The 60,948-nt window shown below is 31.9% G+C and overlaps 9 protein-coding genes and 2 pseudogenes across 16 annotated transcripts; all 11 read right to left on the bottom strand.

Moving 5' to 3' along the window:
- Window positions 1–259: 259 nt before the first annotated feature.
- On the bottom strand, window positions 260–649 carry LOC114191439 (LEAF RUST 10 DISEASE-RESISTANCE LOCUS RECEPTOR-LIKE PROTEIN KINASE-like 2.1 pseudogene; annotated as a pseudogene).
- A 374-nt stretch (window positions 650–1,023) lies between these two features.
- LOC114191483 (LEAF RUST 10 DISEASE-RESISTANCE LOCUS RECEPTOR-LIKE PROTEIN KINASE-like 2.1) lies at window positions 1,024–5,148 on the bottom strand. The gene is made up of 3 exons (XM_028080668.2): window positions 4,128–5,148; window positions 3,147–3,185; window positions 1,024–2,297 (listed from the first exon to the last, which is right to left on the bottom strand). The coding sequence occupies exons 1-3, from the start codon at window positions 5,146–5,148 to the stop codon at window positions 1,174–1,176; spliced, it is 2,184 nt and encodes a 727-aa protein (XP_027936469.1). The 3' UTR covers window positions 1,024–1,173.
- Window positions 5,149–5,268: 120 nt separating this feature from the next.
- On the bottom strand, window positions 5,269–8,147 carry LOC114191485 (LEAF RUST 10 DISEASE-RESISTANCE LOCUS RECEPTOR-LIKE PROTEIN KINASE-like 2.1). Its single transcript, XM_028080672.2, has 3 exons — window positions 7,307–8,147; window positions 7,023–7,067; window positions 5,269–6,341 (listed from the first exon to the last, which is right to left on the bottom strand). Exons 1-3 carry the CDS (start codon window positions 8,016–8,018, stop codon window positions 5,269–5,271), a joined length of 1,830 nt encoding a protein of 609 aa, XP_027936473.1. The 5' UTR covers window positions 8,019–8,147.
- Window positions 8,148–13,272: 5,125 nt separating this feature from the next.
- LOC114191438 (LEAF RUST 10 DISEASE-RESISTANCE LOCUS RECEPTOR-LIKE PROTEIN KINASE-like 2.5) lies at window positions 13,273–16,046 on the bottom strand. Its single transcript, XM_028080610.2, has 3 exons — window positions 14,949–16,046; window positions 14,666–14,701; window positions 13,273–14,526 (listed from the first exon to the last, which is right to left on the bottom strand). Exons 1-3 carry the CDS (start codon window positions 15,649–15,651, stop codon window positions 13,412–13,414), a joined length of 1,854 nt encoding a protein of 617 aa, XP_027936411.2. The 5' UTR covers window positions 15,652–16,046; the 3' UTR covers window positions 13,273–13,411.
- Window positions 16,047–21,196: 5,150 nt separating this feature from the next.
- LOC114192528 (LEAF RUST 10 DISEASE-RESISTANCE LOCUS RECEPTOR-LIKE PROTEIN KINASE-like 2.5) lies at window positions 21,197–24,298 on the bottom strand. Of its 2 annotated transcripts, none has more exons than XM_028082276.2 (3): window positions 23,417–24,298; window positions 23,104–23,144; window positions 21,197–22,305 (listed from the first exon to the last, which is right to left on the bottom strand). In XM_028082276.2, exons 1-3 carry the CDS (start codon window positions 24,172–24,174, stop codon window positions 21,200–21,202), a joined length of 1,905 nt encoding a protein of 634 aa, XP_027938077.1. In that variant the 5' UTR covers window positions 24,175–24,298; the 3' UTR covers window positions 21,197–21,199. The 2 variants fall into 2 exon arrangements, with proteins under 2 accessions (XP_027938077.1, XP_085531626.1); XM_085675500.1 differs by having other exon boundaries at window positions 21,197–22,247; window positions 23,417–23,442.
- A 724-nt stretch (window positions 24,299–25,022) lies between these two features.
- Window positions 25,023–25,923, bottom strand: LOC146884905 (uncharacterized; annotated as a pseudogene). The gene is made up of 2 exons (XR_014996718.1): window positions 25,176–25,923; window positions 25,023–25,110 (listed from the first exon to the last, which is right to left on the bottom strand). The product of XR_014996718.1 is annotated as an uncharacterized LOC146884905 (transcript).
- A 931-nt stretch (window positions 25,924–26,854) lies between these two features.
- LOC114191435 (uncharacterized) lies at window positions 26,855–27,421 on the bottom strand. The gene has a single exon (XM_028080607.2). The coding sequence runs from the start codon at window positions 27,419–27,421 to the stop codon at window positions 26,855–26,857; it is 567 nt and encodes a 188-aa protein (XP_027936408.2).
- Window positions 27,422–32,901: 5,480 nt separating this feature from the next.
- Window positions 32,902–35,256, bottom strand: LOC114192057 (LEAF RUST 10 DISEASE-RESISTANCE LOCUS RECEPTOR-LIKE PROTEIN KINASE-like 2.5). 2 transcript variants are annotated; one of them, XM_028081613.2, is made up of 3 exons: window positions 34,455–35,256; window positions 34,286–34,318; window positions 32,902–34,010 (listed from the first exon to the last, which is right to left on the bottom strand). In XM_028081613.2, exons 1-3 carry the CDS (start codon window positions 35,188–35,190, stop codon window positions 32,905–32,907), a joined length of 1,875 nt encoding a protein of 624 aa, XP_027937414.1. In that variant the 5' UTR covers window positions 35,191–35,256; the 3' UTR covers window positions 32,902–32,904. The 2 variants fall into 2 exon arrangements, with proteins under 2 accessions (XP_027937414.1, XP_085531756.1); XM_085675630.1 differs by lacking the exon at window positions 34,455–35,256 and having other exon boundaries at window positions 32,902–33,952; window positions 34,286–34,312.
- Window positions 35,257–40,596: 5,340 nt separating this feature from the next.
- On the bottom strand, window positions 40,597–45,471 carry LOC114192060 (putative protein phosphatase 2C 15). 5 transcript variants are annotated; one of them, XM_028081615.2, is made up of 10 exons: window positions 45,275–45,471; window positions 44,579–44,645; window positions 43,817–44,188; window positions 43,470–43,641; window positions 43,173–43,326; window positions 43,027–43,090; window positions 42,762–42,869; window positions 42,523–42,648; window positions 42,158–42,393; window positions 40,597–41,156 (listed from the first exon to the last, which is right to left on the bottom strand). In XM_028081615.2, the coding sequence occupies exons 3-10, from the start codon at window positions 44,024–44,026 to the stop codon at window positions 40,931–40,933; spliced, it is 1,296 nt and encodes a 431-aa protein (XP_027937416.1). In that variant the 5' UTR covers window positions 44,027–44,188; window positions 44,579–44,645; window positions 45,275–45,471; the 3' UTR covers window positions 40,597–40,930. The 5 variants fall into 5 exon arrangements, with proteins under 5 accessions (XP_027937416.1, XP_027937417.1, XP_027937418.1 ...); XM_028081616.2 differs by lacking the exon at window positions 45,275–45,471 and adding an exon at window positions 44,843–45,257; XM_028081617.2 differs by lacking the exon at window positions 45,275–45,471 and adding an exon at window positions 44,855–45,257.
- Window positions 45,472–54,233: 8,762 nt separating this feature from the next.
- LOC114192062 (uncharacterized) lies at window positions 54,234–54,629 on the bottom strand. The gene has a single exon (XM_028081632.2). The coding sequence runs from the start codon at window positions 54,627–54,629 to the stop codon at window positions 54,234–54,236; it is 396 nt and encodes a 131-aa protein (XP_027937433.1).
- Window positions 54,630–55,013: 384 nt separating this feature from the next.
- On the bottom strand, window positions 55,014–58,924 carry LOC114192053 (LEAF RUST 10 DISEASE-RESISTANCE LOCUS RECEPTOR-LIKE PROTEIN KINASE-like 1.1). Its single transcript, XM_028081608.2, has 4 exons — window positions 58,079–58,924; window positions 57,744–57,784; window positions 56,377–56,613; window positions 55,014–56,273 (listed from the first exon to the last, which is right to left on the bottom strand). The coding sequence occupies exons 1-4, from the start codon at window positions 58,834–58,836 to the stop codon at window positions 55,285–55,287; spliced, it is 2,025 nt and encodes a 674-aa protein (XP_027937409.1). The 5' UTR covers window positions 58,837–58,924; the 3' UTR covers window positions 55,014–55,284.
- Window positions 58,925–60,948: the final 2,024 nt, after the last annotated feature.

Below are 60,948 nucleotides of genomic sequence, written 5' to 3'. Positions count from 1 at the left end.
CGAAAATACACTTTGCACATCCACATCTATTCTGATCATTTGTTCCAAAAGCATGTTTCCGGAACACGTATTCCGGTAGCTTCAACTTCGACACCGTCTCTAATTTTGACAAATCACCACTACCTCCACCAAAGTTTGCCGGTGAAATCTTTCATGTTACAATTACCACCACAAACCACTGTCTCCATGAATGATATCACTTTCAAATAAAATTCTCCCAATAATAAAGTTGAAATTTCAAAAAATGAGAGGTGCGGCTTCATGGCATGCACGAAGCTATTGTTTCGCTATTCCCAAATATTGAAACCATACTTTCTTTTCTGGTGCAAATTTTTGCTAGACCAAAATCTGAAATCTTAGACTTGAAATTCTCATCCAAGAGAATGTTATGAGGTTTTATGTCAAAATGTAGAATTCTTATATTGCAACCCTTATGTAGGTATCGTAGTCCTCGAGCAACACCAATTGCTATATGGTACAGCATTTGACAGTCCAATTCATTATCTGTCAATAGGGCATTTTCTTCCAAGATAAACTTCTCAAGCGACCCATTAGACATAAACTCATAAACCAAACCCCCTTTAGAACCTTCATAACAGAACCCCGAAAGAGTGACAATGAGAAGTTCTGCTGATACTTGCAATTTCATTGGTGAATTCCTCGTCTTTATCTTTCAATTCATTTAGGATCTTCACTGCACCATCACGTCCATCATGGAGTTTTCCTTTGTATACACTACCGAACCCCCCTTGGCCTAATTATTTGTGAAGGAGTTGGTCACTTTCTTTATCTCTGAATAACGATACCTCTTGGTTTGAAGGGGTCCATGCCTTTCCAAAAAGAGCTCAATCCGTTGATTGATTAGGGTTGTTGAAGATTTATATGACAAAGAGATAAGATAAGTTAAACAATATATAAATTGGGACAAACCTTACAAATTGAGTCAATCTTAAAAGACTAAACAAATAAACTGCAATCAATATTGAGTCAATCTTAAAAGACTAAACTGCAAGGGACAAAAGGTACGGAAATTGTTCTCTAATTAAATTTAAAATTTGATTTTGATAATTTGAATCTTATCAAATACATGGTATATCATCAAAAAACAACATATGTAAACAAGATTTAATGAGCCAACCTGATAATACAGGAGACATATGTTGCAGAAACTAATCAGTACTCAGAAGGATATGTAGTGTGAGACGTGCAGTTGGTGTGATCAGAGGAACTAGGAGGAGATCTTGGAGGTGAAGAGAGATAAGGTTTTGGTGGTATTTGCAACACCTCCAAGCTTCCTTCCATCATATCTACCACTCTACTCATTGCTGGCCTATTTGATGGGTCTGTCTGAATGCACCACAAGCTCACAATAATCAACTTTCGTATCATTTCTCTATCACTTTCATTTTTTATGCTTCGCAGTCTAGGCTCCTCATTCAGCTCAAGACGCTTGTAAACCCACTGTGGAAAATATACTTCACTTGAACCTTCACCTTCAACATTCTTATTCATCTTTGCCCCCACCATTTCCAAAACAACCATTCCATAGCTATATACATCAGATTTATGAGAAACACCTCCAAAATTTCTAGAAAATACCTCAGGAGCAATGTATCCTGCAGTTCCCCTAGTTCCCAATAAGGACACAATACTTTCCTTTTTCTGACATATCTTAGCCAATCCAAAATCTGAAATCTTAGGACAGAAATCCTCATCAACCAATATATTGTGAGGCTTTATATCAAAATGCAAGATTTTAGTGTTGCATCCTCTGTGTAAATACTCTAATCCTCGAGCAATGCCAATCGCAATATTGTAGATGGTTTTGCAGCTTAATCGAAGGCTAAGCTTGCGTGGATCCTTGTCTTCATATATGAACTTCTCAAGGGATCCATTAGGCATGTATTTATATATTAGAGCTCTTTTAGAACCTTCCTGACAGAATCCTAGTAAACTAACAATGTTAACATGAGAAGTGACACTGATGCTGGCAACCTCGTTGATGAATTCCTCACCGTTACCTTTGGAGTCGTTTAAGACTTTCACTGCCACAAGGCTTCCATCGTTTAATTTGCCCTTGTAGACGCTACCATAGCCTCCTGCACCCAATTTGTTTCTGAAGGAGTTGGTGGCCTTCTTTATCTCTGAATAACTGTATCTTTTGGCTGCAAGATGACCGTGGGTGTTCAGAAATATCTCAATGATCTGGTGGCTGGGGTTTTTCTTGTTGTAAAAGCGTCTTCTAATGCGCCAGCCACCCAAAACTATAACTCCGAGTGCTCCACTCACGCATGCAACTGCACAATTTATATATAACAGTTTAGTACACTTAAGGAGAGAACAAAAATAGATTTATCATATGATGTAATAAGAAGAGAGAGATAGAAAAAAAAATCTAGTATGTAATAAGTGTAAATAAAATCAAGATTATATATAATGTGATAAGAAGAGAGATAGAAAGAAAAAGAAAAATTAAGTATGTAACCGTGGAGGGAACGATCGACCTCATCATTCTCGTCCCGATTCCGACTCGATAAATATTTATTATAAAACGGTAAGTTTCATTAAATATTTGTCATGGGTAAAGGTGATGAGCAAGGAATCTGAGCAGGATTTGGGTAGAGCAGGATCTAAACCGAATAAGGAATCCAAACAAAATTTGGACTTAGCAGGATTTGGTTGAACAATGAATCCAAGCAGGATTTTGACCGAACAAAATCTAGACTGAGTTTCTTGATAGAGAATTAGGATAGGATTATTGGATATCGGGAAGATTCCCGACTTTGGGGGAGAGTGGGTAATCATGTAAAACTTCTCTTCTTCTATAAATAAAATACTCACTTCTCTTGCTAAGGGGAAAAATTATTTTGATCTTAGTGTTTTTAAGTTTACTTACATGGAGAAAGTTCTTTTTATATTTTATCTTTGATAAAAAAAATAAATAAAGAAATTATCTACTAACTTGAGTAGAGAACAAAATTTGTTCTTGATTTTATTTTCCTCAGATAGAGACCAGAACAATATATATAAACTATTCCTATTTAAAATAATTTAATTATTGCTCAATTGACAATTTTTTTTATATAACGAAAATAAACACTGTACATAATGTTATTAGTTAAGGGTCGAAGGAATTTATTACTTACCTGCTATCACTATAAGACGAGTTTTTGTTGGTCCCTTTCCTGAAAATTGAAAATAATAAAAATTACAAAAACATGCAAATACTTCTTGATTAGCACAGCAACATAATCAGATAAAGAAACAAATTATTCTAAAGAATAAATGCGAAATCAATTAACATTTAAATGATAAAAATAATATTAATATAAACAAAATTATAAAGTAGGGTTACACTAAAGTTACTTGAAGAATGTATTTTAAAGTCTTAAATACTTTTTTCATCCTCACTTTCGTAGTGTTGGTTGCGGATGGTCCTCATTTTCACATAATGTTTAAAATGATCATCATTTTCGCAATTCGTGTTTTATTTGTTTTTTTTCTGTAATGCCGTTTAAACTAGTAACTGAGCACTGTACATGTGACACTGTTTGCATTACGTTGCATTGGTGTACTTACAGTGCTCCGTTATTGATTTAAACGACGTCACAGAAAATGACCAAATAAAATAAAAATTGCGAAAATAAGGATCATTTAAAACATTCGATAAAAGTGAGGATCATTTTAAACATTCTATCAAAATGAGGACTATCCACAATAAACACTACAAAAATAAAGACGAAAAAGGTATTTAAGTCTATTTTATAAAAGATTTGACATTACTAAAAAAAACTTATTCAAACACTGCATACCAAGTCAAACGAGCTTTTGAGATAAGAAAGGATAAAATAAAAGCTAGCTCAAACAATAATGTTCTTACATATCAAAACATTTGTAAATCTTCTTAAAATAAATCAAATCTCAAAAACATCTTATTCTAAAATGTTTTAATATTATTGCAATATTTTATTATTAACACCAATATTATAAGACTTCGACATCCCACACAGCGACGGTGGTAGAAACCAGGATTTTTTTTTCAAATTACAAAAAAAAAAGGGATTTTAATGTTAAAGGATGAAAACAAGTTTAATGGATTCTTGTATCATGTAATTGAGGGAACGAACCTTGGTCACAGTAAAACATTCCGGTGTTGTCAACTCGACATTGGCCTCCATTAGCATACAGACACCTAGAACAGTTCTGAGACAATTCTATTCCAATTTCGATTTCGAATGTAACGTACTTGAAAGGATCATTGGGATCAAGATCCACAAACCGAACGTCCAAGTTCGTAGGAAGCTGAACCATTGTACATCCTTTGAGATGAGTGTAGCTGGAAGAAGGGTCGTTGTCCACCACTGAATATATTGTTTCGTTTCTGCAAATTGCGGAGTTAGAAACAGAATTGTTTGGTGCAGCACCGAGGGCGGGGTTACATCGGAGTACGTCTACGTAATGATTTAAAGGAGAAGTCTTAGCCAAAGGCGAGCTCACAGTGAAAGTATAGTTCTGATTGAAGGCTTCACAACTTCGTTGTAGCAAAAAGTCTCGGAGTTCATCGTGTTGCACGGTAATCGTGAACTGCTCCAGCTTCAGAATATCAAACCATTTATTGTTGTTTTTTATGGTTTTTTTGGCCCCTGGTTCGTGGTCATCACAGCCATGTATCACCAATATTCCACAGTCTCGGTGACGCGTGTCGGTGAAAGGAAAACTGATGTTACCGAGATCGCCGCAGTTAATCAAGGAAGGACAGCTGCCACCCAATACTGCTTGTACTAGCCATGCCATCAAAACGACACCAAACACATGAAGTGCAGCCATCTTCGGGTTCCTTCTTTCTCGAGAGTGCTTTGTAATGGCCTCCTCAAAGAAAAGTCGTGAAGAACAGAGGAAACAGAGGTCATCACGGAAATGTTCGCAAGAGACAAGCAAAGAAAAACAACCAAATGATGTGTTATTTTCAACCACCGACTTTGGCATGCAGCCGTTTCTGACTGAGTCAACATCCAACAATATTGTTATTACATTGAACCTAAGATCAAACCAGTTTAAAAGTCTATTTTTGTCGAGTTTATGCGGCGGCAAACTCAGAAAGTAATCGTAGTTGTTACTGTATAACTTCCGGTAAATCACTGCAACCATCACAATTATTGCTCTATTTTAGAAAGTAAAACACAAAGAAGCAGAATAGAGTCGATATAAATTTGAAATACTGTAACATTTACTTCATCTTATGTAGTATCCTAGCTCACAAGTCACAAATTACAATGTCTCACTTGATAAATGGATGGGAGAAGTTGAAGGAGAAGACAATAAAGGTTTGGGTGGAATCTGCAATAACTCAACTTTGCTTTCTAGCATTTCCAACACTTTACTTATGGGAGGTCGGGCTGAAGGATGAGTTTGTATGCACCATAAGCCCACAATTGCCATCTTTCTTACCAATTTTTCATCACTTATATTTCGCATGTTTTGTAAACCAAGTTCCTGTTTTGATTCAAGACGACTGTATATCCAATCGGGAAAGTAAATTTCACTTGAGGGGTCTAGCCCAGTCACAGTGTTCTGTCTTCCTCCAATCATTTCTAAGACCATCATTCCATAACTGTAAACATCTGATTTATGTGAAACTACACCAAAATTTCTGGAAAAAACTTCTGGAGCAATATAGCCTGCTGTTCCTCTAGCACCAAATATTGACACCATACTTTCTTTTCTGGAGCAAATTTTTGCCAGACCAAAATCTGAAATCTTGGGATTGAAATTCTCATCCAACAGAATGTTATGAGGTTTGATGTCAAAGTGCAAAATTCTAGTATTGCAGCCTTTATGCAGGTATTGTAGTCCTCTAGCAACACCAATTACAATATGATACAACATTTGATAGTCCAATTGATGATGTGTGATTAGAGAATTTTCTTGATAGATAAGTTTTTCAAGTGATCCATTGGACATAAACTCATAAACCAAAGCTCGTTTAGAACCATCGCAACAGAACCCCAAAAGCGTAACAATGTTAACATGAGAAGTTCTGCTAATACTAGCAACTTCATTGATGAATTCCTCTCCGTCATCTTTTAATTCGTTTAGGATCTTCACTGCAACGTAACGTCCATCCTGTAGTTTTCCCTTGTACACACTACCGAATCCTCCTTGGCCTAGTTTGTTTCTGAAACAGTTGGTCACTTTCTTTATCTCAGAATAACCATACCTCTTAGTCTGAAGGGCTCCGTGTTTTTTCAGAAAGACCTCAATCCGTTGATTGGTTGGATTTTGCTTCTTCCTTCTTGTACGGTACATCTTGACCATCGCTAGCAGTAAAACAACTGTAACAGCTGTACAGGTTTTTCGTATCAGAGATTGTTTAAAAAGAATTAGAAAGAAAAGCTATACAGAGAAACATGATGATTTCGGTTATACATAGGATTAAAGAATTTAAACTAAGCAATAACTAATTAAGATACAAAGAAAGCCTAAACTCAGTAGATTGACAGCTAATTTTGATATTATGGCTGCTTTAAAGACCAGTTTGCTAATGGTTTTCAGCTTTTAGTAATCAAGAACAATAAAGAGCTTGAATAATGCTAAAGTCTTATAATGCCTAGTTTTTGATGCACTTTGATAAGGAAGCAATGTGAACAGACAAATAATCTAATTCCAACTTTTTGATAAACGATCCTTAAGTACGACACTCACTGGTTAAACTTTAAGATATGATGACTTGTATCATTGTTAACTATTTAGTGTTGTATATGAAGAAAGAAGAGAATACTCTACCATTACAACAAACTCACACATATATTAAGAAGCCCCAACATTACTTTTGTAAAGTTATAAAGACTGAGCACATTTATTTAGTAAGTGGTGTGTTAGTAATCGAAAACACTAAACTATGTTACCAAAAGTAATTTATTTTAATTAAAAAGTAAATAATAACAAAAGAACATAAAAAAAAAAGAACTTTCTCAAATTCTAATTTATACCAATTAAAAGGAAAATTAATCTATATGCATTACCTAATGCGAGTCCCAGTACCATTTTCGGAACCCAGCTTCCACTCCCTGCATATGTTAGAATACAGTTAACAACTATTTTGGATAGAATTATTGAAACAAAATCAATCGTTAAAATTAGCCTTCGAATAAGAACACGAATACAGAGCAACTGTTTAGGCTCTAATTTTACTTAGAGTTTAGGGTATCATCTACCTTTTGCTAATTCAAGGTATCTGCTAAATTTATATATCAGATAGAGTATACTGTATATGTAGGTGTTAAAAATGTATAATATATCTGAATACCTGTGGCGCAGTAGAATTTTCCTTGAGTGTCAAGTAAACATCGTCCTTTTCCATGACGAAGACAACTTTCACATTGATTAGATAACTGAACTTCAATAGCGATACTACTTGTTAGAAATTGAAAGGGGTCGTCGGTAGGAATTCCTTCTACAGGAAGCTGAGTGGTTGAGCATGGTGCTAAAGAGCTGGGCCACTGGAAACCTGGAAGAGTTAGTGCATTTGGAGGGCCATAGATGATTTCGTACTCAGAACAGTTTGAATATTTATAAAAATCCTTTGAAAGGGAGGGCTTGATTGAGTGATTGCATCTGAAGATGGTGATATTATATTTGATGCTGAAAGAAGCTAAAGGAGAGGTTTGAGGAAGAGTAACATTCTTGCTGAACGCTTTGCAACTTCTGTTACTCAAATAACGTTGTTGTTTATCATCTGCGATAATTATGGTACGAGGTTCTACCTTTAGAACAGAGTACGAGGTTGATGGGGAGGTGCCTAGTTGGATAGTTTTGGGAGCGGAGGGAGAAAGTTGTTGACAGCCATGTATGGCCAATAGGCCGCAGTGTTGTTGCTCAGTGGTTGTGAAAGGAAACTGAAAGTGGCCAAGAAATCCACAATCAAAAGATGGTGGACACTTTCCTTTCTGAGCTGAAACAATAAGCACAAGCTGTGACAAATAGACTATGAGCAACTTCAAAACAATAACCCAGATCATTATTTCAATCTGCAAAGTAAATATGGTAGAATTTTTTAAAAACAATAAACGGCATTCAATGCCCCCTTTTCTAATTAGAGGTGGCGACGGACTTCAAAAGTTTAGAGTTAAGAACAAATGCCGTAGTAAGTTGTGATGCATATTGTTTTTCAAAGTGTCCCCAAAGTATCATCATTTTGAAGTAATTGAGACGCAGTTAACTTCGAAAATGACAGGCAGAAAATAGTTCTACTTAAATTGCGATTTTAATTCATACAAATATTCTTTTACGCTGTTAGTAGTAAGGAAAACAAGATAAATGGATGAAACAATAGTGAAAGGGCCTGTCGTGCTACGACAGTCAGTCATCCCTAAAGAAGTCCGCATAATGAATCCAGGGAAGATCTTGTACCAATTTAGGGTACATTTAGTCAATATTAAATACAATATGATTACAGCTGCTTGTTTATGTTTATAAAAAATAGGGTAAAATACTTCTTTTATTCATGTTTTTGTTGAAAAATTTCAAATAGGTTCTAAGATTTTTTTTAGTCTCAATTAGGTCCATATTTTTTAAAATGTGTAACAATATAAAGTTAACAGTGTTAAAGATGTGTCACGTGTCAGCTCCACATTTTTTTGAATTTTTTTGAATTTTTTTAAATTTTTTTTTTAAATTTTGAATTTTTTTTTTAAATTTTTTGATTTTTTTTTTGAAAATTATGTATGCCACGTGTCACGTTTGTGGGTTAAATGCAGATTAGTATATTCTTGACTCTTTTTATTTTATTTTTTATTTTTTTAAATTAAAAATAGATTAATTAAGTAATTAATCTATTTTTAATTTAAAAAAATAAAAAATAAAATAAAAAGAGTCAAGAATATACTAATCTGCATTTAACCCACAAATTTGATTGTTTGAATCTCAATTTGGTTCATATTTGTTATTTTTATTACATTTCAGTCCATTTTTAAAATTTTTTTTTAAATATATTTATTTTAACTTTTTACAAAATTGTTTTAAAATTTTATATTTAAATTTATAAAATTGTTAATTTTAAACCAACTCTAACATTTGTATATAAATTATTTAAAACAATTTTGTAACAAGTTAAAATAAATATTTTAAAATTTTAAAACAAAATATAAAATAAACTTAATATTATTAAAATGTTTAATAAAAATATCATTATAAAATTTATATAAAAGTTAAATTTGATCTCAATTTGAAAATGATGAAATTGAAAATTAAAAAAAAATGGACTGAAATATAATTAAAATAACAAATATATGGACCAAATTGAGATTCAAACAATGACTTGATATGTGTCACCTTACTGATTTGACACGTGGCACAATATTAATGTGACACGTGGCATGAATAATTTTCAAAAAAATATTAAAAAAAAAAATTAAAAAAAATTCAAAAATTCAAAAAAATGAGAAGTTGACACGTGGCATGCCCTTAACACCGTTAACTCTATATTAACGCAATGGGCCTAATTGTTACACATTTTCAAAAATATGGACCTAATTGAGACTAAAAAAAATCTTAGGACCTATTTGAGATTTTTCAACAAAAACATGGGTAAAGGAGTATTTTAACCTAAAAAATAAGGCGGTGTAAAATATTTTAAATATAATTCATAGTAATTTAAATTTATATTATTTTAATTCTATATAAATATTTTGTTTTAATTTAAAATTATATTTTTAAATTGTAAATTTAATTTATTTAATTTTTAATTTGATTTTTATATTCTTTTCAATTATTCTATTAGATTTTATGTCCAATAAATCTAATAATTAGATATATTGAATTTAATGTAATTAATAAGAAAAAATCAATCTATATTTAAAATATTTTAAATAAATTAAAAAAAATCTAAATCTAATTTAATAAATATATATATCCTATCTATTTTATCTTTATCCAATTTATATTTTATTAAATCTAAATTAAATTTTAGAAAACTCCAACTCATAAACGACTCTCTATCTATCAAGTGACAGGATTTAATAATTAGGTAATCAGTATACATTTAAACTTAACTATATATGCATGATGTTCTAGAATGCTTGTATGTTCCTACGTGACATTTTGTGAGAAAAATATTTGTAATATTTATAAGACTTGCTTTTAAGATGATTCTTATACTATTTATTTTTCAATTGAAAGTATATGTAACTATTTAATATTTTTGTAATTAATTATTCACAAATATTATGAATGTTTAACATAATAAACTAATTCTTTCTTATTAATTGAAAAAGATAAAAGCACACTTTCATCATATTAGATACAAATTAGACATGAGTAAACAAATCAGTTCAATCAATCCTAGATTATTTATTTGTTATCATTTTTAAATAAATAATAGTAATAATAATAATAATAAATATTTCTAACTTTACTAACATAATTTTAAAAAATAAATAAATTCATTGATTTTATTAATTGTAATAAAGTGGTTAAAATATTTTTATTTTAAGACTTTTAGTTCTATCCTAGAATAAATACACATGTTTAAACAAATTAAACGCTGAGGATGAACAGACATGATAAAGACATTAAGTAGTGTTGTTTTGAACTTTGAAAAAAGAAAATAAAACTCTTCCCATTACAAAAATTATTATTTTTATTGGAATATTAATGGTTTTAAAAATAATAATAAAAATAAAGTAAATGAAATTATAACTAATTAGTCTTACCAAAATTTTTACAAATTTAAAGTCAACATATATAATAGATAGCACCAAAATCGTTGGTGTAAAAGAAATAAAAAATAATAATTATAAAGATAGAAAGTTTTTATAAAGAAATCTATTGACATATTTGATAAACAAAATATATATATAAAAGAAATTAATAGGAGAACAATATAGAATGATAATAATTTGGTACTAATAAATTCATAGTGTACAATAATAATTGTTAAGTGAAGACAAAGATATTAAATACATATTGAAATAGCAACTAGGAATAGACAATGAAATTACTTAACTTTTGTCGTAATCTGAATAAAGGAGAAGAGGAGTGTTGCGTTGAGGTGTTGCACCAAATCTTACTATGAACATCAACATATTATAGAGTTATAATTAGATTTGTTTGAATACGAGTTTATAATCTCTAATCTTCTCCTAACCAATTAATTTGTTGTTGACTGAAATGATTATTATATTAATTTGATTAGTTGAAGAGCAATCACTCAAATAGTATGTATTTGTAATCCAAATTTATTGTATAATTAGTATTTAATGGTGATTAAGCTCTTGCTTAAATTAAAGATGCTTAAGAAATCTTTTTGACTCCAATAAATATTCTAATAAAAGATATTTTGTTTGAACTTCAAGTATCTTTGGGTTGGAAAATGAGTATGGAAGACTGAGTCTAATCCTGTCATTAAAGTGTGGATATGTAGTCAAGGTTCTCCTTCACCGTGTGCTAATCTGCTTCAAATTGTTTTGTTCTTCTATGGAGCCGTTCAAAAATCATTTTCATATCCTCGTTGGTGTTCTATTCAATCACATCAAAGTTCTTGTCATATTTTCTGAGTACGTGTATATAAGCATCTTTAACGTTTTCTAGACCCTACCAATGCTATTTTAGATTACACTTCTTATTAACAAAGACTTGCTAATTAAGTAGGATATATACAATAACTGCTATGGAACAACCAAAATAAAAAATAAGAGACTTATAACCGATGAAACATAGTTGACTTTGGCTTACATAATTGGTTTTGAAATATGTTACCTCTTTTATATTTTACTTTTACTTGTTAAATATATGTTTATATATAAATATTAATGATGCTATGCTGTTTATTTGTTGATAGAGTACTTTTTTATTATGTTGAATTTAAATTAATTATATCTCTCAATTTGTTCTGCATGTGTGATTCTTAAGTTGAAACTATTTTGTTATTCATCAAAATTTAAAATTGGTATGTACATTTTGGACAATATTTTACTTTCTGTTAATTTAAGGTTTTTTATATTTAATTATATTTTAACTTTTAATAATATTAAAATATAGTTATTTTATTATTTTATTATTTTTTTACCTTTTTATATGTGTTAGAAATAAATTATTAATTACAATTGTATATAATAATCATGAATAATTTTATCCTTTAAATAAAGTAAAATTATATTAATAATTGTTTCGGGTATAGGGACCAATTGTCTATCTCCAACACTCAAATTACTCCTAAGTCCTTTCTTTCGAAGTTCTCCTCTGCTTGTTGTTTCGTTCTTTTTCCTGTTCGATTTCCTTACTCCTTCCCGCTCGGTTGGTCGGACGATCGATGCAACTATTTAAGAGCCTCCGATGCTTAAGTCAGTTCAAGTCCTATCGGGAGATAACAATTAATGCTGTAATAAATACAAGTAAAAGTCCTCACCAACCTATCTTGAACTCCTATTTATAGTGTTTGGTGTGGGCATGTGATTAAGGTTTTCTTAATCATGGTCCAATTGTTTTTTAAACTTGATTACTGACATGTATTACTTTAATTTACTTCTTTTAACTTATTGACCTAGTTTTTGTGCGATCGTCCGACCAGAGGACCGTGCGTCCTAGCAGATGTCTCCATAAATGTGGAGACAAAGTTAAATTGAAATGAACGTGGAGACCGTTTGGTCGCGAGCTCCCTTAAAGCACTCCAGAAAGATTGTCACATCAACAACCCAAGGAAAGGTCTGCCTGTAACGGACGACCTGCGACCGCTTGTCCTTGAACCGCCTGAGTGGCGATAGGCCATTCAGTACAATAATTATTAAAGTCAACATTTATTTAATATCATAACTAATTATATTTATAAAATTTAATATTTATTAATTATATCTTAAATATTTAAACAGTACTAAAGTCACCTATCAGTAGGATTCTTTATTAATTTATTGGTGGTCAAAAAAGTTTATGTAAATTATTTGAGTTGTACTTGTTTTACTTGATATTAAAAAAAGAAAGTTATTAACCGGACGTAAACTGAAATCATGGTGAGATGAGCTAACTAATAAATTTGAATCTACTTCTACACTTCTAATAATTTTATCCTTGTAGAATAAAATTGTGTGGAGGAAGGAAACATTGTTGCTCTGAAAAAACATAAAAATGAAGTCTACAAAACTGTCAAAATTATTATAATAAGCAAAATTACAACACAAAATAGTAATCGTCAATCTAAGAAGTAAAACTAAATAAAAATATTTATAGTTGGATTTTGTACAAAAACAAAACAAAAATAGTCTACAAACCATCAACTTTTGCAAGAAAACTATAAAAATTATTATATTAAGCCAAACTCGCAACACAGGTACTCAAATTTATTGTTCAAACTAAAAGCAAATTATTCCAGGAATTAGTGTAATGTACTGTAATATATGTTACATATTAAAATTCTCACAAATTATAATGTCTGACCTGACAAGTTGACTGAAGAAGTTGAAGGATCTGATAAAAATGGTTTGGGTGGAATTTGCAATAACTCAACTTTACTTTCTAACATTTCCACTACTCTACTTATGGCTGGACGAGTTGAAGGATAGGTTTGGATGCACCATAAACCTACTATTGACATTTTTCTCACTATTTTGTCATCACTTTCATCTATCATATTCTCTAAACTAAGCTCCTGCTCTGATTCAAGAAAATTGTAAATCCACTGAGGAAAATATATTTCACTCGAACAGTCTACTTTAGCCTTAAAATTATGTTTCATTCCAACCATTTCTATGACCATCATTCCATAACTGTAGACGTCTGATTTATGCGACACTGGACCAAAGTTTCTCGAAAATATTTCTGGAGCAATATACCCTGCAGTTCCTCTTGCACCAAATATTGATACAGCACTTTCTTTTCTTGGACATAGTTTTGCAAGTCCAAAATCTGATATTTTTGGGCAGAATTCATCATCTAGTAATATGTTGTGAGGTTTTATGTCAAAATGCAAAATTCTAGTGTTGCAACCTCTGTGTAAGTACTCTAACCCACGTGCAATGCCAATTGCAATATCATATAATATTTCGTAATCCAATTGGCAAGAAACCCGCAATGAATTTTTGTCATGATATATAAACTTATCTAGAGATCCATTAGGCATAAACTCATATATTAGAGCCCGTTTAGACTTATCCAAACAAAACCCCAAAAGCCTAACAACGTTAACATGTGAAGTCCTGCTGATACTTGCCACTTCATTGATGAATTCTTCTTCTCCATTGTCTTCTGATCTATTTAAAATCTTCACCGCAACATGTCTGTCGTGTAACTTCCCCTTATATACACTACCGAATCCCCCTTGGCCTAATTTGTTTCTGAAAAAGTTTGTCATTTTCTTAACCTCCGAATAACTATACCTGGCTGTAGGAAGGGGTCCATGCTCCTTCAGAAACCCCTCAATAATCTGATGGGTTGGATCCCTCGGAAACAAAAGAGTATTGGCAGAGATGATATTTGTCCTGAAGCAGCAAGCCAGGACCATCACCAAAACTACGGCTCCAGCAACTACCAAGGTGGAAGCTCAAAATTGTATTCAATATACAAGGAAAATGCATGTTGGCTCGTGTATGATAAAAACAACAGTTAGTTTTAGTGAATTGCTAATTTGTGGACTATGGTCGATCCAAACAAAATGATAATCGAGTATGTAGTGTTCTACCTGTTACCACTACCAGCATCTTCTTTCCGGATTTCTCTGCACAAGAGAACAGAGATAGAACAAATCAAAGCAAATAATTTATTTAAACTAATTAATTCCAAGCATTTGCTGATGCAGCCTTTTGTATTTATTTTTTGATGGTGTAATATATAAAAAGCGCTTTCCATAACTGTTGTTGTATTGGCACATTCATGAGATAATTTTACGTGAGTGAAGACATCGGGCGGCTTTCAGCAATTATGAACGTGAATGGATCTCAAAGCGTTTTTCAATGGAAGCGTACCTTCGTGACAGTAGAACTGTTGATCGCGGTCAAGACTACATTGACCTCCTCTGTGATTATAGCAGTCATCACAATCCTTAGATAATAGTACTTGAACAACCATCTGAGCAGATACAAACGATAGAATGTCTCTGGTATCAGGCTTGTCCTTTTTCGATAACGTAAGAACCGAGCATGATGAGAAAAGTTTATGAGCCTCATCATTATTAGGGAAGGAAAGGCTGTCATAATAGATATCATAATCATACTCAGGGCATGAGTGATTGAAATAATGTGGTGGGGGTTTCATATTGAGGCCATGTTTGCATCGGAACAGTGTTACATTATATTTTATATAACAAGAGTATAAAGGAGAATGGGATGGAAGACTATAGCTATTATTCAAAGTGTCACAGATGTTGTTTTGTAAACGCTTGTGCAAATCTTCATCCGAAATTGAAATCCCATCCTGCTGAGTGATGCCTGTAAGCACAAAGTATTTTCCATTTTCCTCCAGCTGGATCTTTTTTTGGATTGATTGAGAATGATCACAATCATGTATAGGTATCAAGCCACAGTCTGGTTGTTCTGCCTTGGTAAAAGGGTAATGAAAAGACCCAAAAAGGCCACAGGTAAAGGAATGTGGACAACTTTGGTGCCCATATCCATAACCAGCACAGAGGATGAGTACAAGGTGGAAGCAGAGCAAAACAAGTAGAGCCATACGAAATTCCCAACAATTGGAGGGTCAAGTGATGAACTCTCTCGACAGTATCTGGGTTTTCTGTTATTGTAGTATATGTGAAGCTAGTATAAGGTGAGTGTTCCTTAATCTTACGCAGTTACACCGGCTACACAGTACATAAATGTCATGTATCAACTCGTCTAAAGGAACGCCTTTGATTCGCGAGTTGACTTGGAAAACGAGCACAGAAGACTTGGAAAAACAGAGAGGTAGATACAAACACGATAATTTCTTAATCATCACAACAATTAAGCCTGATCAACAACGTTTTCCGTTCAACTTCTTCTATTTCGCAGAAAGTGAGGACGGTAATTGACTCCTCCAAAATTCTTGCGTTCAATTTAAGTTCAAAGTTCGAACTTAGATCTTCGTTCCTTTGCTCAGGGAACAAAATGGGACCTTTGAGAAAACTTTTAATGATGATTAACCTTTTTACTTAAACTAAAGGATGTTTAATAAATCTTTTTGACTCCACCAAAATATTCTTATGAAGGATCTTTCCGTTCAACTTCTAGTATCTAAAAGATACCTACTCACATGGTGGGCTAAATACAAATTCGTAAAATTCCACTTTTAGTTGTTCTGTTTGAGCTGGAAAATGACTATGGAAGACTGAGTCTAATCCTGTCACTATATAGGGAAAAATCAGTAGTGGAGCAGCATTTGTGGGACATATTGAACCCTCCAACACAAAACAAAAGGTAAGAAGATAATAATCTGCTTCCAAATTGTTTTGTTCTTCTAGGAAACCGTTCAAAAGGGTGTATATAATCATTTTCATATCCCCGTTCGTATCCTAGTCAATCACATCAAAATTCTACGCACATTTTCTGAGTAGGTATATATAAGCATCTTTCCCCTCCCTCTAATCTAACACGTTTCCTAGACCCTACCAATGCTATTTTAGATTACACTACTTATTAACAAAGACTTGCTAATCAAGTAGGATCGGATAACACAAATTGTGTTTAAAGAGTTTAAATAAGTTTTTGGTCTTTTGATAAATTATTTTGTCTCCAACTTTTTTTTTATTTCATATTAAATTTTCAAAATGCTATTTAAAATATTTTATTTCACTTTTCAAAACTTATTTAGGGGATAAAATCAAAATATAATAATCTATTAAAGACAAATATCTTAAGTCTTCTTTCACGCAGACTCGTATGTTCTCTTTTCAGAGAAAGGAAAGTGTGAATTATTTGTTGTGATAGTATGTATTTAAAGTCTAGAATCGGGAAGGAAGGAGGGGAGACCAAGATTGTTACCCCTTCATATGAGCTCATTTGAGAAGAAAGTAATTCATTTTCCTATTTTATCTTTAATTTCAACTCACCGGTAATTTAAAGAATAGATCTTTAAATCTTATTTAAAGATTCCCTTTTCCATTCACTATATCCCTTTTTCAAATATTTTTAAGTTAATTACCATGTATGAACAAGATTTATTATTTTTCATGTATTAACAAGATCTATTAAGATGGAAAAAGAAAAAAACTGTATAAATAAACTGCTCCTTTTTATTGTAAATATTGGTAATAGTATTACCCGTTAGGTTTACATTGAAGTTTCACCGGGGAGAACAATACCAATGAGACCTGAGTCCAATCACAAAAGAATTGACACTATGTTCAACCCAAAACCTTAAGACAATGAGTTTATGAGTTTTTATTCTTATATAGTGTTCTACTTTCTTATTTCTAACCAATGTAGAACTTAGACTCACACTTGAATTCTTAACATTACCAAAATTTTGAAAACATTTTACGATCAACCAAATGCAGTAGAAATATTTATATAAAAGAAAAGTACTTAATTTTACTTGTAAATAAGATTTTAAAAATTAATTAATAAACCAACATTACTTACTAAGAATAACAAATGAATTTAAACCAACAAAATTACATAATAAGAAAAAAAATAGTTTAAGTCAACAAAAGTTAGTTAAAATATAATTTTTTACAATTTTTTATTAATTTGTATTATTATTATTTTAATTTCATATGCTCGATTACGATCATTCAATAAGTATTTTTAAAACATTGGGATAAAATAACCCAAAATAGAAGAGACTTAGTACTTGTTTGATTGTACGTTAAACCAATGTATAATTAATTTTCTAATTTCTAAAATCAATAAAAGAGTAAAAAATTTACATGAGAAGACTGCTTTTGTATCAAAGAATTACTTTACCTTTAATGTCATATTTTTATCGTTAAGTGTATATTTATAAATAAATATTAATGATGTTATAAAGTCCAATTTATTTGTTATAAGCTCAACTTTGGTAAAAGGTTTAAGGTCAGCATATTTGTTTTTCTTTCAGGATGTTCTTTCACCTTTCCCTTCATTTTTTCACTCTTTGTCTCATGCATCCAAAACAATTTCAACTCTCCCCTCCTGTGGACCAGAAGTTGAGTTAAGGCACTGCGAAACTCTCCTCCGAACTAATCGAAAGCTTCCTCCACGTAAGTTGAACACCAAAACTTTATATTTTCTCGTCTTTTTCAGTTTGATAACGTTGGTTCAGCTTTGGAGTCGTCCTTATAGCCTAATTTTGTGTACCTTTGTTATTCTACTAAGTGTTTTTTCCTCCCCAAATTCAACTCTCAATCAAGGTATGGGAAGCTAGAACTTTTCACGTTTTTAAATTATATTGCTTGTTTTTAGTTTTGTTTCGTGTTTGTAATGCTTGGATGATGGTTGTGATGGTGTGATAATATAATGTATGTGATTTTTTGGCTGGATTTCTGATGTTGCATGCAGGAGCAGGAGAGAAACTGTTATTCTCGCTCAGACGAGAATCCTCTAGCCTAAGAGAGAGTAGTAGAGAACTCTCCTTTGCTACTACGCGAGTTGTCGCTCAAGTGAGATTTCTCGTCCAAGCGAGAACAGTCTCGCCTAAGCGAGGGAGTCCGGCTTAAGCGAGAACTCACAGTTGTGCATTGTGCTTGCTGTTTGAGTCCTCACCTAAGCGAAAAGTTTCTGGCTTGAGGGAGAGGCCCATGTTGCTTGAGCGAGACCTTCTAGCCTAAGCGAGAATGGTGCATACTTGTTTTTAATTCTCTTATTTAATCTGTGGTTGGCTGTATACCTTGAGAAAGCATGAAGTATATGACTATGCATATATTATGGGATTTTATGAACTGAAATTGTTGTGCTTGGTATGAAATGATTATGGATGTTGAGAATATGTACATGGTATGAACTTGACGTAATTCTATGAGGCTTTTTGGAGAGACCTCATGGTGATATTCTGTAGTGTATGTAATTGGATAAGGATTCAAGCAAGGTTATATTTTGACACTTTAAAGAATCAATCAGTCTCACATAAAGTAGATTGGTTCATGTGGCGAGAGTAGGAGGAAGTTCTAGTCTTTGGCAGGATAATGACCCTAGATAATCATGGACTAACCTTGTGTGTGGTAGGGTGAAATCCATTGGCAATGGCTTTGCAGAGCAGTAGAAGTCATCGCAAGTCCAAGCAACTAGTGAATTCAATCTCATCACATGTATCCGGATAATTGAGCCAGAGGGTCCTTATTGTTTGCTATCACATGCTTTGTGTGCTTACTAATTTTCCTATTTATAATATGTTTAATAAATTGCTTGCTCATTTATAGGAAAAGTTATTTTTCTCTAGCTTACCCTCTCATTTTGTGTTTGTTTCTTGTTTGGCTTCTCTTCTTGCGATGATCACTAATATTGATGTGAGCATATGTGGAAACCCCCTTGTAATCACCATGATGATGGAAATGTTGTGGTGTAGTTTAGTTATGATCTGGTTCACTGTTGGGTCTATTTTGAAGGACACTTATTTTAATTATAATTCATTGCTTTGCGAGCAATCCTTTTGAACAACATGTTTAAATTATGTTTATGACATTCGTTCTGTGCCTTAGTTTTTCTTTTCAGATTAAGATAAGTGTAATGGCTGATCATTTATACTTCTGTCTCGTGCTCTACCTTACATTATAAAATTATAAAGTGTGATGTTTGATTTACTAGAATTTATCTATTAAATGAAATGTGACATATGTTATGCTAATGTGTTGAGTATGTTAAATATAAATTAATTATATCTTTCAATTTAATCTGCATGTGTGATTTTTAAATTGAAAATATTTTGTTATTCATTAAAATTTAAAAGTAGTATGTAGATATTTTTTACATGATTTTTTTAAAAGATTTTATTTGTAATATTATTTACAGTTTTTAAAATTAGTTTACTTTAAAATTAACTTTTTCTCAATTTTAATCCATAACCATACCCATTCTTGTTCTTATTCTTATTACAATAAAATCAAAATATTTTTATAATTTATTATATTATTTAATTTATTCATTTTTAATAATATGAATCAAATCTTCTCTTAACTTTTCACTCATTTATATTCACTTTTCACTTTTTTATTATTTAAATCAAAAAAATCAGTTTCTTTTTCTTCCTTTATTTGCTTCTCAAATTAAACTTTTAAAAAGTTAAATAAATTAAATTATTTAAATTTGTTTTATTTTTAATTGTTGGGTCTATTTTGAGTTAGTAAATTTAACAAAAATTAAAATAATAATATTAAAAAGAATATTTTAATTAAGGTAAAGTTAAAGTTTTATACCCCTGTTAAATTTAACTTATTTAAACAAATTGAATTAGATTTTATGTCTTTTTTTTAATTTCAAAATAAGGCCATATTATACTAGAAATCAGATATTTCAGTTAATACTCCAAATTTCATCAATATATATATATATATATATATATATATATATATATTTTTCATTTCACAAAGTTTTGCAAACATATAGTCTATAGATCAACTAGTTTACGATCTTTCATGAATTCAAACACATAATTAATCTTTATTTCCTTCTAAAACACTCTATATTGAGAATACCTTTACTACCAAATTCACTTGAAAGTTTAAATATAAGATTTTTTACTTAAATAGCTCTCAATATCTTAAAAAAAATTGTAGTCCAACAAAAATTAACTTAACAATTCAGAGAAAGATATAACGTTAGAGTAAAAGTTAAATAAAATTTTACATCTTGTGTAGCACAATAAATCTTACTAAAAAATAATATAAAATCTCAAAATAAGATATTGTATTAAACATGTTCTTAAAATCAAACTTATATTGAAAAGACATACAAGACAAAAATCTACTGTATATATTTTGGTAAAATATTTTTATTAAAATCAATAAAAAAATGACATTTTCTTTATTTTATTGTTAAAAATTATAGGAATTTTTGTGGTTTAAGTTTAGCTTTAAGTTTTTCGTGCATCCTTCTTTTGTTTTTCATAAATGAACTTTATTATCAATGAAATTTCACGTTATATTATTATATTTTTACAATATTCTTTGACATTTAACCCTTTCAAACAAGCCACGCATCATTTAGCAAAAAAACAAGTAAAACCTGTGAAGTTAGCACGTTACAAGTAACTATTAAAAAAAAAATGACCAACTTATGACATCAAACTAAAAGTAAAAAAGAATAGTAACACGGAATACATCTTAGTATCCTTATAAACTTTCATATGACAACTTAGTCGGAGATATTGGAGGAGAAGACAAATATGGTTTAGGTGGAATTTGCAAAAAATCAAGTTTACTTTCTAACATTTCCACCACTTTACTTATGGTCGGTCGAGTTGATGGATGAGTTTGTATGCACCACAAGCCCACTATTGTCATCTTTCTCACCATTTCGTCCTCACTTTCATTTCTCACATTTTCTAAACCAAGCTCTGTATTTGATTCAAGACGATTATAAATCCAATGGGGAAAGTATATTTCACTCGACCGGTCTACTTTTGTCTTAATATTCTTTCTTTTTCCAACCATTTCTAAGACCATCATTCCATAACTGTAAACATCTGACTTGTGTGACACAGCACCAAAGTTTCTGGAAAAAACTTCTGGAGCAATATACCCTGCAGTTCCTCTGGCACCAAATAGGGATACCATACTTTCTTTTCTAGGACATACTTTTGCAAGTCCAAAATCTGCAATTTTTGGACAGAAATCCTCGTCTAGTAATATGTTGTGAGGTTTTATGTCAAAATGTACAATTCTAGTGTTACAGCCTCTATATAAGTACTCTAATCCACGAGCTATGCCAGCTGCAATATCATTCAATATTTTCCAATCCAGTTGATGAACATCCTTTGATGCAATTTTGTCTTCATAGATGAACTTGTCAAGAGATCCGTTAGGCATAAACTCGTATACTAGAGCGCGGTGAGTATTCTCAAAACAAAATCCTAAAAGTCTAATGATATTAACATGTGAAGTCCTGCTAATACTCACAACTTCATTGATGAATTCTTCTCCATTGCCTTTAGATACAGTTAAAACTTTCACTGCAACAACACATCCATCATGTAATTTCCCTTTGTATACGCTACCGAATCCCCCTTGCCCTAATTTGTTTCTGAAAGAGTTGGTCATTTTCTTAACCTCTAAATAACTGAACCTGGCTGTGGGAAGGGGTCCGTGTTCCTTCAAAATGTCTTCAATAACGCGATGAGTTGGATTTTCCCTCCAAAACAAAGGATAAAAGATCTTTGCTCTGAAGCAACAAATCAAAACCATCAGCACTACAACTACAGAAGCCACCACGGTCAAAGCTGGAAAATTTATTAAATATAAAAGGAAAACAATTAGTGTATATAAGAGTAATGTCCTGTGTGTATGAATAAAAGACACCAAACATGTTTACAGGCTATCCTTTATGTCGATCAACTTGACTAGATTTTGTCTTTTAGCAATAAAACCAATGTGACATACAAATCTGCCCAGTATTTAGACTCGACCAGAATAATTAATTCTGGATCCTGATCGATCGTATAATAAAATATAATAAAATGATAAAACTGAATTGGGTGTGTTTAAAGTTAATAGTAATTCAATTAAAAATACTTATATCGAGATGAACTTCAATCTTAGTTAAGTTTTTTTTTTATTAAAATTGTATAAAAAAGTGTCACGTATACTAATAATATATTTTAAAAAAATACTTTTAATTATTAAAGGTATTAATTAATAATTTAGAGAAACTTTGTGGTGACGAAATCAATATGGCTTTCTAAAATGTTGTAAGGGGACGGGAATTCCCTATTAGATCTTATGTTAAATTTGTCACTTCAGTTCCCTTGGAGAAAACTAGAATGTAATTGTGAATAATTCTAAAACACTTTACAACTTTTTTGTAACAAGTATTAAATTTATTTTCTCTATAAAATATTAAAAGAACTTGTAAGAGAATATGCCATAATCATAAAACATATACGCATGGGACAACGTTTGGCTGTTGAGAAATTGATTCTCCCTAAGTTTTCACTTTATGGATGGAAAAACGTGTTTTATAGCAAACTTCGGAGTGAAAACTTAGATTTGGAAGGGGAATGTCAAGTTGTGTAAGTTACCTAGCATCAACGGAAGCTTCCGATTCCAAGCTCCACTTTTCCTGCATAATTTAAAGCAGAGCAGTTGTTCCGATTAGATGACAGAAGTGAAGTGAGCTAGTTCTATGTCGATCGCAAGATGGTAAAGCAAATTTCTACGATAAAATTGTCTAGTGCAAATATTGAAGTAATCAAAAAGAAATTAATTACATAATTTTAACTGTTGTGTTGATGGGAAAAAACATGCAGAGTTAACTTGCTTTTTAGTAGTTGTAGAAATATGGTTATATATGTAAATATTAATGAAGAAATTTTGTTGAGACATGGGTATTACCTCATGGCGCAATATAATTTTGCGTTGCTGTCTAGTCGGCAATTGCCCCCTCTATCCCGACACCGCCAACAGGCACTTGAAGACTGGAATTGAAAGGTAATTTGAGGATTTAAAAATCCAAAGGGGTCTTTGAAGAACTGGGAATCTTGTCTGACGGGAAGTTGAACCATTGAACATGAAGAGGTTAAAGAGCGTAGGTAGTTCTGATCAGAGGATGAAGGGGCGAAGTAAAAATCAAAGGGAGAACATCGAGTATAGTTGATGAAATCTTTTGAAAGGTTGAGGTTTTTGTGGTGGCTGCAATTGAGGGCGGTTATATTGTTTTCCAGGGAAAAATAACCGAAAGGGGAGGAGGGAGGGACGGTGATATTATAGCTCAAGGCATTACAACTAGAATTTTCAAGAAGATTGCGGTAATCCTTGTCTATAATGGAAATTTTCCATCTCCAACCACCAACAATGTTTGTAACTTGTAAAAGTTTTCCTCCACTGCTCAACCGGACTTGCTTCAGTGCTGTTTGGTTAGGATTATTACAGCCTTGGATTGCCAAAGCACCACAATTGGGGTGTTCAGAGGTGGTGAAGGGAAAGGAAATATTCCCCAAACTTCCGCAATCAAATAAGTCCGGACAATCAGAAGTGTGCTCATTTGCATTCCCAGCTGAGAGATGCAACACTGTCAGATGACAAAACAAAAGGATTACATAAACATCGTACATTTTCATTTTCATATGATACAATAGAAGCACCACAACCATGGAATGCCTCTATATATTGCTTCTTCACCCTCTATAAACCAACTCATACGCCAGTTGACTGCGAATATCAATGTAAATGGGACCAAGAATTTAGGTGATTTTGTTCTGCTCTTTAATCTCCGTGTTACTTAATATTAAATGCTTGAAGTCCTAAAGATCATAAAAATGTGATAAATTCTCATAATACTCACATCCACGCTGACGAACTCGGTTGCTGAGACTCTTGACTAGGTAGAAGTGTTTAACACTTTCTTTCTTGGAATTTGACTTTCAAAAGATCGCTTTCTCGCAACACGCCGCGGCGTGAAAATCGAATCAAACTCTTTGGTACACATGCACTCAACTCAACCAATGCATTTACTCTTGCATCTCTCACCAGATACGTCAAAAAAAACACAAATTCAAACAAACACAAACATTACAGATATTCTTTTTTTTCAAATTCTGACAAAATAATGAAAATAGGCTGATACGGTCACAACCCCCTACATTTTTTCTTATAAAATTTACTAAAAAGTTAAGGAGCGTGTAATATGTGTTTATTTAAATAATTTTACTAATAGATAAGATTTAATTAAGTTTTAAACTTCTCTTTTGATTTTGATTTTTATAATTTAATTTATATTGATTTTTTTAATTTATTAAATATTTATATAACTTTTATATATATTTTTTGTTATGATTGCTATCTTGTTCTACTATTTTTATGAATGATGTTTAATGCTCTCATTAAAAAACGTGTGAATTATAAAAGATGATTCTGATGACAAAAAGAACTCCTTAATTGTCATAAATAATTGTAAAAAGTTATTATTAATTTTAAGTAGTAAATAAAAAACAATGACACTTTATGCCATGCAAGATGCAGTCTGGAATATTAGATCATGTTTATTACCTATTATTAATCCTAGCTTCCAAGATGGACTTTTATCCTTCCTGCATAGTAGGAAAGATCGATCACATACTTAAAGATATATGAATTTGGTAAATATTAGAAATACCTTGTGGCGCAATGAAGGTTTCGTTGGTTGTCGAGGCGACAATGGGTTCTGGGACCCAAACAGTGCATGCACTCATCTGACGGATGGAACTGCAGGGGAATGTCAGCAGTTAAGAATGCAAAGGGATTTGCAGAGACTGCATAGCCATTGACGGGAAGCTGAACCAGGAGGAAGCTAGAGAATTGTGAGACACATCATCAGGGTGTGGAGGCCCAATGAAGATGTCATAGTCACAGCTTGTATTTTTGAGGAATGTTCTGGGGGTCTTAACATGGCGGGTGCGGTTACACTTGAAAAGGGTTATGTTGTTGTTGATAGTGAAGTAACCTAAGGGAGAGGTGGGAGGGAGTGAAATATTGTGGTTGAATGTCTCACAACTATCGGATTGCAAGAGATTATTGAGATGATCATCAATGAAGTAGACAGTAGTAGCAGCCCATTGCATCTCAAAATTTGTAACCCTAATCCACCTTGATCCGATCTTTAACGTTACCCCTTGCCCTGACTTTGGATTCTGATCATCACAACCATGGATTGGCCATATGCCACAGTCTTGGCGTTGTAGCGTGGTGAAAGGGTAACCGAATTTCCCATGGTTTCCACAATCAAACCACAACGGACAATCACCCTTGTGCCCATTCCCATTCCCAACCCACACAAGGAAAACCATAATGAACATGTAAACATGAAACATCCTCAGAGGATGGTAAAGAAAAGGTTGTGATTGAACCCAGAGAATAAAAACCCCATAATTTATAGATTTTTTTTCGCATGTAGCACACTCTTTCAAAAATATTCCTCGGATAGCATATTGTACACAATATTTACATTCATAGCACATTTTTATTTTACGTTGATAATTCGGTTTCCGGGCAACCGAATTCTAAATTCAATTTTGCAATTTTTTTTTTCTTATACCAGTCTGAATTCGGTCCCAGGGACCCGAATTCTGTACTGGTTTTTTTTTTTTTAAATGATGGAAACATAAAGTTTTTTTAAAATAAATATAATTAATTTTTATTTTTGTCATCAATAAAATAGAAATAATTAAATAAATTATTTTAAATAATAGAATTATAAATGTGTTATTAGTTATTAGAAAAAAAAAATTTATTTGTTTTTGAATTTGTTGATTTTAAAATTGATATAATTAATTTTTTTTAAATAGATAAGAGTAAAAAAAATTAAAAAAATCGAATTAGTAATGTTTTATTAGTTATTTGAGGTGTTATTTGAAAAAAATAGTAAAATAAAGAATAATTTATTGTGTTTATGAATTTGTAAATTAAAAAAATGAATTTGTATTGTATAGTAAGTGATTTTATGTGTAATTTCAAAATATAAAATTCAATTTAATTTTAAATTTTGTTTCATAATTTGTGAAGTATGAATTTTTTTTAATATGTGTTAACAAAAATTGGAATTATAAGCTTCTTTTAATTTTGGATAATTGTTAAAAATTTTATATTTTAAACATCGTAAATTTGTCTAAATTAATTTAGAAATGAAGGAAATAATTAAAATAATTTAAAACGATTTTATTATTGTATATGAAATTAATTTTTTATATGTTTTTGGTTAATGTAAAATAAGTAAGAATAAAAGATAATAAGAAAAGATGTGTCATTGAATTGAATGAAGTTTATATTTATTGAAGACAAATCAAAGTACAACATAAACTAAGTGGTTTGATGCAGATCATGAAAGTGCAGGGTTATTAGGACAATGATTTCTTGTGTGTCCTTCAGTTCTACAATAGGAACACTTTCTTGATTGTCTTCCTTCCCTAATGTCCATCTCGTCCTAATTCTACTTGATTTAGGACAACCCTTCTCAGTCCTTTTTGTGGTAGGATGAGGCCAAACCTGTAGCCCTTGGTATGGTGGCCAATATTCTTCATGTCTTAACTCGCCAAATAAATTGTCATATACTTTGACGATGACATCCAGCCTGTAATGTGGACTTATGTATATGCTGAAGTCGTGATGTGCATGCTTGGAAGCTGCAATAACATGTGAACATGGTAGATGTAGTTTTTGAAACTTTCCACAATCGCACCACCTTTCATCTAACCTGACTACAAATTTTCCTATCGGACGAACCTCTCTGGGATTGACCATCTCCTCCACTCTAAATCTTGTGGTATTTCTATCAAATTCAACGACGTGATGCGTGTTGGACTTGGAGTCCGCATCTTGTAGGAAGTTCGTCGCATATTCAGAATACACATGACCAGCACTGAGCATTGCAGTTATTTGTCTACCTCTTTTGGTGAAGCTAGTATAAGGTGAGTGTTCCCTAATCTTACGCAGTTACACCGGCTACACAGTACATAAATGTCATGTATCAACTCGTCTAAACGAACGCCTTTTATTCGCGAGTTGACTTTGAAAACGAGCACAGAAGACTTGGAAAGAGGTAGATACAAACACGATAAGTTCTTAATCATCACAACAATTAAGCCTGACCAACAACGTTTTCCGTTCAACTTCTTCTATTTCGCAGAAAGTGAGGATGGTAATTGACTCCTCCAAAATTCTTGCGTTTCCCAATTTAAGTTCAAAGTTCGAACTTAGATCTTCGTTCCTTTGCTCAGGAAACAAAATGGGACCTTTGAGAAAACTTCTAATGATGATTAACCTTTTTACTTAAACTAAAGGATGTTTAATAAATCTTTTTGACTCCACCAAAATATTCTTATGAAGGATATTTTCTTTCAACTTCTAGTATCTAAAAGATACCTACTCACATGGTGGGCTAAATACAAATTCGTAAAATTCCACTATTAGTTGTTTTGTTTGAGCTGGAAAATGACTATGGAAGACCGAGTCTAATCCTGTCACTAAAGAGTGGAAAAATCAGTAGTGAAGCAGCATTTGTGGGACATATTGAACCCTCCAACACAAAACAAAAGGTAAGAAGATAATAATCTGCTTCCAAATTGTTTTGTTCTTCTAGGAAACCGTTCAAAAGGGTGTATATAATCATTTTCATATCCCCGTTCGTATTCTATTCAATCACATCAAAATTGGCACATTTTCTGAGTAAGTATTTATAAGCATCTTTCCCCTCCCTCTAACACGTTTCCTGGACCCTACCAATGCTATTTTAGATTACACTACTTATTAACAAAGACTTGCTAATTAAGTAGGATAGGATAACACAAATTGTGTTTAAAGAGTTTAAATAAGTTTTTGGTCTTTTGATAAATTATTTTGTCTCCAACTTTTTTCTTTATTTCATATTAAATTTTCAAAATGCTATTTAAAATATTTTATTTCACTTTTCAAAACTTATTTAGGGGATAAAATCAAAATATAATAATCTATTAAAGACAAATATCTTAAGTCTTCTTTCACGCAGACTCGTATGTTCTCTTTTCAGAGAAAGGAAAGTGTGAATTATTTGTTGTGATAGTATGTATTTAAAGTCTAGAATTGGGAAGGAAGGAGGGGAGACCAAGATTGTTACCCCTTCATATGAGCTCATTTGAGAAGAAAGTAATTCATTTTCCTATTTTATCTTTAATTTCAACTCACCGGTAATTTAAAGAATAGATCTTTAAATCTTATTTAAAGATTCCCTTTTCCATTCACTATATCCCTTTTTCAAATATTTTTAAGTTAATTACCATGTATGAACAAGATTTATTATTTTTCATGTATTAACAAGATCTATTAAGATGGAAAAAGAAAAAAACCGTATAAATAAACTGCTCCTTTTTATTGTAAATATTGGTAATAGTATTACCCGTTAGGTTTACATTGAAGTTTCACCGGGGAGAACAATACCAATGAGACCTGAGTCCAATCACAAAAGAATTGACACTATGTTCAACCCAAAACCTTAAGACAATGAGTTTATGAGTTTTTATTCTTATATAGTGTTCTACTTTCTTATTTCTAACCAATGTAGAACTTAGACTCACACTTGAATTCTTAACATTACCAAAATTTTGAAAACATTTTACGATCAACCAAATGCAGTAGAAATATTTATATAAAAGAAAAGTACTTAATTTTACTTGTAAATAAGATTTTAAAAATTAATTAATAAACCAACATTACTTACTAAGAATAACAAATGAATTTAAACCAACAAAATTACATAATAAGAAAAAAAATAGTTTAAGTCAACAAAAGTTAGTTAAAATATAATTTTTTACAATTTTTTATTAATTTGTATTATTATTATTTTAATTTCATATGCTCGATTACGATCATTCAATAAGTATTTTTAAAACATTGGGATAAAATAACCCAAAATAGAAGAGACTTAGTACTTGTTTGATTCTACGTTAAACCAATGTATAATTAATTTTCTAATTTCTAAAATCAATAAAAGAGTAAAAAATTTACATGAGAAGACTGCTTTTGTATCAAAGAATTACTTTACCTTTAATGTCATATTTTTATCGTTAAGTGTATATTTATAAATAAATATTAATGATGTTATAAAGTCCAATTTATTTGTTATAAGCTCAACTTTGGTAAAAGGTTTAAGGTCAGCATATTTGTTTTTCTTTCAGGATGTTCTTTCACCTTTCCCTTCATTTTTTCACTCTTTGTCTCATGCATCCAAAACAATTTCAACTCTCCCCTCCTGTGGACCAGAAGTTGAGTTAAGGCACTGCGAAACTCTCCTCCGAACTAATCGAAAGCTTCCTCCACGTAAGTTGAACACCAAAACTTTATATTTTCCCGTCTTTTTCAGTTTGATAACGTTGGTTCAGCTTTGGAGTCGTCCTTATAGCCTAATTTTGTGTACCTTTGTTATTCTACTAAGTGTTTTTTCCTCCCCAAATTCAACTCTTAATCAAGGTATGGGAAGCTAGAACTTTTCACGTTTTAAAATTATATTGCTTGTTTTTAGTTTTGTTTCGTGTTTGTAATGCTTGGATGATGGTTGTGATGGTGTGATAATATAATGTATGTGATTTTTTGGCTGGATTTCTGATGTTGCATGCAGGAGCAAGAGAGAAACTGTTATTCTCGCTCAAACGAGAATTCTCTAACCTAAGAGAGAGTAGTAGAGAACTCTCCTTTGCTACTACGCGAGTTGTCGCTCAAGTGAGATCTCTCGTCCAAGCGAGAGCAGTCTCGCCTAAGTGAGGGAGTCTAGCTTAAGCGAGAACTCGCAGTTGTGCATTGTGCTTGCTGTTCGAGTCCTCACCTAAGCGAAAAGTTTCTGGCTTGAGGGAGAGGTCAATGTTGCTTGAGCGAGACCTTCTAGCCTAAGCGAGAATGGTGCATACTTGTTTTTAATTCTCTTATTTAATCTGTGGTTGGCTGTATACCTTGAGAAAGCATGAAGTATATGACTATGCATATATTATGAGATTTTATGAACTGAAATTGTTGTGCTTGGTATGAAATGATTATGGATGTTGAGAATATGTACATGGTATGAACTTGACGTAATTCCATGAGGCTTTTTGGAGAGACCTCATGGTGATATTCTGTAGTGTATGTAATTGGATAAGGATTCAAGCAAGGTTATATTTTGACACTTTAAAGAATCAATCAGTCTCACATAAAGTAGATTGGTTCATGTGGCGAGAGTAGGAGGAAGTTCTAGTCTTTGGCAGGATAATGACCCTAGATAATCATGGACTAACCTTGTGTGTGGTAGGGTGAAATCCATTGGCAATGGCTTTGCAGAGCAGTAGAAGTCATCGCAAGTCCAAGCAACTAGTGAATTCAATCTCATCACATGTATCCGGATAATTGAGCCAGAGGGTCCTTATTGTTTGCTATCACATGCTTTGTGTGCTTACTAATTTTCCTATTTATAATATGTTTAATAAATTGCTTGCTCATTTATAGGAAAAGTTATTTTTCTCTAGCTTACCCTCTCATTTTGTGTTTGTTTCTTGTTTGGCTTCTCTTCTTGCGATGATCACTAATATTGATGTGAGCATATGTGGAAACCCCCTTGTAATCACCATGATGATGGAAATGTTGTGGTGTAGTTTAGTTATGATCTGGTTCACTGTTGGGTCTATTTTGAAGGACACTTATTTTAATTATAATTCATTGCTTTGCGAGCAATCCTTTTAAACAACATGTTTAAATTATGTTTATGACATTCGTTCTGTGCCTTAGTTTTTCTTTTCAGATTAAGATAAGTGTAATGGCTGATCATTTATATTTCTGTCTCGTGCTCTACCTTACATTATAAAATTATAAAGTGTGATGTTTGATTTACTAGAATTTATCTATTAAATGAAATGTGACATATGTTATGCTAATGTGTTGAGTATGTTAAATATAAATTAATTATATCTTTCAATTTAATCTGCATGTGTGATTTTTAAATTGAAAATATTTTGTTATTCATTAAAATTTAAAAGTAGTATGTAGATATTTTTTACATGATTTTTTTAAAAGATTTTATTTGTAATATTATTTACAGTTTTTAAAATTAGTTTACTTTAAAATTAACTTTTTCTCAATTTTAATCCATACACATTCTTGTTCTTATTCTTATTACAATAAAATCAAAATATTTTTATAATTTATTATATTATTTAATTTATTCATTTTTAATAATATGAATCAAATCTTCTCTTAACTTTTCACTCATTTATATTCACTTTTCACTTTTTTATTATTTAAATCAAAAAAATCAGTTTCTTTTTCTTCCTTTATTTGCTTCTCAAATTAAACTTTTAAAAAGTTAAATAAATTAAATTATTTAAATTTGTTTTATTTTTAATTGTTGGGTCTATTTTGAGTTAGTAAATTTAACAAAAATTAAAATAATAATATTAAAAAGAATATTTTAATTAAGGTAAAGTTAAAGTTTTATACCCCTGTTAAATTTAACTTATTTAAACAAATTGAATTAGATTTTATGTCTTTTTTTTAATTTCAAAATAAGGCCATATTATACTAGAAATCAGATATTTCAGTTAATACTCCAAATTTCATCAATATATATATATATATATATATATATATATATATATATTTTTCATTTCACAAAGTTTTGCAAACATATAGTCTATAGATCAACTAGTTTACGATCTTTCATGAATTCAAACACATAATTAATCTTTATTTCCTTCTAAAACACTCTATATTGAGAATACCTTTACTACCAAATTCACTTGAAAGTTTAAATATAAGATTTTTTACTTAAATAGCTCTCAATATCTTAAAAAAAATTGTAGTCCAACAAAAATTAACTTAACAATTCAGAGAAAGATATAACGTTAGAGTAAAAGTTAAATAAAATTTTACATCTTGTGTAGCACAATAAATCTTACTAAAAAATAATATAAAATCTCAAAATAAGATATTGTATTAAACATGTTCTTAAAATCAAACTTATATTGAAAAGACATACAAGACAAAAATCTACTGTATATATTTTGGTAAAATATTTTTATTAAAATCAATAAAAAAATGACATTTTCTTTATTTTATTGTTAAAAATTATAGGAATTTTTGTGGTTTAAGTTTAGCTTTAAGTTTTTCGTGCATCCTTCTTTTGTTTTTCATAAATGAACTTTATTATCAATGAAATTTCACGTTATATTATTATATTTTTACAATATTCTTTGACATTTAACCCTTTCAAACAAGCCACGCATCATTTAGCAAAAAAACAAGTAAAACCTGTGAAGTTAGCACGTTACAAGTAACTATTAAAAAAAAAATGACCAACTTATGACATCAAACTAAAAGTAAAAAAGAATAGTAACACGGAATACATCTTAGTATCCTTATAAACTTTCATATGACAACTTAGTCGGAGATATTGGAGGAGAAGACAAATATGGTTTAGGTGGAATTTGCAAAAAATCAAGTTTACTTTCTAACATTTCCACCACTTTACTTATGGTCGGTCGAGTTGATGGATGAGTTTGTATGCACCACAAGCCCACTATTGTCATCTTTCTCACCATTTCGTCCTCACTTTCATTTCTCACATTTTCTAAACCAAGCTCTGTATTTGATTCAAGACGATTATAAATCCAATGGGGAAAGTATATTTCACTCGACCGGTCTACTTTTGTCTTAATATTCTTTCTTTTTCCAACCATTTCTAAGACCATCATTCCATAACTGTAAACATCTGACTTGTGTGACACAGCACCAAAGTTTCTGGAAAAAACTTCTGGAGCAATATACCCTGCAGTTCCTCTGGCACCAAATAGGGATACCATACTTTCTTTTCTAGGACATACTTTTGCAAGTCCAAAATCTGCAATTTTTGGACAGAAATCCTCGTCTAGTAATATGTTGTGAGGTTTTATGTCAAAATGTACAATTCTAGTGTTACAGCCTCTATATAAGTACTCTAATCCACGAGCTATGCCAGCTGCAATATCATTCAATATTTTCCAATCCAGTTGATGAACATCCTTTGATGCAATTTTGTCTTCATAGATGAACTTGTCAAGAGATCCGTTAGGCATAAACTCGTATACTAGAGCGCGGTGAGTATTCTCAAAACAAAATCCTAAAAGTCTAATGATATTAACATGTGAAGTCCTGCTAATACTCACAACTTCATTGATGAATTCTTCTCCATTGCCTTTAGATACAGTTAAAACTTTCACTGCAACAACACATCCATCATGTAATTTCCCTTTGTATACGCTACCGAATCCCCCTTGCCCTAATTTGTTTCTGAAAGAGTTGGTCATTTTCTTAACCTCTAAATAACTGAACCTGGCTGTGGGAAGGGGTCCGTGTTCCTTCAAAATGTCTTCAATAACGCGATGAGTTGGATTTTCCCTCCAAAACAAAGGATAAAAGATCTTTGCTCTGAAGCAACAAATCAAAACCATCAGCACTACAACTACAGAAGCCACCACGGTCAAAGCTGGAAAATTTATTAAATATAAAAGGAAAACAATTAGTGTATATAAGAGTAATGTCCTGTGTGTATGAATAAAAGACACCAAACATGTTTACAGGCTATCCTTTATGTCGATCAACTTGACTAGATTTTGTCTTTTAGCAATAAAACCAATGTGACATACAAATCTGCCCAGTATTTAGACTCGACCAGAATAATTAATTCTGGATCCTGATCGATCGTATAATAAAATATAATAAAATGATAAAACTGAATTGGGTGTGTTTAAAGTGCTTTACCTGTTGCCACTTTCGACATCTTTCTGGTTTCCTCTGCATGAGGAAAAGAAGAAGAAAAAAAATCAAAAGGAATAATTTTATGCAAACCCCTTAATTCATGTCAAACATTTTGGTAACGCAGTCTATTCTAGTTATTTTTTGATGATTTGAAATTGCAGAAGAATTGTACCGTAACTGTTGGCACAAGAAAATTGCTCTCTGCTGTCAAGTTGACACTGCCCTTCTTTGCGATAGTGGCAATCTGAACATTGATCTGTTAATTCTACGTTAATGGTGACATCCCCAGTTACGAAAGTAAAAGGGTCATTGGCGTCAGGCAAGTCTTTAATTGGAAGCAGGACCTTTTTACACGCTGTAAAAGAACTCGGAGACGCATCATCATCTGTAGTGAAGTGGTTGTAGTAGAGATCGTAGCCAAGGCACCCATTATACTTGCTCATATTTATATTTCTGGCATTGAGGGTCTTGTCGCACAAGAGCAGAGTTGCGTTGTGTGGCAATCTAAAAGCAGCAAAGTGAGAAATAAGAGGAAAAGTATAACTGTTTACAAAAGCTTTACAACTCCGGTTCTGCAGAAGGTCATAGAAATGTTCATCTCTGAATTGAAAAGTTGCGAAACGGGTAGTAGGGCTACTAAGAAGCTGAGATATGGCTACAACCTGAACCCAATTTTCATTTGCTTGTAATTGGATAAATTTGGGCGTATGTGGATCCTGATCATCACAATTTCCTATGGACAAGAAACCACAGTCGTGGCGTCCAGTTATAGTAAAAGGGAAACTGATATTGCCAAGATATCCACAATGAAATGAAGGTGGACACCTTCCTTGGTCTCCGGCCGCCAAGAGAAGTGGCATAAACTTACAAAACAGAAGCAGTAATACAAATTCATGAACCGAACTCATGCTTCTTCAATCTCACACTGCCTTTATGAATGAGTTAAATGTGTTATAAATAATTGAAGATGAGAAGAGTGTCTTCAACCATTTAAAGCGTTCTCGGCGTTGGCGTGACCGTATAAATTGCATAATACCTCAGTTGACTTGAAGAATGACATTCGAGGACTTAAAGTCTGAGAAATAAGTATGTAAAAATTATTACAGTAGGGTAGCCATCGTGAAGACTTCTTTCTATCATATTAGTGTGAGTGTAAAAACATTTATTAAATTTGCAAAGCTGAATGCTACAATTTAAAATCATTTTAAAAAATTTATAAAAGAAAAATAAATATTTAAATTAAAAAATATTTTAAAGATATGTTTACTTCAATTTTCTAAATTCAAATGAAATCTCATTTTCTAAATTCAAATGAAATCTCATTTTCTATCCCAAAATTATAATATATCATTTAATCAAAATTATACAAAGAACAAATATTAAATTAATAATAATTGAGATTTAACTTATATCTTTCATCTTTTGAAGTTCAATATGTGTTGGGTGGTGATCAAAAAATTCATGGCAATTACATTAAATTATTATATTATAGAAAATAAAATTTATTTATACAATTATAGTGATGAAATTACACGTATGATAATGAGTTAGAAAATAAAAATTATTATATAAAAAATATCAAAACAGTATTTTACATGATAAAAATTAACAACAAATAAAAATCAAATGGAAACAATTTGTTATATCGTTGAATGAAATCGCTCAAAGAAAAAAAAATGTATAGTTAAGGGTATAACGAGATAAAAAATACCATATAAATCTAATAAAATTTTTAAAATATTAACCTACTTGAATGATAGAGAGATAATAAAAATTGTTTTAGCGTAATAAAACAATTCTTCAAATGAAACAAAGTTAATGATAATAGAATGAATAAAATATACAATAGATTGATAGTGTTTAAACATTGTGAAAAGTCAATATACAATAAATAAAAATATTAAAAAAAAGTAGAAATATTCAAAAGTGAGAAATAAAAAATATTTAATCGATATACATTATTTGAACATAATTGCACAATGGTTGTAATATGAGAACAAATTTCTTGGATATGCGAATTAATTTCATGACAAGCTAAACAATGAGAAGAAATACAAATAGAAAGTGTAATATATATATATATATATATATATATATATATATATATATATATATATATATATAAAAGGTTACTTATTAGAGTATAAGTATTTTAATAATTTAAACGGAGACGTGATAAGTACTATAACAGGTATGGGGACGAGATGGATATATTGATTCTTATCTCCATCTCATACCCAATTGAAAAAGTTAGGTATTCCTTACACTATACTCAGTGGAGATTCTCCGTCAAAACAATGACAAACTCGATCAATAACCACGGGGTTGAGTTTATTTGTCATTCCTAAGTAAATAAACAAAAATCAAACATCTTTATGAGTCAAAATCTATAACTTTGATCCAGATCAACTCGATTAAACCTTTGATTTGGACCGACTTGATTTGAATTTTGATTTAGGTTCGGATATATTTTTAAGCTGGGCTAGATTGACTCAACCTTTACCTTTATCGAAGCTAAATATATTGTATTAAAGAATAAATTAAAGCCTTGTAGTAAGGTCAAACTCACTTTAACCTTGACTCTAATCTACTTTTACAAGAGAACTTTGGAAGTTGAGACTTTATTTTAGTCCACTCATTTCTTGGCTCTATAAAAAGAGCTTATTCAATAGTGAATTAGGATGGAGGCATAAGCAAATTCACACCTATAACTTGTATTTAGTATCTTAACAAGCAATTTCTTTTTCTAATTTTTATAGACAAAACGACCTTGACACAAACTTTGTTTACCCGCAGTTTCTTCATGCACTACCATAAATTTCTTTCGACCTTCTTAAATTCTTATATTACAGAAATTCAGAATGTAAATTTTATATTTGGAACAATTGAAAGTGTAAATTTTGTATTTTAAAATACACTTTTTATTTTATTTTTCAAAATATACAATTTGAAATACAATTTTTTTTATATGCACATTTCAAAATATAAAACACATTTATATTTTATATTTTGAATTATGCTGGAATACATTTTTTTATTATTTTGCAATCCAAAAATGTATCATACGAAATACATTTTCTTATATTCTTATCTGTACGTTTCATAATACAAAGATGTATGTGAGTACAGTTTGAAATTATGGAGGTGCTCAAAGAAATTAGACTCGTGTGTGAAATGGGTTTGTATATGATAACAAGAAAATTTTGATAAAAGTGATTGGGGTGTGCCTGTAGCAGGGAGCTTCTCCCTGCACCTCCAATAAAATCTCCTGTACCCCCAAAACGTCCTTTATTTCCAACGCTGCCCCTGGTTAAAAAAAAAGTTACTGTGTCTGTTTTAATTTACTGCGCACCCCAAATACCCTGCACTCCTCACACCCCTCACCACACTGCACCCCCAAAACCCCTCTACCCGCACCCCAATAAAAAAAAGCAGATTCTCTCCCTCTCCCTCTGCACGCTGCACACACTGCACACACTCTTGAGAATCTTTGACCTATCTCCCCACCCCCACAAAGTTTCCTTCTCCCCTTCTCCCCCACTGCACCCCACAAAGCTTCCTTCTCCCCTTCTCCGTTTCTTTATTTTTATTTTTTGCAAAACGGATTGTGTAATCCGTTTCACTTTTTTTTTTTTTTTACAAAACGGATTTTGGAATCCGTTTCGTTATTTTTTTTTTTGAAACGGATTGTGTAATCCGTTTCAATTTTTTTTTTAAAGAAACGGATTTTGGAATCCGTTTCGTCAATTTTTTTTTTTTTAAAAAACGGATTTTGGAATCCGTTTCACGTTTATTTATTTATTTTTTTTCAAGATTCGTTTCTGTTTGTTTTTTTGTATGCGTTTAATGTTTTTTATATAAAAATTCGTTTGATGAAATTGAACGTGCACTTGTCTTTGTATGGGGAAAAGAAAATAAGGAAAGATGAGTGCGAGTATTTATTCTTTTTTACATCTTTAACACACGGATTATGTAATCCGTTTAGAAAAACAAAATTTTGGTTTCTATTTCATGTTCAAGTGTTTGGACTTTATGTGTTGGACAACACATCCATACAAATAAGGAGTGTAAATTTCAACAAATAACTTATTCAATTGTGATACATATGGAATGATAGGAAAATCAGAATTTATACGAAATGGAATACAGAAGCCGTTTCATACTGTATGAAACGGATTCTGTATTTCGTTTCATAAAAAAATTTGCAAATTTTTTTATGAAACGGAATACAGAATCCGTTTCTGTATTTTTTTATGAAACGGAATACAGAATCCGTTTCATACATACAGAAACGGATTCCGTATGTATGAAACGGATTCTGTATTCCGTTTCATAAAAAAATTTGCAAATTTTTTTATGAAACGGAATACAGAATCCGTTTCTGTATTTTTTTATGAAACGGAATACAGAATCTGTTTCATACATACAGAAACGGATTCTGTATTCCGTTTCATAAAAAAATTTACAAATTTTTTTATGAAACGGAATACAAAATCCGTTTCTGTATTTTTTTATGAAACGGAATACAGAATCCGTTTCATACATACAGAAACGGATTCTGTATTCCGTTTCATAAAAAAATTTGCAAATTTTTTTATGAAACGGAATACAGAATCCGTTTCTGTATGTATGAAACGGCTTCTGTATTCCGTTTCGCATGCATTTTGATTTTTTTATTTAAACGTATTTCGTTTTGTAAAAGTTGTCTCCGTTTCATAAAATATTTTCTTATATACGTTTCAGATCAAAAGCAAACAGAAAAAGAAAAAGTTTAAATGGAAGTGAACACGGGATGAAGAAGAAACGAAACGGATTTGAAGAAGTAACGTTTTGGGGGTGCAGGATGTTGGTGACGCAGTAAATAAAATTTACTGCGTCGTAACCACTTTCACCCACTCTCTCAGCCGGTTGTAAATAAGGGTATTAGAGTAATTTTTGGGGGTACTGAAGAATCGTTGGAGGTGCAGGGAGAAGGCCCCCTGTAGCATTTACCTGTATTCCACCGCACAAGAAGACAAAAGAAAAATGAAAGCAAAGAATGTATAACGCATACGCAGCCTGTTACATTTTTATTTTTGTGATTCAAAAAAGGTGTATAAATGATAGGAATTCAAGTGTGAGTCTAAGTCCCACATTAGATAGAAATGAGAAAGTATAACACTATACAAGAATAAAGACCAATAAACTCATTGTCTTAAGGTAAGGTTTTGGATCGAGAGTAATATCAATTCCTTATGTAAATCACTATATAAGAATAAGAATAAAGACCCACAAGTGTGAGTCTAAATATCAACTTGCCTTAAGATTTTGGGTTTCATTGATGAGATAATTTTACACGAAGGAAGGACAAGAAATCAACTGGAGCCATCCCAAATTCCCTATTTTTTAGAATGAAGTCTCTAAACAACAGGATTCTCTATTGATGTAATATAGATTGAAGTTACGGTGTCTTGTCGTGCATGAATCCTTCTAAAATGTGTATTTGATTCAGAAGTTGACTTGGGAAATGAGCATCAAATACTTGGAGAAAAATTCAGGTAGATGACAAACATGTTTTCGGTTATGGGATCATCTGAATTATTACTCCAATAATGAAGAATGTGACCCACCACGTTTTCCGTTCAATTTGTTGATGCAACTTGCTTCGTTTCTAATCTGTTAAAGCAAATATACAACAATGTTCACTTCTTCAACCATACACGCTTTGGTAACTTCTTCTCGGAACACTTTGGCATCATCGTGGCTCTTTTTTTCCTTTCATAGACCTCTTTTGTGGTGAGTTCCAAACTATCCACCACGTGCAATAACTTCTTAGCAAAAACGATTGATTTTTTTCAGGTTTATTCTCTTCCGCTGTCACTTTTTAACATGTTTATCTCCTAATCACGTTGAGTTTCAATCAATTTCTGGTAGTTTTTGAAATGTTTTGTGACTTGGTTTTCAAAAGGTAGACCTAAAACCGTTGTACCGAAATAATGCTACCAAAACATAGTGGGCCAAAAATTTACTGTGCTCATTGGTCCACGAACATTTCAATGACCTAATTCTAGCCTGTAAATGGTTTTTTTTCTGATTACATTATGATTTTGTTACTTGTCTTCGACCATTGAAGCTGTTCGTACAAACTTCAAATTGAATAGATCAATTGTTCTGCACCACATGCTGTTAAAAAATTATTTCGTGCCAAAGATTTTCACGAATCATAGCATTAGAAACACTTTCTGCCACTAAATAAAATTTTTTGCTCATGTGAATTTGGATGGGTTAATTTTTCAAAGCGTTTCAATCCCCAAGAGTTGGAAAGGTGATGGAAATTTGTACAAAGCACGGAATGTTGCATAGAAGATGAAAATGACAGCCACTTTTGTGGGTACATTAACTACTATACAAAAGAATTTACCAGGGATCGATTTTAACAATCAGAGATGAAGAATCTTCAGCCGCCCAAAAAACCCTTCCAGGTACTCTCCCAGCCATGATTTACTACTCAAAACGCAATGCCCGTTTTAGATGAATTCGCGGATATTACATATACATCTGTCGCTACTTCAAGTGAGATTCAATCAATTGATTTGCTATAAAAATCGTGAATACAAAAAATGTGAAAGGTAGCATAAAGAATTCTAGAATAAGACCCCAATTTTGAGCCTATGAGACCTTAACTCCACTTGGACGTTTTCCTTCCATGGCATCCTTCTTGTCACGGCAATCAGAACAGAGAAAGGGACCTTGCCAGGGTTTGGAGCTGGTGGAGAAAATTGAACCGGCGTGGACAGAAATGCCCTCACTTGGAGCAAGATCAACTTGACAAACAGCACAAACAAAAATACCAGATGTTGATTGCCCCGTGTTCAAGTTGTCATCATTTCCTAATCTGCATACATAAGTATTAAATATCAATGAACCATAACTGATTTCAAAGTATTTCAAAGAATAAGATAGAAATTGTGATTGAGCAATTCGAATAACTCGATAACCAAACCAGGAAAAAACTTCCACCAGGAACAAACTCATAGCTACAGAACACATATTGAATTGGGTCACGTAGATCCCAAGTGGATATCATATCAATTAAGAGAGAACTATAATGTACACATATTTATCAGCACACCTATATAATGTACTGTAACACTGAAAATAAAGATAAAATTTTAGTTTGTTTGATCAGGAAGGATGCTGACATAAATATCTATGAGGGAAATACTGTTTCCAATAGTAACAGAGTGTGTCAAAACAGAATTTGAATATTACAGATACAAATATTTATGAGGGAAAGACTGTTTTCAATAGTAACACACACTGTGTCAAAACAGAATTTGAACACCTTCCTATCATAAATTCTTATCTTCAAAGTTATGTCCAGTTAATCGTAATCCTACATCAAAACCTACTCGAATTGAAAATTATTTGTAGAAAATATAACATCATTCCTAATAAAAACAGAGTCTATAGCCATGGGTGATATTCATAAATGGCAATTCATTATATTGAAGATCCTTAATGTCTGTGCTTTTTGTTGGGGAGCAAACTTAATGCGCGCAGAGACAAGTCCATTAATGTTAGATGAAGAAAAATCCAAGTTGGTCTGAACAAGATCAACTGAATAAACAAATGGTTGTCAGAAAAATCCTTAATGCCTTAGCATGTATCTCACAAACTATCTCAGCATATCATTTACCAGTCAGTAATAGTCTCACCACCAGCTCACCTTCATAAACTGTGTACCAACCAACCCCTACTTTTAATGACACAAATACTGGCGGGACAAATGGAAGTCTCCAAAGATGGAAAACAAAAATGCAAGTAACCTTCATGAAATTTTCCCTGTTTCCTCAGTTGAATAAATTTTCATATAAAAGAGAACGAACAGATTACCTTTCAGCAAGCATTGCCGATCCTTCTTCAAACAACTCCTCCACTATATTTATAGCTGAAAGCTTTTTTGACAGCTTACTAGCAGAATCACGGGATCTTTTTCTGAAGGAAAGAAGATCTCTCAGCTTGTTCCGCTTTTGGGGGGGAGGTGTTGGTGGCAATTCATTATCAGGTGGGATTATGTCAACTACTATGCAAGTTGTATCATCCTTTAATCCTCTCGTTCGTAGTGCTTCCTGAATAACAGTTGAAATGTATATACAAGTGAGAAGAAATGCCAACTTTGTAATATGCTAATGTCAAATCACAAGCCAGAAGACATGCTGATTTGGCTAAATTACGGATAGCAGTGTAGTGCATACTACCTTGACAACCTGCATAGCTGCAAGTTCCGCAGGCAAACCTCGACAAGATTTTGCAGCCATTTCTGAGGATAGAGCATCCCATATGCCATCAGAAGCAATTATAAGCCTCCCACCAGCCTTTGATAGCTATAATCCATCACAAAGGGTAAGTTTTTATCCTGAACAAAGACCTCACAGGCTGCATAGTAATTGTAATCTCTGACATAAAGAAAATGAAATTATCTGGAAACGAATTATACCTTCACTTGTTTTACATATGGTATGGGAACTATGAACTCTCCAACATCCATGTCTCCAATTGACCGAGAAAGGCATAGACCCCCTGGCCAGCATCGAAGGGGACCAATCTGTAATGGTTCAGAACTATACTTCAAAACAAGGATAAGCAAAATTCAAACTCCCTAAATTAGATGCTGAAAAAGGGGCATGGGACAAATGCAAGATTTCTCCTTTCTTCCATTTTAGGATGAAAAAATAAATATAACTACAACTAAATATGCTCACCTCAGCACCACCAACTATGCTAAGTCTCCCAACTTCACCTCCACTAGCAGTTACACGTTCCCTCCTGTGCATACAGAATAACTTGTAACAAAAAGCATACAAAAAAAAGAAGCAAACTAACTAGGCCATAAGGGATAAAAACATACTCTTCAATATTCTCTTCAAGTCTGTGATCAACAGTTAAGGAGGAAACAGCACCACCCTGGGCATCTAGCACACAACGGGAATCTCCAACAGATGCAACAGTAACAGTCCACCTATCCACTATTACAAACGTGGCTGTGGTTCCAGAAGTTTCTCCTACACAAAACCAAATGAAGGCTCTAATCAGTAAAAAGGAGAAATACATTCCTGATTCCCTTGTTCCGTTTTTCCACCCTCCCAATATGAATGAATAACTATACTACCACCAAAAGTGCAAGAATAAAAGCTAAAGTCCACACCTCGGCTCTGAAACTCCTTGTCGGTCTTAACGAAACCCGCAACCAATGCCCTGGGTAAAGCATGCAACCACTCATCTCGCCCAAGCCCACGAGGAAGAGCACTCAACACATGATTTAACAAATTCTCCCTAGTAAAAATAGCAGCAGCATTTCCATTATGCCCATCAAAGATCTGTGAACCAGAAGAAATGAGTGATCATCTCATGGGATGATGTGCTTCCAGCCAAAAGGACATTCATTACAGTCCAAAAGGGATGTTGCCACACCCCAAGAGTAAAAAATAAAGCTAAATTTCAATAAAACAAGCAGAGCAAAATATAATCCGAAGCAGAAAAATTGAACAATACCGCAAATACAGAAAAGGATGATGAAGGGTTCCCGGGCACTCGCTGACAATCTGTCTTAATCAGAAAGTAATCCTCCCCTTTCTTGGACTGAGCTGCATGTCCAAACCTCACAGTAGGCTTCTCCATCTTCTCACTCTTCATCTCTCTCTTCAGCAATGCGGCAAGAGGCACAAGATCATGATGACGCCGCCTCCCTTCACCAGAGGCCATGTCTTGCCCCACCAAAGAACCTTCAGCTTCTCCTTTTTCTCTTCACCAATTACTCGAAATCAAGAGGCCCTCACTCTCACGAGCATATTAGACCTCCAAGCATGAAACACTCCTCCCACGAGTAAACACTTCTTCGCAATATAAACTTTATCCCAACTTGATCTACATTCATCACAAAGATCAACAATTACCTACTCATCCCCAAAAACAACCAAATAAAGCATGTAAATCCAAAATGCAAAAGCAACTTTTTACAATGCATCATGCAAGTATGACCCAGTTTTAACATCTACCAAGGTTTTAAAGTACGATTACGGGAAATTGCAGACAGAAGCAACCACGATAGCAATCACAGTTGCAGGAAACTGCAATCACAATTGTAGTGGCAGACTCCAAAAAAGTCTCGACCTGCAGTTGCTTGATGAACCACGAGCTTGAATTACATTTTTCATTCAAAGAAACAGGGAAAATTTGTTGCTGGGTTCGAAGTACCCAAAACAGAGAACACAAATTCCAACCTTAGAAAAGAAGACAACAAAGTAGCTGAATTACCAGGGTGAATGTCTGGGTGTCCACCACGCGCAAAACCAGATCAGATAAGACCGCTACACCAAGCAAACTTGCACAGAAGAAGAAAGAAATATTTCAATACGTAGACGAAACGCGTATTGGTGACTAGGTATGAACTGTTAAACCCAATAATGCAAACCCATATATAATCTTCCATTAAACAAATAGAAGCACCCAATTCTTAGAGAGAGAGAGAGAGAGTTATTCACTTTAAAGAAATAAGAAAACAAAAAAACATAAAAAAACCTTGGAACCAACCCAACACTAAGTCAGCTCGAAGAACAATTTTCCACCACCAAGAAATGAAACAAAGATTTCAACTTTTATACGTAGATTCCACCCCAGAACCAAAAAGAATAACAAAAAAGCAGATGCTGCTGGCGTGGTTGCACGGGATCGAGCTATTTTTCATGGAAGGAAGAAAGTGGCTTTACTGACTTATAAAGCCTTGCTTGCAAACACCCACATTCTGTTTCAGTTAAATGTCGGTATCTTTAAACTTTCTCTCTTTCCTTCCCCCAGAGGGAAAAAAATATACACACAAAAAAAAAATGCAACCCCTCTTTTTTTTTTCTTTCTACTTTCCAAGAAAAAACGAGTAAAATAGGGTGAGGAAGTAGTGACAACTGGAAAAACATGTTGTAGCAGGCAAGTGTGAAATTGAGATGGACATACAACCTAAGCAGGAGACCAATTTCCGTCACAAACGAAGGGAATGAGTTTGATTATCTATCTCGTTGGATTATGACAAGAACAACTAGAAGATGAAAAGATGAAGGGAAATTGAATTAAGGAAAGAAACAAAGATGCAGACTTGGTGAAAGTATACAGATAAAAAAAAACGGGCGAGGGAGATGGTGGGGACCACCCAAAATTGTTTGCGAGAAGAAAACCAAAAAAAAAAAAAAAACTGGTTGGGAGGTGAAATAAATAAAGAAATGTGAGTATGGGAATTGGTGAATGGAAAGGGACACGTGTTATAAGGGTTTGCATTTGTTTCTGGGATCGCAATGATGTCGACAACGATGCCTTGTTGTTTGTTTGGTTGAGAGAGAAAGTGCGCTGCAGCTTTGCATTGCTTTGCCTTGCACACCTCACACTGGACCACATTTTTTCTTCTTTCTCAACTCTACCCTCTTCTTCACTCAATTCAGTACTCCCTTTTTTTAATTTAATTAATACTATGCGCAGTTAAAATAATTATAACTAATTTATAGTCTGACTTTTAGTTAACTATTAATTTATGATTAAAAAAGTATAGATTGTTCCTTAATAATGAGATTACTTATATAATGTATTACAGATGATTTTATTTAAATAAAAAATTATTATAATAATACGTAGGAAATTAATTACCAAAATATGTAATATATAAAAATATTTTAGATAGTTGATCCACATGCTCGTAATTGTTATTTTATATCTATTATCAAGATATTTTTTAAGTTTTTAAACTATTTTAATTAAATATTTATATGTACTTTCCTAACTAGAGTTGATAATTTAATATATAATATGTTTATGTTTTAATTAATTACTCAAGTGATTAAGGCAATGCATGTTATAATTAAATTAAGGAATGGCAAATAGTGATTTGAGGTGTTGCATCTAGAAAGCACGGTTGGATTTTAAAGTTGGACTCAGATATCTATTTTTCAGATTAAGAAAATGGGGCGTGAACTTAACAAGAGAGTGGGTGTTGAAGGTAATTTGCAAAGTTCTCTTTTCTTTGCCTTTATCAAATACAGAAATATATCTCCATAATACAAATATTTTTATATATGTAGTATCATTTTATATTTTTAGATCTAACATAAATATTTTTAATGTCAATATATTTTAAGATGACTTTATATACTTAAATATAATATTAGTATATTTTAGTAGTATCTTATCCTTTAAACAGAATCCACATATTAATATTGATAATTGTTCAAATTTAAATATAATATTAGAATAAGTTTACCTTCAAATTTCTTTACTTTTCCCTTTTATTTTTTTTTAAAACAAACAACTATTCTTTATTTCCTGAAATTTTTTTCCTCACTCATCGAAAATCAAGGACATGAAATGAATGTTTATCTATATTATTTTGGGTTAAATACGTTTTTAGTTCCTCAAGTTTAAGTGAATTTTGGAATTAGTCCCTCTTCAAAACTTTTGACCAATTTAGTCCTTCATCTTTAGAAATGCGTGTATTTAGTTCTTTTAATCAAAATTTGTTAAGTTTATCTAACATTTCAAGTGCATTTCATGATAGTATTTGAATTTTTTATATTATTTGACACATTTTCGTTTTAATGTTAACTCAAATATTATCATAAAACGCATTTGAAAAGTCAAATAAACTTAAAAATATGTGGTTAAAAAGACTAAATTCATGCATTTCTAAAGTTTGAGGACTAAATTAGGTCAAAATTTCAAAGATGGATTAATTTCAATTTTCACCGAAAGTTAAGGGACAAAAAACATATTTAACCCTATTATTTTAGGCCTTTATTACAAATTTCCAAAATTGATTTATAATTATATTCTTATTCTCAATTTAGCCGCAAATGGTTCTTATATGAACTTGTACATGCAAAGTCTTTTAATAAATAACAAAAGGGTTTTTTTAGTCTTTTAATTTTGAATGAAAATTGTAAATAGTTTGTCTTATATTTTATATTAATTTAGTCATCTAATTTGTGTATTTAGTCATTTTAACCAATTTCTTTTAAGTTTCATGAAATGTGTTTGAAACGTCAAATAAATTTACAAAAATTTGGTTAAAAGGACTAAATACACACAATTTTAAAGTTAGAGAACTAAGTTAGTCCAAAGTTTATAAGAGAGACTAATTCCAATTTTCAGCAGTAAAAGTCAAGGGATCAAAATATATTTAACCCAATAAAAAACTATATCCTTTAAGGCAGCACATTATTGTTAAGCCTAAAAGTATTTTCTTTCAGCTTATGAATATATAAATTTCTTTCTTCCATCATAATAAACTTGGAGTGTATATGACACTTCTTCAATGATTTTATTATTGACTTTAATTTATTGTAAAACAATTACATTTTTGGAGTTGATAAAAATAATACATTTTAATTTGGGAGAAAATGTTACGGATTCAAAATATTTAAAAAAGACAACAACCAGGTTAAGTTTTATATGAAATGCTAAATACTTATTGCACTAGATAGGTTAATAAATAAAATCCATTGGCCTTAAATAATTCAATATAGAAATTGAATATATATTATTACTATAGTAAATACTCTCCAAAATAAAACAATAATTCACAAATTATAAAAAAAACCAACAACATAAAATTAATATTTTATCATAAAGTGTTAATATTGATATATAAGAAGAGCAAAAAGTTGAGTTTATTAAAAAAAAATATTTGCTTTACACTTAACAAGCAACAATTGAGGAAATAGGAGTTAACGGGAATTGAGTATCCCCGTATCCCAAACATAGTTAAATTATAGCACATTTCCAGATAGGTTGACCTGCACTAACAAGACAAACAACACCCGAGACTTGTAAGAGTGAAGGCTCAATTGCTTCAAAAGTTTGAAATCCTTTGCAATCTAATTATACATTTGTTTGAACACATGCACACCAATTTGTGATATACACGGTCTATTGTGGCTTTCCATTTACTGTACGTCCTGTTCTAGATTGGTTTACATGGATATCACTCAAAGAACACGGGCTATAACCTAAAATCATCATACACAACACAAATTATCGATAAAAAAATTTTATAAACAGAAGTTATATCTTTCAAGAGAAGATCTCACCTTGAGAAATCAGGACAAACAAAAGAATTATGAAAAAAATCTTCATCATTTCTAATAACACAAATAAAAGTTTCACTTCTTCAATATTTGCACACAAAGAATAATATTACATGGTCTTATTTATAGGTGTATTTGAATTAATCTCACTACCTTAATAAATTAAATTTCATTTGAAATCAGACACAATAAGTGAATGAAATCAAAATTGAATCATACGTTACAAAATAATACGAATTTTATTAGAAGAAAAATACATTTTCAATTATATACATGAGTATATAAATACGTTAAAAATTGGAAGAAATAATGAGATAAAGTATTTTAATTTTAGATTATAACACGTCGATTACATAGGATTGACATTTGATAAATGTTAGATGTCTTTAATTTTCTAAAAATAAAATATTTAATCTTTTTCTTCAATCTCTACAGAATTTATATGTTTATCTGTTAATCAATTTTGTATCTTATGTATAAAAAAATAATATATTTTTACTAATAACAATAAAATATCTTTGAAATTTCAAAATAATGATTTTTTAACTAACGTATATTTATTAAAAATGTAATTATTTAATAGAATTAAAATAACGTTTGTAATGCGTTCCTCGTCATAAACTTATTAATATATATATTAAAACGTTAATTTTATAAAACTGTTACATTATATAAAGGTATTAATTCAATTCATAAATATAATAGTTAATGTTTTCTTATAAATATGTATTTAGCTAAAAACAGCTGTAATTTTGAAATTGATGAAATAATAATATAGCAAAAACAAAAATACTACTGCATGGCTTATTTGAACACCAAACAAGTGACTCAAATCTAAGCCTACTGTGAAAACTTAAATACATGTTCAGTGATAAGTGTTGATGTATAAGGATTATAACTTATATAAAGTTCATAATAATTCGACAGGGTATAAAATTTTCTAAGGTTGGATAAATGCCTTTCAAATATGAAGAAGCAAAAAAAAAAAAAAAGGTTGTTTTTGGTAATCAAATATTGAGAAGACTGATTATTACCTATATATAAATCATTTTATATACTAATTTACAATTTGAGAAAAATGTGATGCACTTGAGGCCAATAATAAAGATGAGGAAGCACGTGATTGCATGAGTAATCATGGTTCCCTCCCTCCAATTATATTTACTAATACGCAGCTACAACCTATTCATCTAACGTCTAAATAGGTATCCAATGCTCAATAAGTGAGATTAAGTTTAATCAAATTTCACAACTACCAATACCCTTAATTAACATCCCTATAGCTACTAGATCTGAAATAGGAAGAAACAAATTACAGTGTTGGATAAAAATGAACCAACTCTTCCTTGCCACCAACCTTGTCTTTTTCTCATTACTTTTTATCTCATTCAAAAATATTCCCTTTCAAATTAATATGATTTTTTCTTTCATATCCATCAAAGTTCTCTGGTGCATAATGTGTAAACAGAAGTATATTGTTACAAGGGTGACACATTAACCCAAGTAGTAGGCCATTAGTACTTATCACAGTTTCTGTTGAGTAGCCAAACCTTTAAAAGAAATTAAAATGATTATACCATCCACTTGCATGAACACTTCAGAAGGAATTATCACTTGAATATCTTAAACTGTTCCACTTATTATTATTTATTAAACCAATATTTAATGCATTTCAACTTCATTTTTAACAGCAATACATTTTCATAGGTGAAACTGTTAAAGTTGTCAAATTTATACTATAAAAACAGGTGCTGGAGAATTAAGGATGTCAGAAAGTTGGGGAAAAGAAGTGAATCCGTAGCTTCATGGTATTTGAGAGCGTTTAAGGATATGGTTGAGTTGAGTCGTTGTTAGAGTGGGGCATTTTTTATGTGGCTAGTGTGATGAAACCAGTTGGGGGTGACAATGAAACATATGCATTTAAGATGCGTTTTCTTGAGCCATGGATAATATATCTTAGAATTTGGATTAAAAGTAGTAGTTGGGGAGAAAAGCTGTATCATTGGGTTGTTCTCTGCAACTTTCTGAAAGTGACTTTCAGATTGTATGGTTATCATAAAACAACAAATTGCCAACTTGGCAAACTCATCGCTTTGTGTTGTAGCATCATGCAACAGTGTGAATTTAAGCACATCAATTCAACCCTCTAATTTCTTTATTATCTTAAACATCGCTGTCCATTATGTTTCCATGTTCCATTTCGCCCATCCAAAACTTGTACTAATATATACTCTTCACATGCGAAAACTTTTATTTTTGTTCACATTCAAATTATGTATTTCACAATTCCATTTAATCCTTTATTTCAACGAACATTATTCAAAACCTTGTTAGTCATGTTACAGATAATTAGTGTTGTTTTTTGCCAGATTCAACACTAGATGTTATATTATGTTTTCTTAATGTTAATGATGTTAGAAACAAGACAATAAAAGAAAGAATAAGAAAAAAAAAATAAATAATAAAAGAATTTAACATGATTTGACATATAATGTATATGTGTACGTCTACAACTACGTCAGGAGAGAGATAAAGTTAAAGCGAGAGAAGAGCATGTTCCAATAATTATGAAGAAACAAAGTGTTGTAGAATTGGAAGGACACATTCTCCAAGTTGAATATACTATTAATCCTTGCCAACCTTCAACACCCTGAGATCTTAGTCTTGGATCACTGCTCGTGCTTTTGTTTTGTTTTTTTCTTTTCTTCTCCACCTTTTTTTTTGTTTCAAAGTTGGTACTTTTTTGTCGTGTGTATATTTCGATGTTCATGCTTTAAGAAAGAAAAATGTAATGGATAAGGCTTTAAAAGGATGGGCCTTTTATGGGCCCAGAGTGAGAGGCCAGTTTGGTAAACGTACAGGGAACACACAACCACTGCTTCGCACTCCTTGGTCCTACCCTTTTAAATACCATATATCCACTGAACAGTACAGATCAGAAAACCGATCCCACTTTTGTTTAGCGGTGAGAGAGAAAAATAGAGGGAGAAACAAAATTCATAGGTTAAAAATCAAGTAAAAAGGATGTTTGGTTGAAGAAAATTAAACCCAAACTAAAGTGATAAGGTTTGAGTTGAAAGAAAATATATCTATACATTTTTATGTAGAAAAGCTATTTTACCCTTTTTTATTTATTTATTAAATTGTGTTACAATTAAATAAATAATGACAACGTCGTACCAGTTCCACTAGCAACCCAGACGCAAGCACGCAAATAAAAGAAAATGCAGTGAAGAGGAAGGAGAAAACAATGTTTTTTTGAAAATTTTAAGAGTTTAACTTAGTTTGGGAAGTAAATGTTGGGAGTGTTCAAATTTTGACATTCTAAAAAAAATACTTTTGGAATGTGTTGAAATTTTAACGCACTTTGGAAAGTTCTTTATAGAAATCAAATTTAAAAGAAAAAAAAATCAGAAATTGTGCTAAGTAATAATAAAAATTTGTCCCGTTTGTTAATGAAGTCACTTGTTTGGTTGAAAGGTAAATTTTTCCTAAGAGAGAAGCATGATTACTCCAAATAATGTAAAGGTTTTTGTCCTTCAAATCAGTTACTGTCTCTTCTGTTTTCCAAAAACTGGCTTCCTAAAACTCCAATCTTGAATGCCAAAATTTTAACATTTTCAGAGAAGTATTTTTGAAATGGGTTAAAGTTCTAATATTTAAAAAAAAATAACTTTCAAGCAAATGTGTTAAAATTATAAATTTTGGAAAAATGAATTTCTGACAGTGTTAGAATTTTAGCCTTCTACTTTGAAATATACTTTTCAACTAATAATAAAACAGTGTATGATAAAATTAGATGGTCCGGACAAAGGATAAATGTGAGATTTCAAAATTTATGGGGTGCAGGAACAAAAGCCCTGATTTAATTGAGCTTAAACCAGCAAGGCCCAATTTTTAAATTTGCTTAGGAATGGTTCAGTAAAATGGGCCAAGAAATGAAAGCCCAATTCTTATCATTACGGCCATTTCTTCTTCTCGCACCTCCATAATTTCAACCTGCACTTCCATAAATTTTTGTATTCGAGAGTTAATAATCTAAAATATAACTTTTTATATTTCAAATAACAAGAAACTGTCCAAATTCAGCCCATCCGTATTTAATTATTGAATTTTACACACATAATATATATATTATCATTTTTTACACTTAATTAAAATTAAAATTTTTGTTTAAGACTGATTTTAATTTAGCACTTAAAATAATTTTTTATATAAATATTATCATTTAATTTTTGTATTCACTTATTTTGTTCTTTCAATTTCTTCCAACTGATTTGTTTTAATACGTAGAGTTGTCAATTTAATCTAATCCATAGGGTTTGGTCCTGATCCACATGGGTTGGGACTAAAAGAACCCACAAGACGTGAAATCTCCCAATTAAAAAAATTCACGAGATCAAAAAGTTCACAAAAGTACTAAGGTTCAGAGTAAATCTATGAACTTTTTTCTTTAAACATGAAAAATATATTATTATTTTTAAATATATCATTAAAGTTTAAATTTATGACAGCCTTATGAGTCTGATCGTACTTAGTCGTGGGCCCAAGCTAGAGTTGTTGATTTGGGTCAGTCCGTCTCAGTCATTGGTCCGGTCCGACAAGTCTTGTTCGTAAGTTTAGACCAAACTATCACGAGTGTTAGTCCATTTGTCTCAACAATGAACCCAAGACTAACAGTTTCAGCCGTGGACACGGATTGGACCATCTCGACTGTCGTCTTGGCCGGGACGAACCCTTTAATGATTGTTAAATGTTGCTACATAAAATTGTTTTAGTGTGTTCTTTTATAGGTGCAACAACATAACAATGAAATTGATAAAAAGAAAATAGATTAAAATTTGATATGGATGATAATAAGATGATTCCATTATGTTGTATTGATTTTGTTTAACATACAAGCTTACACTAGCGATTAATGCGACTATACCTTCAGTAGGATGTAAGTGGCAACACTGATACCAGTTTTTTGAGATTCACCAGTGCTTATTTGGCAAAGTTCTTTGTTAAAACAGATCAAGAAGAGCATAGACATGAAAAATTAATGGTTCTACGACATATTGCATTAGAGAAAAATATTTCTTTAAAAACTAATTCTTTGATGACACAAATTATTTCTATTTAATCTCTTAAATACTTTTTTTTTTAATTTAAATAATTACCCACAATAAATGAAATCACTTACAAAATAAAAATTATAAATTTATTTAATTATGTAATTATTTGTTATGAAAATTTAATAATTTAATATTTTTTTAATATATATTTTTTTTATGAAGAAAAAGATTTTATATAGAAGAAGACCTTGTAAGAGGGAAGAAGTAGAAAAAGAACGAAGACCTATTAGTTAGAAGAAGAAGATGACCTCGAATCTTAATCCCAACTAATGTTTTTTCAATGCAAGAAAAAAAAGCATTGTTTTTGTTTGTTACAAAAGCATGCCTTGTCTTACATGGACATTGACTGTTGGTGCTTTAAGAAAGCAACATTGTTCTCTCCCAACTCATAACGTGTCTCACGCTTCTCTTTACCCAAATCTAACCTTACTTTGCCGTTTTGGTTTATTTTTTTTTGTGCTAAAAATGAACAGCTTCTCCTCTCACAACACAAGAATATTTCAGTACGTTAAATCGAGACAAAAAATTTTAATTTATTAACATCCATTTCAATCTAAGAGACCGATACACGTGAAGTGACAATGTAAATGATTTCTCATATCACAAAAGAGTGAATACCATAACCAAGATAAAATGAAATTATATTTAAGGAGTCTTAAATAGAGAAGCAAAACTTTGATATGGGGCAAAAGGGAAGTGAGTGGTACGATGAAATTGGTTGAATAGATCAGATCATTCGGGAATGGTGAGGAGGAGAGGACGCCAATATTTCCTTTTCAACAACGACCTGCAACGAAAACCGGTCCAAGGCGAGTTCGTTGAACCGGGTTCGCTACTCCAAGAATGCGGGGCCGCAACGGAAGCCAACATTGGAGTAGTTTCGTGATCGTGATCGTGCACGTGCTCCTCTCGTGGCGGCGAGGACACAAAGAGGTCCTTCAGGGAGTGTCTCCGCATGGAATCCTTCTCCACGGCCCGCCGAGGTGACCGGTTCAGGCTAAGAAGACTACGCAGGGAAGTTTTGGGCCGCCGGAACTGAACCAACGGGCTCGTCCTTGGGCTTTGGGTCGGGCTTTGCCCCACTCCACACGGCGTTGCAAACAGTCTGAACTTCTGCAATGCAGCCATGTATTGAGTTATTTCTCCACGCTTCCTCACTCTGTTCTCTGCTCTATTAAAAGAGGGTTAAAGTGAGTTTGAATTTGAATATTGATAATTGTGAGGGGACAAAGGTGATTGATTGCTCCTAACAAGCATGGGATCTATTTTGGGAATGGTTGTATCTTTTCTTCCACACACATTCATTATTTCTCTTTAACTCTTCCTTTGATACTTTGGACTAAAAAGCACTATGACCGATGCCAGGACCATGGAAATGGAATCGCAAGTAGGCCAACCATTTTCCGATCTCGTTTTTTTTCTTTTCAATAAAATAAAACGAAATTGTTGCACCAACCGGATCTCGCGACCTTTAAGAACAAATGTACCCTCCACAGAAACAAAGAACAAATGTACTACAGTACAACGTCACGCGCGTTACTAACAAATAGTTACATTGATTTGACTGATAAATAGCGAATTATGTGACGTAGATTACAGAATTTTTCTTCTCCCTTCGATTTTTCTTTACTTTTTTTTCCGCAGTCCTTGTCTCTTTGAAATTCGGAATCAATCATTAGTGTAATGGAACTAGGAGCATCGAGAGTACAAAAAAGGCTCGGTAATATATTCTTAATTTTTTCCAAAACGTGAAAAACTGTTGCTATTATTAGACGGAAAGTGGTTAACTACTGACATTGGGAGTGGTAGATTCCCTTTCCCATTTCTCAATGAAGGACCTTGGCGAAGAAAGCTTATTACTCATCAAAATTTCAATTTGACCCGAACTCCGTGAAGCTGAAGGTGGTGGTTGCACTTCTTCCCTGGAGATAGACGAGATAACATTACCAGCATGATCTCCTTTCTCTGGATTCTCAGACTCATAATTCCCATTTTGGATTTTCTGGAGGGCTTCCAGAACTTGGTCCATAGAAGGCCTTAATTCATTGTCTCCCTGCACACACCGGAAGGCCAATTCTGCCACTGAAGTCACCATCCTTTTAACTACTTGGTCTGTCTCAAACCCAAAGGATTGGTCTACAAGATCACTAAGCTTTCCTTTTTGAATCCTCTTCATGAAAAAAATTGCTAAGTTAACTTCATCCCTTTCCCTGGCTGCATCAACTGCTGGCATGGATGATATTAGTTCCATTAGCACAACCCCAAAGCTATACACATCACTCTTATCTGTGAGCCTGTAACATTGAAAATATTCAGGATCAAGATACCCCGGAGATCCCTGTGGAGCTGTGGACACGTGACTTACATCACTGGGGAACAATCTTGAAAGCCCAAAATCTGCTACCTTAACGGAAAAATTAATGTCAAGTAGAACGTTATTGGTCTTCACATCACGGTGAATGATGTTAGAAGAATGGAGATAGGAGAGTGCAGTAGCAGTGTCTATGGCAATTTGCATTCGAATAGGCCATGTCAGCAAACCAACTCTTGCTAATTCACCGTGGAGATGGCTAGCAACTGTGCCATTTGGAATGTATTCATACACAAGCAACAGCTCCTGGCCGTGACGTGAAGTGCAGCCATAGAGGGACACAAGATTTCTGTGGCGCAAGCGAGTAAGGATCTCAATTTCATTCATAAACTGTTCCACTCTCTTGTAATTGTGCTCAAATAGATGTTTGATTGCAACTTCCCTTCCATCTCTCAGTGTCCCTGGTTTTTTATAGACAAATGCTTAAGCGAATTAATAAGATGAAAAGTGATTGTATCGCTGCAGTGGAAATGAGGTGTGTAGTGTAGTGTAGTGTATGCTGACCGTGGTAAACAATGCCAAAGCCTCCATCTCCGAGCTTTCTAGTGGAGTCAAAATTGTTAGTTGCTTCTTGAAGTTCCTTATAGGAGAAGATGGGTACCCCAAAGAAGATCATGTCACTCTCTGTGTCTGGATTTTGGAAGGAATCACCATAAGTGTTTCTCGATTGAACATACTTCTGTTTGAAGTAGCGTAACGTGAAGAACAACCCAAATATCACCCATGGTCCAAGACCGATTCCTTCAAAGATTGCGACGTTAATTAGTTTCACAACAAACAGAGACTCGAATTAAAGTCTTCTTTTTAATGTCAACCACTGAATGAACCAGAGAGGAGACTGCGGGGAGAGAGGGACAAAAATTACTTCAATATTTCTAAAATACTTTTGAGATGGTTGACAAATTAATGTGTCTGTGATATAACATATTAAATATAATATATTAAAGATTCAATTAAGTTGTATGTTTTTTATAATTTTTTATGTTTTCAATTTATTACGTGTATTAAAAGTATTCATAATTTTATAATTTTGACTTATAATATATTAGTTACAATATGATTTTATCTGAATAACAAATTTTATAATCTTTGTACACTTTTTAGTAGTGAAGATAAATAAGTAAGATTACAGCTCAAAAATAAAAACCATGTCAGTCGTTTAAAAAATATAATCATTAAAGACTAGGTTAAAAAATAGAATTTTTTTGAGTAATCTATAGATTAAAAATTTAATAGTGATTCAATTGAAAATACTTATATCGAGATGAACTTGAATCTTAATTAAGTTTTTTTTTTATTAAAGTTGTATAAAAAAGTGTCACGTGTACTAATAATATATTTTAAGAAAATACTTTTAATTATTTAGGTTAAGGTATTAATTAATAATTTAAAGAAACTTAGTGATGACGAAATCAATATCCTATTTGATCTAATTTAAAGAAACTTGTGGGAAAAAATCCTCAATATGGCTTTCTAAAATTTTGTACGGGGACGTGAATTACCTATCAGATCTTATGTTAAATTTGTGTCACTTCAGTTTCCTTGGAGAAAACTAGAATGTAATGTTAAACTTGGTGCCTAGGGAAAGTATGAAATTGTGAATAATTCTAAAACACTATAACTTTTTTGTAACATGTATCGAGTTTTGGAATGTTTTATAAATGTTAAATTTATTTTCTCTATAAAATATTAAAAGAACTTGTAAGAGAATATGCCATAATCATAAAACATATACGCATGGGACAACGTTTGGCTGTTGAGAAATTGATTCTCCCTAAGTTTTCACTTTATGGATGGAAAAACGTGTTTTATAGTAAACTTCGGAGTGAAAACTTAGATTTGGAAGGGGAATGTCAAGTTGTGTAAGTTACCTAGCATCAACGGAAGCTTCCGATTCCAAGCTCCACTTTTCCTGCATAATTTAAAGCAGAGCAGTTGTTCCGATTAGATGACAGAAGTGAAGTGAGCTAGTTCTATGTCGATCAGATGGTAAAGCAAATTTCTACGATAAAACAGTCAAGTAGCGCAAATATTGAAGTAATCAAATAGAAATTAATTACATAATTTTAACTGTTGTGTTGATGGGAAAAAACATGCAGAGTTAACTTGCTTTTTAGCAGTTGGGATATAAAAAGTGTGAAATTGTAGAAATGTGGTTATATATGTAAATATTAATGAAGAAATTTTGTTGAGACATGAGTATTACCTCATGGCGCAATATAATTTTGCGTTGCTGTCTAGTCGGCAATTGCCCCATTTTTCCCGACACCGCCGACAGGCACTTGAAAACTGGAATTGAAAGGTAATTTGAGGATTTAAAAATCCAAAGGGGTCTTTGAAGAACTGGGAATCTTGTCTGACGGGAAGTTGAACCATTGAACATGAAGAGGTTAAAGAGCGTAGGTAGTTCTGATCAGAGGATGAAGGGGCGAAGTAAAAATCAAAGGGAGAACATCCAGTATAGTTGATGAAATCATTTGAAAGGTTGAGGTTTTTGTGGTGGCTGCAATTGAGGGCGGTTATATTGTTTTCCAGGTAAAAACAACCGAAAGGGGAGGAGGGAGGGACGGTGATATTATAGCTCAAGGCATTACAACTAGAATTTTCAAGAAGATTGCGGTAATCCTTGTCTATAATGGAAATTTTCCATCTCCAACCACCAACAATGTTTGTAACTTGTAAAAGTTTTCCTCCACTGCTCAACCGGACTTGCTTCAGTGCTGTTTGGTTAGGATTATTACAGCCTTGGATTGCCAAAGCACCACAATTGGGGTGTTCAGAGGTGGTGAAGGGAAAGGAAATATTCCCCAAACTTCCGCAATCAAATGAGTCCGGACAATCAGAAGTGTGCTCATTTGCATTCCCAGCTGAGAGATGCAACACTGTCAGATGACAAAACAAAAGGATTACATAAACATCGTACATTTTCATTTTCATATGATACAATGGAAGCACCACAACCATGGAATGCCTCTATATATTGCTTCTTCACCCCTCTATAAACCAACTCATACGCCAGTTGACTGCGAATATCAATGTAAATGGGACCAAGAATTGAGGTGATTTTGTTCTGCTGTTTAATCTCCGTGTTACTTAATATTAAATGCGTAAAGTCCTAAAGATCATAAAAATGTGATAAATTCTCATAATACTCACATCCACGCTGACGAACTCGGTTGCTGAGACTCTTGACTAGGTAGAAGTGTTCTTTCTTGGAATTTGACTTTCAAAAGATCGCTTTCTCGCAACACGCCGCGGCGTGAAAATCGAATCAAACTCTTTGGTACACATGCACTCAACTCAACCAATGCATTTACTCTTGCATCTCTCACCAGATACGTCAAAAAAAACACAAATTCAAACAAACACAAACATTACAGATATTCTTTTTTTTTTTCAAATTCTGACAAAATAATGAAAATAGTCTGATACGGTCACAACCCCCTACATTTTTTCTAATAAAATTTACTAAAAAGTTAAGGAGCGTGTAATATGTGTTTATTTAAATAATTTTAGTAATAGATAAGATTTAATTAAGTTTTAAGCTTCTCTTTTTGATTTTGATTTTTTTAATTTAATTTATATTGATTTTTTAATTTATTAAATATTTATATAACTTTTATATATATTTTTTGTTATGATTGCTATCTTGTTCTACTATTTTTTATGAATGATGTTTAATGCTTTCATTAAAAAACGTGTGAATTATAAAAGATGATTCTGATGACAAAAAGAACTCCTTAATTGTCATAAATAATTGTAAAAAGTTATTATTAATTTTAAGTAGTAAATAAAAAACAATTAATAGTCTAACTGTTTCGCTTTTATTTTTGTTTTTAATAATTCTTCTTTTCTTGATCAAAGTCTTCAACACTTAATTTTATTGTCGGTTTCAAAAAGAATAAAACCATTGGCTGATATAGTCAGCATTTTCGTCTCCGCTCAAAATTTGAGTTTGAAAAGCACACCTCTACAGATAAAACGAAAAGTCATTTGTTTAACTAAGTTGTCCCAGACTAAAATGCCAGTGGTCGGTTGACCACTAAAAGTTATTTAGATGATAATTTCAATTATTATCAAGAAAAAAATTGTTCAAAGTTAGAAAGTTTGTAATTTAAAATTAAAATGAAATAAAGGTAGCTGTAATATTTTATCTTTAATTAGAATTCGAACTTAGGATATAATCTATGAAGAAAATATACATACGGTGTATCAAATACAATACGAAAATAATAAGATATGGATATCGAAAAATGTATAAACTTTTTTAAAAAATATATAATAAATATTAAAAATTATAAATTAATATTATTATTTTATATATAAGATACTTAATTGAAAATTAATAAACTATTTTAAAGCATCATACACACGTATGTGATTCAAATTAAAATATCAACATATCATGTATCATAAAATATAATTATACTTAAATACTTCTAATAAAATTAGTATAAGTCAGATTATAATTTTATTTTTAAGATTATTATTTCTTAAATGACTGAATTTTGATTCGATTCTCGATAAAAGAAATTGAAATATTTATTACATCAAAATCTAAATCTACTCTCAATTAAAATTATGTTTTTAGTTTCTAAATTTTGTGTAAATTTTTTTTAGTCTCTCTAAGTCAATGCTGATCCATGTTAACTGTCTATTTTTTATTTTTTGAAATTAGGCTTAAATACTTTTTTCGTCCTCATTTTCATAGTGTTTGTTATGGATGGTCCTTATTTTTACCAAATGTTTAAAATGGTCCTCATTTTCGCAGTGTTTGTTGCATATGGTCCTCATTTTTACCAAATGTTTAAAATGGTCATCATTTTCACAATTCGTGTTTAATTTAGTTTTTTTTTGTGACGTCATTTAAATCAGTAACGGAGCACTGTACAAGTGGCACTATTTGTACTATTTGTATTACATTATACTCGGGTGTATTACGTGTACTGTACAAGTGTGGTAATTAGATATTTGGAGATAAATAGGTGAGCTAGGGTTTTGAAAATGAATTGTTTGGCAGTTGGTCAGTTGCTGCAATCTTTTTCCTCCATTCCCAATTTGTGTTGTTGCAATCTT

The sequence above is a fragment of the Vigna unguiculata genome, chromosome 7, assembly GCF_037176805.1.
Source record: "Vigna unguiculata cultivar grain cowpea cultivar isolate G323 ecotype 2 chromosome 7, ASM3717680v1, whole genome shotgun sequence".
In the NCBI taxonomy this organism is placed as follows: Eukaryota; Viridiplantae; Streptophyta; class Magnoliopsida; order Fabales; family Fabaceae; genus Vigna; species Vigna unguiculata.
Note: the sequence above shows the minus strand (reverse complement) of the source record. Positions and strands in the feature narration are given on the sequence as shown.

Excerpts from the sequence above, each read along its gene's own strand:
- LOC114191438 (XM_028080610.2), bottom strand. The coding sequence starts at position 15,651 with ATGGCTCTACTTGTTTTGCTCTGCTTCCACCTTGTACTCATCCTCTGT. Across the intron at positions 14,702-14,948 it reads ACAGTTCTACTGTCACGAAG|AGAAATCCGGAAAGAAGATG; the intron begins GTACGCTTCCAT and ends TCTCTTGTGCAG. Across the intron at positions 14,527-14,665 it reads GATGCTGGTAGTGGTAACAG|CTTCCACCTTGGTAGTTGCT; the intron begins GTAGAACACTAC and ends TACAATTTTGAG.
- LOC114192062 (XM_028081632.2), bottom strand. The coding sequence starts at position 54,629 with ATGGCTGCATTGCAGAAGTTCAGACTGTTTGCAACGCCGTGTGGAGTG.
- LOC114192060 (XM_028081615.2), bottom strand. The coding sequence starts at position 44,026 with ATGGCCTCTGGTGAAGGGAGGCGGCGTCATCATGATCTTGTGCCTCTT. Across the intron at positions 43,091-43,172 it reads CTTGAAGAGAATATTGAAGA|GAGGGAACGTGTAACTGCTA; the intron begins GTATGTTTTTAT and ends CTGTATGCACAG. Across the intron at positions 42,649-42,761 it reads CATATGTAAAACAAGTGAAG|CTATCAAAGGCTGGTGGGAG; the intron begins GTATAATTCGTT and ends GATGGATTATAG.
- LOC114191435 (XM_028080607.2), bottom strand. The coding sequence starts at position 27,421 with ATGCTCAGTGCTGGTCATGTGTATTCTGAATATGCGACGAACTTCCTA.
- LOC114191485 (XM_028080672.2), bottom strand. The coding sequence starts at position 8,018 with ATGATCTGGGTTATTGTTTTGAAGTTGCTCATAGTCTATTTGTCACAG. Across the intron at positions 7,068-7,306 it reads AAAATTCTACTGCGCCACAG|GGAGTGGAAGCTGGGTTCCG; the intron begins GTATTCAGATAT and ends TAACATATGCAG. Across the intron at positions 6,342-7,022 it reads GGTACTGGGACTCGCATTAG|CTGTTACAGTTGTTTTACTG; the intron begins GTAATGCATATA and ends AAACCTGTACAG.
- LOC114191483 (XM_028080668.2), bottom strand. The coding sequence starts at position 5,148 with ATGGTTGCAGTGATTTACCGGAAGTTATACAGTAACAACTACGATTAC. Across the intron at positions 3,186-4,127 it reads AATGTTTTACTGTGACCAAG|GAAAGGGACCAACAAAAACT; the intron begins GTTCGTTCCCTC and ends TTCAATTTTCAG. Across the intron at positions 2,298-3,146 it reads TCGTCTTATAGTGATAGCAG|TTGCATGCGTGAGTGGAGCA; the intron begins GTAAGTAATAAA and ends TAAATTGTGCAG.
- LOC114192528 (XM_028082276.2), bottom strand. The coding sequence starts at position 24,174 with ATGGTTGTGGTGCTTCTATTGTATCATATGAAAATGAAAATGTACGAT. Across the intron at positions 23,145-23,416 it reads AAATTATATTGCGCCATGAG|GAAAAGTGGAGCTTGGAATC; the intron begins GTAATACCCATG and ends TAAATTATGCAG. Across the intron at positions 22,306-23,103 it reads GAAGCTTCCGTTGATGCTAG|CTTTGACCGTGGTGGCTTCT; the intron begins GTAACTTACACA and ends TAAATTTTCCAG.
- LOC114192057 (XM_028081613.2), bottom strand. The coding sequence starts at position 35,190 with ATGAGTTCGGTTCATGAATTTGTATTACTGCTTCTGTTTTGTAAGTTT. Across the intron at positions 34,319-34,454 it reads TTCTTGTGCCAACAGTTACG|AGGAAACCAGAAAGATGTCG; the intron begins GTACAATTCTTC and ends TTCCTCATGCAG. Across the intron at positions 34,011-34,285 it reads GATGTCGAAAGTGGCAACAG|CTTTGACCGTGGTGGCTTCT; the intron begins GTAAAGCACTTT and ends TAAATTTTCCAG.
- LOC114192053 (XM_028081608.2), bottom strand. The coding sequence starts at position 58,836 with ATGGTTGTGGTGCTTCCATTGTATCATATGAAAATGAAAATGTACGAT. Across the intron at positions 57,785-58,078 it reads AAATTATATTGCGCCATGAG|GAAAAGTGGAGCTTGGAATC; the intron begins GTAATACTCATG and ends TAAATTATGCAG. Across the intron at positions 56,274-56,376 it reads CTTTGGCATTGTTTACCACG|GGACACTGAGAGATGGAAGG; the intron begins GTCAGCATACAC and ends ATAAAAAACCAG.